At 39.8% G+C, this 71382-nt stretch overlaps 6 protein-coding genes across 8 annotated transcripts; 4 read left to right on the plus strand and 2 right to left on the minus strand.

The window, feature by feature from the left end:
- Window positions 1-7557: 7557 nt before the first annotated feature.
- Window positions 7558-9136, minus strand: LOC105011667 (mast cell protease 1A-like). The gene is made up of 5 exons (XM_034293917.1): window positions 9071-9136; window positions 8743-8905; window positions 8499-8628; window positions 8076-8330; window positions 7558-7933 (listed from the first exon to the last, which is right to left on the minus strand). Exons 1-5 carry the CDS (start codon window positions 9120-9122, stop codon window positions 7778-7780), a joined length of 756 nt encoding a protein of 251 aa, XP_034149808.1. The 5' UTR covers window positions 9123-9136; the 3' UTR covers window positions 7558-7777.
- A 4865-nt stretch (window positions 9137-14001) lies between these two features.
- Window positions 14002-18031, plus strand: LOC105011536 (mast cell protease 1A). The gene is made up of 5 exons (XM_010871623.3): window positions 14002-14520; window positions 14758-14911; window positions 15674-15815; window positions 16014-16280; window positions 16380-18031. Exons 1-5 carry the CDS (start codon window positions 14424-14426, stop codon window positions 16530-16532), a joined length of 813 nt encoding a protein of 270 aa, XP_010869925.2. The 5' UTR covers window positions 14002-14423; the 3' UTR covers window positions 16533-18031.
- A 153-nt stretch (window positions 18032-18184) lies between these two features.
- On the plus strand, window positions 18185-20803 carry LOC105011537 (mast cell protease 1A-like). The gene is given in 5 exon segments (NM_001303826.1): window positions 18185-18323; window positions 19229-19391; window positions 19510-19642; window positions 19790-20044; window positions 20500-20803. Coding segments are annotated over 5 exon segments (759 nt in total). The 5' UTR covers window positions 18185-18271; the 3' UTR covers window positions 20656-20803.
- A 4628-nt stretch (window positions 20804-25431) lies between these two features.
- LOC105011538 (spindlin-Z-like) lies at window positions 25432-29609 on the plus strand. 3 transcript variants are annotated; one of them, XM_010871628.3, is made up of 5 exons: window positions 25432-25502; window positions 26179-26219; window positions 26414-26667; window positions 26801-27034; window positions 27309-29609. In XM_010871628.3, the coding sequence occupies exons 2-5, from the start codon at window positions 26200-26202 to the stop codon at window positions 27512-27514; spliced, it is 714 nt and encodes a 237-aa protein (XP_010869930.1). In that variant the 5' UTR covers window positions 25432-25502; window positions 26179-26199; the 3' UTR covers window positions 27515-29609.
- Window positions 29610-29802: 193 nt separating this feature from the next.
- micos13 (mitochondrial contact site and cristae organizing system subunit 13) lies at window positions 29803-32114 on the minus strand. The gene is made up of 4 exons (XM_010871629.3): window positions 31922-32114; window positions 31173-31329; window positions 31018-31069; window positions 29803-30507 (listed from the first exon to the last, which is right to left on the minus strand). Exons 1-4 carry the CDS (start codon window positions 31948-31950, stop codon window positions 30410-30412), a joined length of 336 nt encoding a protein of 111 aa, XP_010869931.1. The 5' UTR covers window positions 31951-32114; the 3' UTR covers window positions 29803-30409.
- A 2065-nt stretch (window positions 32115-34179) lies between these two features.
- On the plus strand, window positions 34180-42535 carry hsd11b1la (hydroxysteroid (11-beta) dehydrogenase 1-like a). Its single transcript, XM_010871630.3, has 7 exons — window positions 34180-34223; window positions 34320-34421; window positions 37238-37368; window positions 37560-37763; window positions 38686-38779; window positions 39003-39168; window positions 39561-42535. Exons 2-7 carry the CDS (start codon window positions 34337-34339, stop codon window positions 39742-39744), a joined length of 864 nt encoding a protein of 287 aa, XP_010869932.1. The 5' UTR covers window positions 34180-34223; window positions 34320-34336; the 3' UTR covers window positions 39745-42535.
- Window positions 42536-71382: the final 28847 nt, after the last annotated feature.

The raw sequence follows: 71382 nt of genomic DNA on the forward strand, positions 1-71382 counted from the left end.
ATTTGGATTTCATCCAACCTAGCGGTAGCTCCTACCAGGTATACTAGAAAGCAGGGATGTCCACTCCACATGCTCTCGCTGCTGGTGTTCTCCAGAACTCAGTTTGAGGCCCACTCCTTTCCTGCTCCTTTATATCCACGAATGGTTTATCCTAATAAACTCAACTATTTATCTTTATCAGTGATTTAAACATCTCTGAAAGTCCTATGGAATGGTGGGGTGTACTAAATGTGTCAAGTTGGATCACCTCTATCTTCTGAATATTTTGTTTAGGCCCAAAAACAAATCAATCAAAATGATACAAAACTGATTGAAATGATATGTAATGACTCATTGTTTTAAAAGATTGATCAGTATCAGCATGCTAACTGTTAATGTACCCATAGGTGGTTTTATGGTTGGGTAAAGGGCATCTCAAAGATGAGTACCATCAGTAAGAGGTCCACACTCAATATTTAATCTTGTAGCGATTCATAGTCACTCAATGTTCTAATGACTTGTCCTTAGCCTCTACTGCACACCTTTGTATTAATCTGTTGTTAACCTCAAACAGATGAATTGCACATAGTGGGATAAAACAAGCAGTAGTAAATGCACCAGAATGCATATGGCACAAGCCACACTGCTTTAGCAACAAAGACCTAAAGCTTCAGGGACCTTGGCAACCCTGTGTGGTCATGAAATGAAAAGAACTGTGGTGGGTGGGAGAAAAGAAAAAAATCTTGCCACTCATAATACTGATCTGATGTATGTAGACTAAAAAGGAGGGAATGGGCAAAATTTTAAAGCACTTATTGAATCGCTATTACAGCTCCTGAGACTAATTGTGGCTGTTGTGTGTCTCTTGGTGCTTGAGGGTGCTCTGGAGTGGCCCTGCATGCTCTTACTCAGTGGGGTTTTCAGACAGAAAGGCCCTGAGAGAGCCCAAGACCACCAAAGATCAATAGCAAAGCCTTCACTGTTTCATAGAGGCCTCCTCTAATCCTACTCACTGGTCTGCCATTTGTTCAGGGCCATTCACAGCTCCCTGAATTTGGGATTAGGGTCTCGTTTTTGTAAAAAAACAGCCCACGTTTTTTGGGTGACTGGAACGAGTAGCAGACGATGAGTGTGTGAGGTATGTCTGTAACTGTGCTGTAGCAGTAAGAGAATATTAATAGTAAAACAATATTTTGTTCTTCCCCTATACAACTCAATTAGAATAAGTTACAATTCATCATTTTCAGAAATTCCTTTGCTTTTGTGTTCTTTGTGTGGCTGCCGGGCCGAACACCCTCTGTCAGAGTCTTGGCAGCAAGCATCAGATCCATCAGGCAGGCCGGGTCTTCTCCTCACTGAGTGAGTGGATTAGTCTGTGTGTCTACAGCCACATGAGACCAGGTCGCTGAGTGGTACACGCTCCAGCCACATTACCCCCAAAGCCCTGCCATGCCACTCCACAGGTATGTGGTGCCACAAAGGCCTCTGTCCAGCCTCACCCCCTTGTGGCATTCCCCAGATGCCTGTGGGAATGTCAGACACTGCAGGATGAGACGAGACGGCCAGTAGAATGAGGAGAGGGAGGAGGGACTGGAGGGGCTGAGGTTAGTATTGGTCCAGATAGTTTTGCCAATTGTGGGCAATATTTTGGATTCAATCCCAGTCAAGATCATAAGGTTGTGTTTGGCTTTTGGTGACTGGAAAAGGCTTAAATATGAACAGGTATGTGTGGAGTAATTCTCCAAGTGAAAGGGGCTAGACTGTCTCTGTTTTCTGTCACTATATGCACTTGGAAATTTCTCCGAGCTAACTCTATGGTAGCACACATTTTGGATTAATGACTAGCAGGTGGATATTCTTCCTTAAAGAATTTTTTTTCCACACATGGTGTTTTAAATTCTGTTTTAATCACAGCAAATTTTTTACAAGTTTTAAAAATAAGCTAGTCACGCTGAGGGATTACATTTTTATGGGATTACCCTTGTGGGTTTTAACAGACGCATATAATAACCATGACCAGAAAGTTTTCTCTGTCAAATCTTGTCATCATGCACTTCTAAAAAACAGAAAAAAGATAAATTGACACTATTGGCGGAGAGCAATGTAAAGATTACAGTAGTTCACTTTGACAGTCTGTGAAGTCTAATAGCTGTTTTTTCAGTACACTTTGGTATGCAATATAAGAGTGGCAACAACATATATACTCTAACAGGATGTCGAATTCTGTGTGTGGCCTCAATCGCTGTCTTGATATCTTACTATTGACTTGGCCTGCATAGCCAGCAGTTGACTTGTGTTCTGGCCAATGTTGTGTAGTTTGTGCAACTGTGTTGATAGCTGCAGTAGTATCGTAAGGGCGGATATGGTGGAAATGTTATTAACACCACAATGTTAAGGTCACCTTCAAAAATATTTGACATTCCAAATGGTCATGGTCAGATTTAGTCTGGTATTTCTGAAGGAGGTGTCATTTATATATGCATAATCTATGAGTAGAATCACTATCATACATACGTTTTACAGTTTATTTTATCTTCCATTATTGAATACGTAACTCAACAATCCAATATTGATCAATTGTGCTGTCTTTTGTGCTTGTGATTTAGGCTCAACTGTATCCACAGTTGTATATCTTACTGTATAATAGCTGTAAGAGAAGTAAAGATTTTTCCAAGAATGCTGAATATTCTGTTGACTAGCAGATTTCATAAAATATTGTTATAGGAGGAATTTACTTAAACCAAAATGCCAGGCTGCAGCTATCTGACTCCTGTTTGGATCATAGGTGAGGGCTTAGCCTGGGCCCAATTTAAACAATTTATTTTATGACCAAGCTACTTTGGAGCATGCCTTGGAAGAACAATAAACAGGTGTGGGAAGAAACGGATATAAAACTGCTCAATAGTAAAGATAGTTAAGTCCTGCAAGTGGGCTAGACAGTAATTCAATGCATGCAGGAAACCCACAGTAGCAACGTGCACACATCTCTGTATTGCTTCATCAGAGTGTGAATTATTTCATGCATTAAACTGTTTTGTCTGACACCCATACTGAACTCCACATTCCCAGTTCACACTGCCGAGCTGCATTGGTCTGCCCTCTTAGACGCTGATGTCAAGCTTGAACCACTGCTTTACTAACATGCCACAGAAAAATAGCCCACATCAATGGAACCAACCATTAGGTATGAGCTAGGGTGAACAGGGAGGCGTGGGGGGAATAGGGATTTCATTTTTGGGTTTGGTTAAGCGCAACAATTAGAGGTGGCTGGTATCCCTGATACACTGCACGGATCCAAGCCTGCCAGTTAATCTAATGTGAGAGGTGAGGGCTGAAGGAAGGCTCCTCTGGAGTGGGGACCCGTTGTCATGGTAATGATGGAGAGGACAGAGGTTGGAGTCATTTCCTTAGTCAGAGTGACTTCCTCATTCCAAGGGATCACTGCAATTAACCTCAATTGATTAACAGAAAGTAGTGGAGCATGTTGAAGGGGAAACGAGCAACTGAACAAACATAAAAACCTCTTATTCTTAAACAGGCTCATTACTCTCTAAAGAGTAATTTGTCAATATTTGCCTTAAAGGCTAACAACTGCTTATTGACAGGTGTATGAAACTTGTTATAACATAATAGGACAATTTGGTCACCAAGTCTGTTTTGTCCAAAACTGTTTCTGATAAAATCTTTGTTGCAAATGTACATGTCATGTCATGTGAAAAAGTAAGTACACTCACTGAAAAGTTTTATTTTTAAAATAATTGAATGGATATTTGAGCTAAATTCAAATCACAGTCACTAATAAAGTTCAACCAATTTACAAATTAAACCAGATGGAAATTACGTTGAAACTGTATATGCAATTAAAATAAACAGGAATGCAATTTCCTTATGCAGAAAACAATTGTACACCCCTACTTATACCACCACATGAAATGTGGTTACACATCATGCCAAGATCAAAAGTCCTTTCAGAGACCTTCAGAAGATTGTTGATGCCCATAAGTCTGGGAGGGGTTACAAAGTCCTTTCCAAGCAATTTGAAGTACTGATCATCTACAATTGGAGAAAAGTCCAGACCACAAGTAATACACCTGGGTAAAGACCATAATTACTGGATCAATGTTCTCTGGACAGATTAATCAAAGGTGGAGTTCTTTAGCTACAATGCCAGACACCATGTGTGCCAAAAATGAAATGTTGCCTTTGACCAGAAGAACCTCATACCCACCCTATAGGATGGGTGAGGCACTGTGGTTTGGGGCTGCTTTGCTGCCTTTGGTCCTGGCCATCATTGAGTCAACCATAAATAACACACCTGATCCCTCAAGCTTACATTTAAACACTGAATGGATATCAGCCTGGTCGTGATGAGTAGGCTTTAGTTTGGAGAGGGCTAAAGTTTAACTGGGCCAATCAGCACACTTCAACCCATCATGGATGTGGTCTAGGTGGTGATGAGTACGAAGCACTTGCTCAGTGTTCCCAGTGAGTGCAAATAACAACAACGGATCCTTCTGAGGAGTTTACGATTGCTACTGCTATAGCATTAGTTATATCTGAACTTGAGGGGATTTCTAGACTGAAGGAACATCGAGTTAGTAAATTATAGCATGTTGGTACTACGTCATTTGCATTGTTGGTATCATCCATGTTGTAATGGAGAATTCTGGAGGGGACTGTGAGGCCATCTGCCAAAACTTTTAAATGAAACTGAACATTGACCTTGTAACAGGACAATGATCCATAACACACAAGCAACAGGCTACAACAGAATGGGCCCAGAACAAGAAATGGAGGGTTATGGAATGGCTTAGTCAAAGCCCAGGTCTCAATACTAATGCAGTGGGGGGCTTGAACCTGGCGGAGCGTGCAAGAAACCCTTCAGATATGACACAGTTAAAGCAGTAATGTAAAGAAGAGTGGGCAAAAATTCCTCTTAGTCAAAGAGACTAATAGACAGTTCCAAGACATGGCTACATGAAGTTATTTCAGCTAAAGGGGCCAAAATCAATCACTGAAGCTGAGGGTGCACTTCCACACTTTCCACACTATTAAAATGTATTTCTGTAAAGATTTGATGAATAAATTATTGCATAGTTTACTCTCTCAATGTCATTTGTTAAATGTTGTTGTTTTATCTGTGAATAGTGTTGAAGTGAAGACTGCATATCCATAGGTCCAAATATGTTCAAAACATGTCAACTTTCAAGGCGTTGACAGTACATGGGGTTTGGGTTTTGATTTGTTATTTGCCAACACAGGATGGGCAGCTGGGTTGTTTGTTATCTATCCAGTGGCACATACAGAAACCAGCTAGCAGCTAGGACTTGATTTAAATTAGACTACATGATGCACATTTGTTTGACTTACACCATTAAAGGTCTTTTGTTAGATGTACAATTGTGTGCCTAGAAACATGTCTGTAGAAATGTTTAATGCATTACGAATGTCTTGATTAATCTTAGCATTTTGTGGAACTGATACAGGCTTCTTTCATATGATGTCTCACAAGGAACAAACATTAGTAAGTGTCACTTCAAACCACATCTCCAAGAAAATATAAAACTACAGTTTTTCTTAATGAGCAAAAACACATGCACAGTCGGTGCAATTAGTTGTTCTTCAAAACTGCAAGATATCTGTAAAAACAGACCTTTTCTCACAAAACAATGGCTCAAATGCTGTGTTTTTGGAGTTTGAACTTGAGATGTTATTCTGGGGAAGCAACTCCATCTTTTGGTTTGATGCTACAAGATTTTCTGTGTAAAATGAAAGCAGCAACAAATATATTTGTGTGACTCTCTTGCTCCCTCCACTGGATAATCAGCAGTAGCTGGTATATTCTTAGTTCTTTAGAGCACATCCGGCTTCAACAGTTGTAGCACTGTCTGAGACCACCCACCCTGACAGCTGATGAAACTGTGGATTTAAGCAACCAAATCAATTCTGCACAAACTGTCAGAAACCATCACGGGAATCTCAACTGCATGCTTGTCATCCTCACCAGGGTCTTGACCTGACCGTAGTTTATTGTTGTTACCGACTTCCATGGACAAATAATCACATTCGATGGCTGCTGGAACGCTGGAAAGGTACGCTCTCAACCTGGCAAGCATAGAGAATGTCGAGGTATTGTTATCCACGTTGGCACCAAAGGATTGAAGAGTCAAAGGTTACCAAGCTCGGCATAACTTCAGTATGCAAACTTACCTTTGTCTGTAGCAGATGCTACAGACAACAAACAAACCCAACTGTATCCATGGCAATTTAAATGCCCAGAGATGCAGTAATGATAATATGAGACCTCTTGTCATCCCATTCACCTGCTTCCAACACCTCTGTTTTTAGCAGAATAATGCACAACCCCGTGTAGCAAGGACCTGGACACTCCTGGACGCTGACGATGTTTCAGTTCTTCCACGGTCTTAATACTCACCAGACATCACCCACTGAGCATGTTGGGGATGCTCAGTGGATCAGTTCCTGGAAATATTCATCAACTTCAGTCATTGAAGAGGAGTGGGAAAACATTCCACAGGCCACAATCAAATGCCTGAGCACCTCAATGTGAGGGAGATGCAATAGGGAACTGGCGGTCCCACCAGATAATTAGTTGTTTACCAGCTTTATGTTTTGTTTTACGTATCTGAAAAGGGCAGGGACTCTGCGTTCCTAGCTACAACTGGAAGCTGGTTTCACTATTGGATTGCCAAAACAGAGAAGAAAGTACCTGTTGTTCTGTACGAGAAAAAGAGATCTTGGTGATTTGAGTAAACTTTTGAACTTGTTCACATTTAAAAGGCCATGGGACCGGATGGAATATCACGGTGTGTAACCAGAGCATGTCTTTAATGACATCTGTAAACTACCCAGACCATAACACCACCTAGGCACTGTTCCCAAGAACACAAGGTTAACCTGCCAAAATGACTATCCCCCAGTAGCACTCAAATCTGTAACCTTTGAAACCTTGGAAATGAACCATAATTAAGACAGCTGACAGTGAGGAGGTTAGAAAGACCTGGCATCGTGGGTACCACGACAACAATCTCTGTCAGTGCCAGCAAGAAAAACATGCGGAAGACAAAGCAACAAGCACACTCCCATCCACATCTACGACGCCGATTGTAATGGGTTGAGAGCTTCAAGTTCCTCAGTGAACAAATAATTACAATGTAGATATAAAATGAACATTATACACACACAAATGTGTTGTTGTTAGTGCTTCTCCCTCCACAGCAGCCAGAAAGAATTGACGTGGACCCTCAGATCCTTAAAATGTTCAGCAGATGCACCTTGCCTGGCTGCATCATACCATATTCAGTTGTATTTTTCAAATGCTTTATTAACAAGTAGAATTTTATACAATAAACTGTAATTTTGTTTTGGCTACAGGCTCTTAGACAATGATCATGATGTTTAAAACCAATAATATTGCCATCTTTATGATATACAATATAATCAAGATACTTTTTATTCAACATTTTCTAATGCAAGTACACAAAGCAAAGCACGTAAAGCAAAACATAAAATAAAATGAATCACTGACTGAATATAAATGGTTTCTAAACTTCTCTAAACTGAAACCTAATGTCTCTCTGCCCTATTCTTGTCCTCTTACTGGGACACCTGGCGCTGCATCACCTACCACACCCAGTACATTCTTTAACAGGCAACCTAACTCATTAGCATAGCCATAAAAACTCTTTGACCAATCACCATCATGATTATAAAGCTTGAGCCCCTGGTGGTAAAGTGAGATTGTGTGCACAATTCAACATGGGTGGCTTACAGAATCTTAAGGATTTTCAGCCAACACACCGTCAATCCACTTGATGTAAGCAGGCACTCTTGTGTACACGTCAGCATAAAAGGGGCTTGCACATGGATTCTTTGAGAAAGAGACAATGCCTGCTAACTTCCCATTACACACCAATGGACCTCCTGAGTCCCCCTGAAATAGAAAACATAAAAGCATGAATCCTACAAGTAACCGTGTTTACAATTCCCAAAAATATGGAAATGAGCTCATCCTGCACCGGACAACTCGGAGCCCTATTCCCAATGTAAGGAGTCGTGGTTAATAAAAGTCATACCGAGCAGAAGCCCTGGAAACCACTGGGTCCTGTTGCACACACCATACCGCTGGAGATCTTTGTGGGCGCCAGTCTTTGGGCACACACCTCTGGTGGGACAATGGTGGCATTGACTTCCTGAAGTTGGTTTATTTCGGTGCCATTATCATCTATGTCCCCCCAGCCAGCAGTGCTGCAAATGATCCCATTGGCTATCGGACCGTTCATCAGTGGAATCAGCTGCACTGCCGGAGTCAGCGTGGCCTTCTTTTTCAACTAAGGATGATCATGGAGCACACTAGTGTTAATGATTGATAAGGGAGTAGAAATTATTCATCTCCCAAATAATGCCATTTGATATAAAAGACGAGTTCAACATAGATATTTGCTACCATTACCGGCTCATGAAAGCTAATATTTGTGGTAACCTTTGGTGTTACTCACCTTGAGAAGCATGATGTCGTTGTTTGGTTTATTATACATGGGGTGTGGAATGGAGCGATCCACATCGAATACTTGCTTTGATTTTTCCTCCACCGACAAGTCGTGAACCCCGAGAACCACCCTGTATTTCCTGACAACCATTACATTAAACAGGATAGTAGGCAATAAGTAAGTGCTATTACCTTAGTGCAATATAACTGTGTTTTGAGACAGAGGTGTGTAAATGTCTATCAGAGAGTCTCACCGATTACAGTGAGCAGCAGTGAGGACAAAATCCTCTCTCACCAGAACTCCTCCACACTCATGCTGACCTTGGGACTGCAGGGATGCCATGTAGGGACGAGAGTTGGGAGCAGCCTCTCTTCCACCAACAATACCCACATTGGGAATCTCACGCCCAAATGTTTCTTTCAACAGAGATTAGTGAAAGGAATTTGCACAGTTAACAATGGAAGTTTACGCAGAACCATTTAAATTCAGTATAACTTCACTTTATATTTCATAACTAGTTCGTCTGCACTTTCTATGGTGCAGTTTGGTACTTGATGGTACAATATCTAAATATAACTTACCATTCAAGGCAATGAACAGCGCTATACCCAAAACTACTTGGTGGATTGCCATGGTGAGTATGGGCACTGGGCAAATGGCACAACACAGTGCACTCCTTTGATATAAATACGTTGATTTGGCAGGGTGGGGGTGGGGCAGAGGTAAGTGTCTCAATCTATGGCTACATCCAGACAGTACTGGGTCTAGACAGTGTTTGCCAATATGTTGCTGTGGCTTTATGGTTTAGAGAGTTGCTTGATAGTATACTCTGATGAAAGCTAGTCGAGACCCAGCTCGTGGTAGGGTTGTTTTATGAGAAACTTTACACCTTGAGAATAATCTGTTGCCTTTACTAGAGCAGACAACACTTGACACCAGCAAGGCTATGCATTTTATGACCCCCTAACTGCCAAGAATCAAACAATCCAATAAAAATATGTTCTATATTACTTAAAAAGCACATTTCTAAAAGATATTTGCTATATTGGTTACTTACTTATTATACAGAAAATAAAACCACAAATATCATATATTTCACTTACTTACCAATGTGTATAGTATATGAATATGTTTTTGGGTGGTTTATCCCTTTAAGCTTAAGGTTTCCACCATCAAATTGAATAGGGATACAACAAATATTCTCATTTAAATGTAGTAATCATAGATACAATCAGTGTTTCATTTCAAATAGCATTATTTGTCACATGCTTTGTAAACATCAGGTGTAAACAAAGGGTGAAGTGCTGCAACATGCTTTCCAGAAATGGAGCTGAACACACATAAATGTAAAAAAGTATACAATTTAATTAGTAATACACAATTAAACAAATTTATTTTAACCAGGAATACATAATACATTATTTGTGCATGTGTGCGTGGGTGTAGACCATACTAATAGTCATACAAATTGAATATGATAACCATTTGGCAGTCTTGTTTAATAGTCTAATGGCTTGGGGGTAGAATCTGTGCACATTCCTGTCAGTTTCAAACTAAGGGCACTGGTACTTCATGCCATCCCTTTCAGAACCATAGAGAATAGTCAACTGGGGTTATTCTCCATTTTCAGGGCCTACCATCAATCTTTAAAAAACTTTACATAATATCAATACACTTTTCTATTTATATTCACATGTGAAACCGCGTTAAATGAATTCAGTGCCTTAAATGAGGCCTTTCCTCATCACAATAGTAACAAAACACCCTCCGCATCCCAGAGGGGTAGTGCTAACATCTACAAAATGTCAATTTAAACTCAATTAATGACTGGGTTTCTGTCTTCTGGTTCTAGTTATGAAATCTATGCAGCATACTTAATTCACTTGTCATAGCTACTATTTACAGGACCCCTGAGCCAAACAAAGTGTCTCTCAATGAGTTCCCAGGGGGAAATAATGAGATTTTTTTTCAAAAAGAAAAGTATCTTCTCTTCTCCAATAATTCCTGCCGGAAAGACAGGGTCACTGAAACAGAGCTCTGGACGACACAGTGTGTAACCTAGAACAACACTCCTCAAACAGCCACCATTTACAACCATAAAGGGACATGGTGGATGATGCACCAGGACTTTGAATAGATTATATGATATTTTCAGGAAGCCCGGCAGTGTTCAGATTAAACCTTTTTGTTGGCAAGGCTCACAGATCCAACCATTCTGGGTGGAAAATCTCCCCGCTTATCTGCTCTAACAGGTCCAGGCATAGCGGGAAATGTCACGGCTGACCCCATACCAGCTGAGTAATCCCCGCCAGCCAGTGTTTCCAATGCCAATGCGGTGCCACTAGGTTCAGGGACAGAGCCTTCTCCTGGACCCTCACTTGAGTTCAGGTGATCAGGCCTAGTGGTGGAAATGGATATAGGAGTAGGCATAGTAACGCGTCCACCACCAGAGGTACATCCTGATCCTTTGGGGAGAAGACCAGGAGAAACAGATTCCCCCCGCAGAGTAAATCCACACCCAAATTTAGCAACACTGTGTAGCTCTGCTCCACATGATCTGTCTGTGTGCCAATGTGTGGAAACCAAGGGATCACAGACCCCATCTGTTTATATAGGTTACAACTCTGCTGTTTTTTGTCCTGATCAAAAACACAATGGTCTTCCTGAAATGGAAGAAATGACTTCAGCGATATGAAAAGTTCCAAACGGTTTATGTGGGTTGAGTAGAATTGGAGTCACTCCATTCACTGCAGACACACTAACCCATGAGTGATGCATCTGTCCTTACTACTTTTCAGACAAAAACAGTGTGAATCTGGACCGCTTGAGACAATGATTGGATACCCCCAGGGACATAGTGTTACTGGGCAATCTATTGAGATTCTAATATGATATACTGGGCTCAGACTCAGACTCAGAGAGGAGACCCACTGTTGAAATGCTTTAATTTTTGGGGTGCCAAAATGAAAGACTACCGAAGCAGAAGCCATCAAACACAACAGTCTCAAGTTTTTAATGGAGAAGATTCCCCCTGCAAAAGAATGGCAGAACATTTTGAACATCTTAACTTGTTTCACAGAGACAAACTGTAAATGAAACTAAATCTACGGTTGATCCCAGATTGGTTTTGAGGTGGGGGGCTAGAATGCTCTTTATTTTCCTTTTTTGATGCCAAGAGCTACCATATGTACCAAGAGTAGTTATAGCTGTCATTCACCTCCTGTCTCGAATGAGCACGACAGCCAGTCATTAATATAGGTCTACGTTGTTCTCTCTGCAGTGCAGAGCTGCCGAAACATGTTGGATTTCCTCTAAGGGTCTAATGCCGCCACAGTGCATTTCATATAGATCTAAGGTGACAATGAATGGTGGAACGGCAGGACCAGGAATTTGTAGATAACCGTTAAGTCTCTTCACATTCACTACCATGACAATTAACTACCATGAACAACAGTCTCTTGTTCTTGTTTGCATGCCATTATGATACATTTTATTTAAAAAATGTATCATAATGCAGGTCCATGTACCAAGTAAATACCAAAAACACTGACATTTGCACTAATTATTTTATTACAATTAAGATGAATCACCTTATAACAATCAAACCACAAATAGATTTCCTTATAATAATCAGACCACACTCGAAGTCTAGTCAGAATGTCATAATATCCCATCAGACCAACTTCAAGCAACACTTGAAACGTAAAGCCTCAGCCACATATTGGCAAACAAATGAAATAGACATGAATTGAAAAGGTTACATAAAGTGGTCTAGGATGTTCCTTAAAACAATCCAACCATAAGCAGAGTCATTGTTTCATAACATCACAACAAACCTTCATCAGAGTACACCATCAAACGTAGCTTGAAAACACAGCAACGTATTGGAAATAGTAAACCCCCCTTCTCCACATTATTTATACTCAAGCTGTGGATTTGCCCAGTATCCTTACTCACCATGGCTATCGACCAAGTAATTTAACGATAAGCTGCATTCAATTTTCATAATACACTTACTATCAAAAGTGCCAAAATGACTGCAGGCAAACTAGTTATAGAAAATTAACATTTCAAATTCTTCTGCATAAACTTGTATGATCTGTACAATTTAATTATTTATTTGTGGAATAGTCTTCACTAATCTCTGTTTAAAGGAACCAGGTTGGGTTTAAGATGCTGAATCTGTGTATTGTTGGCAGAAGAAAAGCTGCTCCCATCTCTCGTCCCTATATGGCATTCCTCCAGTCCCAGCGTCAACATGATTGTGGAGTTCTGGTGAGTAGGGATTTTGTCCTCACTGCTGCTCACTGTGATGGGTGAGATTCTCCATCAAACATTTGCACAACTTTTTCAGATTCTCTCAAAACACATGAATATTGCATTCGTTTTTCAAGGTAATGGCACCAGTACATATTGCCTAGTAAATGATTTCATGTAAAGATCAGGCAAAACAGAAGTGTTTTTTGGGCTAAGGTTCTTGAGATTCAGAGAATGAAAAATCACTTGAATGTGAAATTTTGAATGTGAAATAAAACCATATTTCAGTATCAGGGAAACTGTTATGACATGATGCTTTTGAAAGTAAGTATCCTGCTGGAAGTAGCCATCAGAAGATGGGTACATGGTGGTAATAAAGGGATGGACATGGTCAGAAACAATGCTCAGGTAGGCCGTGGCATTTAAACGATGCCCAATTGGCACTAAGGGCCCTAAACACCATTACACCACCACCACCAGCCTACACAGTGGTAACAAGACATGATGAATCCATGTTCTCATTCTGTTTATGCCAAATTCTGACTCTACCATCTGAATGTCTCAACAGAAATCGAGACTCATCAGACCAGGCAACATTCTTCCAGTCTTCAACTGTCCAATTTTGGTGAGCTCATGCAAATTGTAGCCTCTTTTTCCTATTTGTAGTGGAGATGAGTGGTACCCAGTGGGGTCTTCTGCTGTTGTAGCCCATCCGCCTCAAGGTTGTGCGTGTTGTGGCTTCACAAATGCTTTGCTGCATACCTCGGTTGTAACAAGTGGTTATTTCAGTCAAAGTTGCTCTTCTATCAGCTTGAATCAGTCGGCCCATTCTCCTCTGACCTCTAGCATTAAAAAGGCATTTTCGCCCACAGGACTGCCGCATACTGGATGTTTTTCCCTTTTCTCACCATTCTTTGTAAACCCTAGAAATGGTTGTGTGTGAAAATCCCAGTAACTGAGCAGATTGTGAAATACTCAGACCGGCCCGTCTGGCACCAACAACCATGCCACGCTCAAAATTGCTTAAATCAACTTTCTTTCCCATTCTGACATTCAGTTTGGAGTTCAGGAGATTGTCTTGACCAGGACCACACCCCTAAATGCATTGAAGCAACTTCCATGTGATTTGTTGATTAGATAATTGCATTAATGAGAAATTGAACAGGTGTTCCTAATAATCCTTTAGGTGAGTGTACATTTAGCCATGTAAAACAATTAACCCTTGCAATGTAAAATAGAAAAGAAACATAAAAAACATTACACATGGCAAAGTAAATGTCTTAAGCTAGGGACACAGCACCATCTCCAGGAGGTGCGACTGAATAACTTCTAGAAATATTTCTCACTCTCTTGTCCCTTTGCAAGACCTACTACCATACGTCAGACATTTAGAATAACAAAAATGCCTCCAAGTTATGCTAAAACTATAACCCTGGGTAAAAACTAACTGGATTTACAATAATATTTTAGGACTAAGTTGTGATTAAAACTGCTCAAGTAGATAAAATAATGTTAAATATTTGTTTGTCCAGTTAAAGTACAACATTGAATTATTGTGGAACATCTAGGCCAACACAAAGGATAGTTAACAATGTGGTAGATGAGAACCTGTGAAGAAGACAGGGGGGTACATCCTGTAAAGGTGTTACAGAGACTAGTAGCTGAGGACTCCCCCACATGCACAAACATTTCTCAAACACATTCTCAGAAATCATGGCTGGCACATGTGTCCTGTTCTTGATCATCACTCTTCTGCCTGCTCCAGGGCTTACAGGTAAGAACAAATGTCCCATATGACCTCTTTGTACTCTTCTTGTAACTCCCAGACAGGGTTTTCTACAGTAAACTGTGGAGGAACAATCTTTAAATAATGTTAGAAAGCCTTATTTCACTTATATAGTCTAACCATGCTGGCTACTAAAATACAATTCATTGTTTGTATGGTAAAGAAGAACAAGTTGTTTAATTACATTTTATAGCTCACATTTATGTCAAATGCATTGTTTCCTAGACCAGCAGAACTCTGGCATAGTCAATGGGGCTGAGGCCAGACGCAACTCCAAACCCTACATGGTCTCTGTTCAGACGAAGAACAAGAATCATATCTGTGGAGGGTTCCTTGTGTCTGAGAACTTTGTCATGACGGCTGCCCACTGCTACACATGGTACTGGACGTTTAAGACCTTTAGAAATGTACTTTATCACCGTAAAAGGCTATGATACAGTGGCAGGTTGTATCGTAATCTATGGCAGGATCGGGTTCACCTGCGTATATATCGCTCCATATGTTATGTTCTCGGGGGGGAATGAGGACATCTTGCACCCAGGCCGGGTGTCACCACGATACGCCCAGTGCTATGATAACATCTTGGTTAAATGGGATCAGCAATCAGTGTTACGTCGTAAAATATATCAAGGTGTTTCAATCAGTTATTAGTTAGTAACTTGTTCCAAAGCTTTTTGTTTTGTTTATTTGTCTGTCTTATTCCAAATTTGAACTAAATTCAAAATGTTTTGCCGTGTGTCTAGTTTGCCCCTCTATTCACTTTCCTCAAGTTCCCTGTGTTTGATGTCGGTCATTGTTTTGTTTCATGTGACGCTACTAACAAATAATTCTTAATTATTTGCAAATGAAAATGTTTTAATTTGAAGTGTCACCCATACTTTTAAATGAACACCCCTACTCTAAGAATCCGTGGACATCATTTTAATTACAGGCTAACTGAGAATGCTGAATGCAGGTAATACTTCAAGTAAACTAGTTAAGTAAACTATATATTTGGAACTAGTTGGTAAATAACTGGTTAAAACAACTACACAATTTTTACAATTAATGTGATTATGTGGGGTAACTATGAAAAGTTGCACATTTACATTTGTGGTACGTCAGAATGCTCAATAAGTAAAATGTTGTTTCTTCTTCACAGGGGTGTGAATCTGACAGTTGTGGTTGGTGCTCATGATATTACAAGGCAGGAAAGCTCTTCTTACAGGATTGATGTGAAATATTACCACATACATCCTGGTTACAATGAGAAGACACTTGAGAACGACATTATGCTGTTGCAGGTGCATGACAGCAAATATGCTCAATCAAAGAATGTCGTGTTAGTTTAGCTACACAGAGGGTAAAATTCCAGATTGTACTGTTTATGTATAAAATTATGAACATATTTTGTAGTCTACTTTGAGTTTTGTTCTGAAGAGGTGGTATATAAATGTATGAAAAAGCCTTTTGAAATGTGCAGTCATGTTTCCCTACTATAGCTTGTCAAAACTATCCCGAAGAGTAAAGCTGTGCAACAGATCTCACTCCCTAAGAAAGACCAGGCGGTCAAGGCCAAAACCCTTTGTAACGTGGCTGGGTGGGGTGCTACCAAAACAGGAGGTACTGCAAACCAGCGTCTTATGGAGGTGAATGTCACTGTTATAGACAGAAGTTCCTGCCAGAGATCTTGGGGGAAGACTACTACCATAACCCTGTCTATGATATGTGCTGGTGGGACTGCTGAGGATTATAAAGGTGTTTGCCAGGTATGGTTGTAAAAGGTAGTTCATTCTGATTGTGAATGAGTTAGAAAGAAGTGATTTGGTAACTTTGTTTCCATCCTCCTTTTGTTTCCACCATTGTAGGGAGATTCAGGAGGCCCTCTGGTGTGTAAGACGACAGCAGTGGGGATTCAGTCATTCAACCAAAAGGGAAACTGCAATAAGCCACAGAAGCCTAATGTCTACATTAAAATAGCCAAGTACCTCCCCTGGATAAAGTGTATCATTAAGTATTAAAGAACTAAATCCAGATAATATGTAAGGGATAAACACCAATGTTCTGTACATTGCCCTGTAAATAATGGATGTAGCAACAGGGGGAGGTGCAGCCGTGTATTGTACAGAACGAAGTTGTTTACCCCTTTTTCATAACATATGCCATTGTCAACAAACAACAATATAAGCAAACATTTACTAGGATAAAAGGAAATGTCCAATGACTCAAATTAAAATTAATCTATTTTAATGTTGATAAGTTGCACATTATTTAACTGAATCAATTAAAACACAACAAGGCTATATAAACTGTGTCTAATCATTCATCACACTCCTGTACATTTCTATTGATTATTACAGGGGGAATGAAACACGTGTACAGACCAGGGCCCTGATTCTATGTCTCCTAAAATAAACTCTGAAGCCATAGACAACTTCACATGACTATAACAGATATAATGATCTGATTGTCTGTAATTATACATTAGCTTTTACATTTCATGGGTATTGTGCATGTTGTTCATTCATGGACAAAGTCATTCTTAACTTTACAAGTTAAAAATTGGTTCTGTCAATGAGAACATTAAGTACTTCTATTGGATTGGGTTCATAAGAATGCCTAGGGGTGTAAATAATCAAGACAGAAAAATGTGTATTCATGAAAAAAAATGATGCTAATATTTATTTCTCCATTAACATTTTTGCAACACCTTTTTCAAATTTCAACAAATTTCAAGATTTTTTTGTGCAAGATCAAGCAAATAAATAACCATGACATTCTGTATAATCTGTATCAAGGCCACTACATTTATAACATTAAATACATTTTCCTAAGCCACATTCTTGAGGTGCGGAATTTACATCCATATCAGATGAACTATTTACAAATTACAGAACATTGTGTATAAAGTGGGCTTCAAAGCTTTCTTAATAGGCAGGTATGTTTGTTTATATTGTCAATGTTTGTTCATAGAGACTAGGCTTTACATTTTGAGTTTGTTGCTGATGTCTGAGAACATCAGGATCAAAGTGTCAATGCAAATCAAGCTGGCTAATGCTTTTCATTTGAAGATAAAAAAAAACAGTCCAGCAAATCACATACACTCTCAGGAGTTAGGTGTAGAGGTAAGACATAAATCATTATTCTTAGCCTAGTTACAGTTTGCAAAAAGTACCTTTATAACTTGTAGAGTTCTGGGACAAAGTGTTGTGGACCATGCTGGATGCTGCTTCAACATGCAGAATAACAATGACCTGAAAAGCATTGTTAAAGATACTAAATAGTTTTCAAGGTTGAAAAAGTCGAAAGCTATTTACTGGTCAGGTCAATAATCTTTTTTGAAACCAACTGAGCCTGCCTACCAAGTGCATAACAGAAGAACAAAAGCAAAAACCAAACATATTGGAAACCATTAAGCCAAAGCAACATCTTAGGAAACACTGTGTGGGGAACAAAGACCCAGTACTGTTTGGAGCTGTCTAAAGAGCCATAGATTGAAGAAGTTAGATCGATTCTTCTAGAGTTTCCTGAAAACAATCCAACCACAAGCAGAGTCTGTTCATAATTTCATAATATCATAACCAGCTTTCATCACAGTTCACCTTCTTGCAAGCCTTGAAACCATAAAAAAGCCACAGGAACATATTAGCAAACATGGTTACTTTGGAAATAGTCAACAGTTGAGAGACTAATCTCCCCGAACCAGCATATTTAAACTCAAGGAGTACATGGTGCCATTTGTCTAGTGCCCATACTCACCATGGCTATCCACCAAGTCGTTTTGTTCATTGTGCTGTTCATCGCCTTGAATGGTAAGATATGCTGATTTCTGTAACGCAATTACTATCAGAATTACCAAACTGACTGCATCATAAAATGTGCAGGCAAACTAATCATGAAATCTATGTTAAGAAAATATGGCTGGGGAAAAAAAATATTTTCTGAATAATTGGAATTCTTGTTCTCAAATCTATTCTTAAAATGCAGAACTCGATTTAATGAACCTGTGCAGGAACTTCAAAATTGAATGATTACTATTTTGTAAAAAAAAGAAAAAAGTATTTATTTTGTTTATTTATATTTCTTAAATAAAAAGCTATTCAATGTAATGTTTTCAGCCTGGTCATCCATGACTTACATAGATTTTTATTAATCTACCATGTTATACAAGCTAGATGGTTCCCTGTGCAGTTCATAGCCTTTGTTGTCAGAGAGTCTCTCTTATAAGTGTAACATTTATTAGCAGGACACAGGCACAGAGGTGGTAGAACACAGGACTTTCAATACACAGACTACAGCAGACTAATTGACAAAAACAACTCGAACAGGACACCACACAAAACACATAGAACAGGTGGAAAAAATGGAAGGGTAACGAGGGGCAAACGAGGCGAAGGTGAAAACATTTAATAGGGGATTGAAACAAAATATAGGAACACACAAACTTGAACTAAAATACATTGAACAAAGAAAGAGCAACAGCCGACATGGCACAGGGCATGCTCAGTTGTTACAATAAGCAATATTGCCTTTTCATTATTAATATATCCAAATTAAATGAAAATCGAATTGGGAACGTGAAAATCTAAATAGTGTTTCTTAATAATTCAGTGTTTCTTTAAAATCCTGCATAATGTTTCTTTATAATTCTAAATTCGCAAGCTGTACAAATTGAAGCTCTTTTTGTGGAATAGTCTTCAAAAGTCTCTTTTCAAAGGAACTGTTGGGCGTGAGATTCCCAATGTGGGTATTGTTGGTGGAAGAGAGGCTGCTCCCAACTCTCGTCCCTACATGGCATCCCTGCAGTCCCAAGGTCAGCATGACTGTGGTGGAGTTCTGGTGAGAGAGGATTTTGTCCTCACTGCTGCTCACTGTGATGGGTGAGATTCTCCATTAGACATTTACAGACCTTCTTCAGATTCTCTCAAAACTGATTTTTTAAAAGCTATTCCTTAAGTAAATATTGCTTACTAAATTATTTCATGCATTGATTGTTAGGAAATACAGGGTGGTTCTTGGAGCTCATAACTTGTCAAATGATGAAAATTCCCAACAAGTATTTGAAGTGGATCGATACATTCCACACCCCAGGTTTGGGGACAACCTGGAAAATGACATCATGCTTCTCAAGGTGACGTCAAGGATATCAGCCATTTCAATTCCCATGCTAGTCAACAGGGAACATACGAAGCAGCTCATCATGACAGAACTGCTCAGAAAAATAATAACTGCAGATTTTTCAATCATTAACGGATGTGTCCTCTTTGATCATTCTTAGTTGAAAGGACGGGCCACCCTAAGCGCGTCGGTGCAGCTGATTCCTCTGATGAACGGTTCAGTAGCTGAGGGAACTGTGTGCTCCACTGCAGGCTGGGGGGTCATCGACAATGACGATACCCTACCAGACACACTGCAGGAGGTCAATGCCACCATCATCTCACCCAGAGAATGTTCCCGCAGATGGAGGGGCGTCAAAATCTTCCGACAAATGGTCTGCGCAACCGGCCCGAGTGCTTTCCAGGGCTTCTGCTCGGTACGACAAAACTGTCATTGGCCATACAGTGGGGAGAACAAGTATTTGATACAATGTGATTTTGCAGGTTTTCCTACTTACAAAGCATGTAGAGGTCTGTAATTATTTTCATAGGTACACTTCAACTGTGAGAAACGGAATCTAAAACAGAAATCCAGAAAATCACATTGTATGATTTCTAAATAATTAATTTGCATTTTATTGCATAACATAAGTATTTGATACATCCAAAAAGCAGAACTTAATATTTGGTACAGAAACCTTTGTTTGCAATTACAGAGATCATACGTAAATCCTTACGCTGTGACTAGGGCTCTGAGTTCAGGATGAGCTTGTGTCCCTCGTTTCAGGCTTAAACATACAGATACAACCACGGTTCAGAGGTCGGGTCCCTGGCGATGTTTTCTTTGTTGGAAAGCAGAGTTAACGGAAAGGTTTTGATTTTTCTATTTCAGGGGGATTCGGGAGGTCCGTTGGTGTGCAACGGGATGTCAGCAGGCATCGTCTCTTTCTCAGGGCAGATTTGTGCAAACCCCAGCTCCCCTGATGTGTACACACGAGTCACTTCCTACCGCCAATGGATAAAAAGGGAGTTAGCTAGAAGCAATTAAACTAGGCATGTCAACCACACGTGTGTTTGTGTGTGCAAACAATTTCACTGTATGACTGATTATTATTGGCAGGAACCGGTCAAATCTAGTTGAAGTGCTAAAGATTACACATTTCTCTGAAGTTCATAATAAACTCAGTTTACTCATTTCAGCTCCTGTGTCTCACTCTGGAGGACTGCAGTCCCCTCAATTATTTGCAAAAATCCTTGTTCATCGTTAGCCTTTGTGTTCAAAGACCGCAAACAACCTCCTTCGATTCAGTACGTTTTCTTCCAGTATTGACGTAAAGTTAGAAGATTGTTGAACGCCATGGTGTAACCAGTAAATGCCTGGGAGATTATCCATTCAAGTCGCTTCACAAAGGTCCATATGAGTAATTTTCAGCTGCGGGAGCATACATGTCCATCCCCCCACAGTGAGAGTTGAACACACACACCTGGCATGGCAAAACCAGTGAGCTACACAGGACCAAATAAACATATGACTCAATTATTTATACAGCAAAGACAAAAAACTAACTTATGAATGCACCGACTGTGTTATCACTGTCACAAACCGTAATATCATGTTGTCAAGTCAATAACAAGGCATTTGAACTGCATACATGGGAACCTATCCAACGTTTAAAAAGGTCTTGACAGAGGCTATTTTGTGTGTGCAGGGTTTTCACAATGTGTTATGCAATTCTCCAGCAACTCAGCCACAGTTGCATACTGTTTGATGGGGCAAGTGTTCCATACATTATGAATTTGCTTTCTCAGAGCTGTACAAAACAGAGCTGTTCAGTCACCCATAGCCAACGATAGAGGACTATTCCATGTTTTCTATTATGTGGTCAGATCATATATATTTTTATTGAAGACATCCATTTATTAATGTAGTCTCCTGGGTGTGACTTCTACCTTTTTGGACTGATTCCATCCGATGACCCGGTTTGACATGTCTCCAACTGGTTCACTGAAAAAGATCAGCCAATGACTTTGAAAATGAATATGGAAATCCAAGTTGCTACATTAAATCTATGGAAGCCTTCAATGGCCATGTCCATGTTCCCACTTCATATTAAGAAATATGGATACTCCATTGTTCCATATGGGTAACTGAGTTGCTTCAAAATGTGGTTACTGTATTGACATTTTATAATAGGACACAAAATTAGTATTTGTTAAAATATAACATTGGATAATATTTAACAATGCCCACCTTCCTGGAAAAGTAAAGAACTTAGTAATTCAACTTTGTCTTCTATGAATTTGACTGGTTCATCTTGCTAAAGAGCCACTTCACCTACAGTGTAATATATATGAAAAGTGTTTCATAGTATATATGAAGTGTTTACCAACAAATGCTAAATTAGGGTACGTGGCTGCAACAGCTCTTTGCAACGTCCTGAGACTGCAGAACATCAGTTGGTGGAAAAAGATGATCTGTTGAGCAGAGTGGTGGAGCCTTGCCAGTAGGCCTGGTGGGGTTGAGACAAGACAACACAGGTGAACAGGTGGGGTTGAGAAAAGACAACACAGGTGATCCTGTTCACCTGTGTTGTCTTGTCTCACCCCCACCAGGTGCCTCCCATCCCCTCGTTATCCCTGCTTACTTAACCCGTCTTCTCTGTTTTTCCAGTGGCCAGTTCGTCTTGAGTGTTTTTACCAAGTCGTTCCCGAGTTCTCATTCCTTTGTGTTCCCAGTGCTCCATGACTAGTTTTCCCGTGTACGAGACTCCTTCCTGTTTTGCCTATTCTGCTCTCCTGCTCACCGTCTGTCTGTACCTTTGCCGAGATAACCAGTGTGCCACACCCCTGCCTGTTTACCTATTCTACTCTCCTGCTCATCGTCAGCCTGTACCTTTGCCAAGATCACCTGTGTACCGAACCTCTGCTTGTTTTGACTACTCCATTCTGGCCGACTCAAGTTCTGTTAAACACCTTAATGGTAGTTCCTGTCTCCTGTGTAGTGTAGTATAGAGTTGTGACACTTTTTTATAATTGCATTTTATAATTGAATAATATATGCATAATAGATATAATAAGTACATGTAAATACCTGTTATTATAGGAATATACTAAAATTTCCTTCACTTGCTAACTAAATGTATTTTTGCATCTTTTCAATTATTGTGGCCTCCCCCTTCAGTTATGAATGTACACAATACCCCAAAATTGCATCAAATTCTGTGTGTGGGGTTGCTGATTCTGGTAGAAAGGAAAGAATGTTGGCATACCTCCTTTTTTGCTTTCTTGCCGGAAACAAATCTTTTCATTGCAGTCGTTTGGGTTTAGTAACAATGAGGGGGGATATACTAAACAATGTAATAATAATTAAATAATCAGAGCCAAGACAACAACTAATTTTCAAATTGTTGCTTTATTCACATCAGCATTATTTCTGGGACCAGTCAGATGTTTTGTCAGCTTTTTATATTTATATCTACTTTTTTTCTAAATCAACGCATTGCCATGAGAGGCCTCTATCTTCTTGATCTCCGATTTTTTTAATGTTATTCATTGCTGCAGCTGTTGAGACAATTGAGAAAATAATAATTGATGTATAATTCACACATGCAAACACACAAACACTCAAATTAGTTGTAAAGTCTGGGTCAGCAGCCAAATTAACATACATAGGGCTTGGTTAGCTTATAGTAATTAGTTTCAAGCTAATTATTCTTTACATCAGATCTCAAACTATGCAGATGTTGGGGGATGTCAGAGTAAACCCTACTTTTATACATTTAAAACTGAGTTGGACCATGTGTTTGGCTATGTCTGCTAAACAAACTTCATGTGGTGGGCTAGGGCACAGCCAAGGTCCAAACCAATCTTCATATTTGCAGCAAATAAACACAAACAATTCCCAGGGGCCATCCACTTCACAAGCAAAATGGGACATCCAGGGCTTTACCATATATATAGAAACTGCCCATATTTTCTTTTGTCTGTTTCACAGGAAGTGCTTTTAGAAATTACATTCATTATTCCAATACTATTAATATCATTGGCGCTATTATAAAAACCTCCCTCCCAATGCAAACTTCAAAGAGCTTTCCCTAATTTCCTCCACTCAATTACAGCAACACCAGCTCACATTCAAACCAACTCTCCCCTTTATAGTGCACTCGCTATATTCACTCACACTTTTTATTGACTAAGAACAACATTTTCTGAATTTTTTAAAATATGAAAAAAGCATTTTAAATAGCGCTATGACTAACTATTCAGAGCTTAAAAAAGAAATCGAGTGAATGTTAGCAATAAATGTGACACTGGTATTTTACTGTTACTGCACATACATTATGGACTAACTCTTCTCTAGACCCACCCCCCCCCCCCCCCCCCACACACACACAAAGAAACAAATTATACAAAATAAAAGATAATGCTAAATGCATCGAATGTAAAATAGGGGGCCCTGTGGAAAAAATGTTGGAACCCTGCGACACGGTGCCCATGGTAAATTGGCATTGGTAAGTCCAGTGATATAGGCTACGCCTACTTTTTACTAATTAGCGTTGGGTAACTTGCGCAAATGGCAACATTTGAACATGCTATCACGAACATGCTAAGACGAATATTTAGGTTTAAGCTTCCCAAAAGAAATAATATATTAATTACATTGGTCAATGAATGGTAGAACTATAACATTCTCCTCAGCATCTTTGCTACTGATTTACCAGTGGACTGTCTCAGAAAGGAAATCTCTGGTCACCGCCACAATAACAACACTTTCTATTGTTCATTGCGCTTAAGTTCACCGTAGGCTACCACAATTGACTTCACCGTGACGACTTCGAAGCGCATCGGTCAATGCATAGTTGTATATCTGGGCACACTACAGCTTTTCAAATGCCGGCACGAAATCTTCTCTAAAGGTGTTTTCGAACCGACACTGTAGTCAGTTAAGAAATGCTACATCTGAACATAGACAACTATGCTGCTGTCCTCAATGCCGGACCTCAATAATCTTCTCTGAAGCGGTGCAGACGTTTCTGATGCGCCACTTTTTAATATTGTATGAAAGGCGATCAGTTGCCCTTATTGAGACATTACTGTACTGGCATTGTTGACCTATGTCTGAAAAAGGTATTAGTTTGTTCCCTGACAACTATCCATTAATATTCCAGGTTGCAAGGATTGCATGGGCGGTAGTGAATGCACATTTTCTGCAGCAAAAATGTATTACCATTCGCCTAGCAGCAGGATGAAATACCTGCAGCACGTTCGCAAACCTTGTTTCAAAATAAGAGTACCAATTGCAAAGCTTTAAAAATATACCCTAACTGTAAGTAAATGTTTGCCCTGCAGTGAATTCATCCCTTGAAAGAATAAACAACATTTGATGCTATTAATAAATGTGTATTATTTACACATTTGATGTCTTCTCTTCTTTCTGAGCAAGTCACTTGACTTTGTCTCACTTGGTCACTCCTATAATTGCTATGTGGATGACACCCAAGTAGTTGGCAATCTAAGCCGTTCGCATAGTCCTGCTTGTTACAGAACTGACAGTACTCCCAAATCCACTTTCACATTGGTACAAATAATATTTATTTTGCTACAATCACAATGTTGTGATCTTAACAGATCCGACAATTATTTTCAATACTCTTCTAATTTTGTATCTACATTTCTTTTATTTATTTATATTGCATTAGTAAATAAGCATCATCAAACGCCAATGGACTAACATTCAGTTCAATTTTGATTAGTAATTCCCTTCGCTATGTTTTGAAGTGTATGCTTTTATTTTGAAACATTCCTCATTACCATTTAGCAGTGACGTCATCATCCGTGCTGCCAGCAGAATAGTAGTGAAGAATTGAATCGTTTTGGCATGATATTCGCATACAGGTATTTCGATATTTTGGCGAGACAATATAGACTATTGATGTTTAGATTATTTATCGGGAACATATTAACACAAATGTGCATTTGTTTGTGCTCCGAACCATAGCATTGTGGAGTTGATAAAGACAGTAATTATTGATAACCTATTAGCCTACGATCAAACAGTGCTTGTGGCGCGTATTGTCCACGTCTCATCAGCAGCATGTGCGATAGGGTAGAACTTATTTTGTTATATTTACGATATTCCATGTTTTATATAGTCTATGTAACGAATTTAAATGTTCTAAACATTTTTGAATGTTTGTCTGAAACAGTGGTGATAGCTGACGTATTGTGTTTAAGTTGAATATACATCTGTGGATCACTCATAGCCAACTTCTTGTTCCCGAATACCGTTTTTATATGTTCATAGTGACATAATGAATTATTAGAGATTATGACACGGGAAAAGATGTATGGCATTACATTGATTGCAGTGACCTCCGTGGATGCAGTGTATTCCATATGAGGAAATAACCAGGAAGTTATTCTGTCATGCTAAGCCATTGGCTGCTCTGGTTGTCTGTCTCAACTATAATATACGGATCAGTCTCTTTCGATAACTAGCATTTTCTTTTTGAAAATGACCTTTTCTCTGACACAGTTGTTGAGTATTTCTGTTTGTTTCTTCCCTCAGCAGTATTTGAATTTCTTTGGAGGCATGTCCAAGAAAAGGGGCAGGTATGAGTTAATGTAGTTTTCATTTCACTTTTTTCAGTCTGTCGAGAGTAGGCTACATTTCAGTACAGGCTACATCTAGGAACAAACAGCAATTCATTGATTCTTATACTATGTAAAATATGTCCCACTTCCTTGTAAAAGTATCATCTGAGATTACATATCCAACTGTCACATACATAAACGGTGTCCCCCAGAAAGCGGAGTAGTGGGGAGCTGAGTGACACCTCGGTGATGACACCTGAACCCAACAGCATCCTTGGAGTGAGAATACAGCACAACTGGAGAGAGAAGGGAAATCAGAGCAAATGGAAAGGCACAGTCTTGGACCGTCTCAGTGTCAACCCCTCGTTATTCATGGTCAAGTACGACGGCTTTGACTGCGTCTATGGCATCGAGCTGTTTAAGGATGAAAGGGTGTCAAATCTGCAGGTCCTCACAGAGAAAGTTGGTGAGTAACTTCTGATTGTAAGACGTTGGGCTATAACATTGTACATCTAATAATGCATGATCCGAGAGCAGGAACATTATTATGTCTGTGCAATGTTGTTCTCTGCTTTGACAACCGTTGTATGATTCCACAGTGAACAACAAGATAAAAGTTCCTCACGGGGCGGAGGAGTTGGTAGGCAAAGCAGTAGAACACTTATTCGAGAAGGAGGATGGAGAGAAGAATGAGTGGCGAGGAATGGTCCTCTCCAGGGCTCCCATCATGACTAACTGGTATTACATCACCTATGAGAAGGACCCAGTGCTTTATATGTACCAGCTGTGGGATGATTACGCTGATGGAGATCTCAGAATCCTACCTGAAGCAGGTAACATTTCTCTACTTGCAGCAGTGTTGAGATATATATATTTTTCCCCCTAGAGTGAATAGTATAGAAGCTCAGTCTGGAACAGAAACGGCTGATTCTTCTAATTTATAAGATTATGGTGACTTTAGGAGCGTTTGTTCTTACACCAATGTGACATGTAGAACTTACATTATGGAATACATATGAACATGTTGGTTATGTTAACCTGATAGCTGTAGGTAGGTTTTAATAACTGACCCCTGGTATTGGCGCTATTCATTGTTTTTCCCACTAGAAAATAAGCACTTGCTCCCGGCGGACCGAAAGCCAGGTGAGGAGACCGAGAGCCTGGTGGGAAAGCAGGTGGAGTATGTCACTGACAAAGGTGTGAAGCGAACAGGCCTGGTGATCTTCCAAGTCCCTGCCAAGCCCTCTGTTTATTACATCAAATATGACGATGACTATCACATCCATGTCTACGACCTGGTCAAGACCACCTAGGACTCTGGTTTACACACTCCATCGCTTTTTACGTATCTTCCTCTCTGTATCTCTCCATCCCTCGAAATGCCCTGGAGGGTGTAACAGTGATGCTTTATCATTCAGGAAGGGCAGTCTTTTAGGTTGAAAAAAAAAAAGGGATAAGGTATGCACAGCAGCGCTGTAGCAATACTGTTGTAGGCCACTAGGAGGAGGGCAGGGACACACACTCGGAAGGACCTTTTACCCTCCTCACTTCTTCAGTGATCCCATTTTGTTCTTGTGCTCCATGGTACACTCAAATCTTGGACAGTCCAGGAGTGACACTTTCCCCACAATTTGTTGCATTATGGTGTAATAAAGGCCACATTAGAATTGTATCCATCATCCTGATGCTCAATTAGCTAAGTCAAAGCTGAACTGAACCATATATCATAAAACAAATAGTATAAGCTGCCCCCAACAGCTGTTCATAGTGGGTTCTTAAATTACCAAAAAGCAAGCATGATGTAGTGAATATTTATAGAGACTAGTTTGAGGTGTAGTGTTCAGTGAAATGTCAACTTTAAAAGTGAAATGCGGTAAGCTGTGATGCCCCTGAAAGCATAATTTAACAACCAATCTGCCTTTGTTGATAGGCAACTTTGTTTGATTTGTGTCAGTCAGAGACAATCATTCCTTGACAAACTTACTGTGCTATCATTGGGCTCATAGCACTGGGTTGCACTGGCCTAGAAGTATTGCATAGTGAGTCATTTTAATACTGAATAAATACTTGTTAGAAACTAGACATACAAGTGTTTGTAAAGTCAGTCAGGCTATTTTTCCGGCCATACAAACTGATGTGTTTTCCAGGTGTGGAAAACACCCAAGCCCTGTACCTGACATGTTCAGAACATCTTCTGACTGTATGATCAGCTTTGGAGTAGAATAGAGGCAGTGCTTTACACCAAATTTGGACCTTGAATAGAAAACAAACAAGCATCACAAAGTGCCTTCAGGCTGGTCATGTTGCCATACTGTATATATTTGCTAACGGCTCACAGTTTTATTCTGTTTAATGTTAAGGCCAGTATTTGGTCAATGGTAGTGAAAGTTTAAAATGCTCTAAAGAAATGTGTCAAATGCTGCGTGACAAGGTTTTGCTATTGTCAATTTGTATTAGAGGATATGTGCAATGTTTGGCAGTTAATGCAGTATGACTATTTTCCCCAATTTAACATCAATGACTGTTGATTAGTCTCATTCAAATGTTAATATTGTAGGGTGCACTTTAAATTACACACATACATATGCTAAATGTTTGGCACTTTTTTGCCTTTTTCTTTCAAGATTTTTTTCCCAGCAAGAATAAGTGGCATATTGCAGTAGTGGTAAACCATAATGGTAACGCATGGCGAAAACAAAACCGTTATAACACAGCATACAGTAGTTTATCTGTAACTTTCGTGTAGTGTATTGTAAGTGTATGCTGTTGTGATTATACCTTATTTTGTAAACATCCCATTGACACACCAGCTTTAAAGCCCATCTACATATCTCATCTAGAGAATTGCCGCAAAGACAACATCCAAAAAGCCCTTTGGTCTGGCCCCTTGTGAGTAAAAACACTAGTATTCACTTTTTAATGTCATTTTAGAGACTTGGGAACAACCATAATGTAATCTCAAACTCCAAAGGATAAATCTGATTTACAGTGTTCTGTCTTTACTCTCACCACTGCAGTGTAATTTATTTACAAAGTGCTTTGGACCATAATGTACGTATAAGGTTCATTCTATTTATTGTGAGATTCGCATGCATCACTTGATTGCATTCATGAGAATTCATAGTTTTGTCAGCTAGGGTTAAGACATCTCTAGCAGATAATATTGTGGCAGTCTTCACAGCCCAATTTCATTTAAATGTTTATGTAAAAAAATGTGACTGTAAAAAAAACAAGATGGTCAGTGCTTGTCTTTGCTACTTTACCAGTTGTGCTGTGGTGTTTCTATGTACAGTAAAAAGAAACTCCAAAAAAAACTCTTCTGTAATCTTTTTTTTTTTTTACTCCACTGGAGTTGTTACAACCCATTTGTAATTAATCTGTCATGAGTAATAAAGTTGTTTTTGCATACATCTTTCATCTGCCATGTAGGTTCAGAATGATCATGATTTAGCATAATTAAATTAGACTACACCATTTACCCTCAGTTATAGGGCTAGGATTCAATGTATGCAGTCCCAAATGCAACAACTGACCCAACCTCACAGCCATGTATTTTACATTAGTATGCCATATTTTTAAGTATACAGCGATTAACATTCAATAGAACAGACATGTCATATCTGACATGTTTACATTTATTTTACTCATAAATGGGGATATATATACACACACACAAAACAACAGACATTTGTGTAGAAAACATGTTAGATGGGATATTCAGAGAATTAGGTCAAAGCCAGAATTAGCAGAATAGAGCATATTATTGTCTTGAGATAAATACAGCTATAATTAACAGTGCATACACACCAAAGACAATCTTAACATGTCCATCTGGAGCTCATTTGACTTCATTCTGGTGTGCAGGTCTTGCTAAGGTAACCAGGTTCTGTCACAAATGACTCACACATGTTGACAAATTATTGTTGACACAATATAATGCACACATTGAGTTCTGGCATTATCAAAACTACAGAACTACAGGTTCCAGAAATTAACACTGGCCATAGCCTAATTCCACAATGTATTTCACCCCTGAATTTTATATTTGATGTACTATGCATTCAAAGCAAGCAAGCGCCTTTCACAAGAGGGCTGTATGTATTTGCATGTCATATTACTCCTGAGGATTTGGTTGTGACTGCAGAGGGACCCATCCAAAACACAAATGACATTCTCAAAAGTCTGTTAGTTAAAATATCTATTTTCTTTCATTTGATGAGGTCTTTCAGGTACTGCAAGCCTTGGTTGGTGTAGTCACCCACTGTTGTTGGGCCTGATGAGAGCACAGATATGGATGACTGCACCCCTGGAATTAAATGACAGAAAATCTAAATTTTATACATGAAAGTCAAAACAACAAAAAATGATATGGCTAGCTGGTTTAACTGCAGCTAAGAATATGCTAAACTTAAGATAGAAGCCTCCACATGCACTAACATGGCATCTATGGGTTTTTACTTTTTCTTGATATTGTACACTTGTCAACTGCCAGAATTCACAGTGGGAATGAAAGAACATTAACAATGTGGTTTAATACAGTGGAAAATGTGAAATCTTTGTTATAGGGAGCGGTTTATAGTAGATATATATGAGTAACTCAGGTGGAATGGGCGTGTAGTAATAATTATACAGTTTACTTTTATTATTATGGGTTATATCTAGAGTAGCATCTATTGCTGCATGTTAGGAAGCATTCTCTTTTTTCATTGTTATTTCAATAATGGGCATACTATAATAATAAAATTGTGATTTGTATGATGATTGAGTACGCAATAAAAACATTTCATCACAAAATCAGACATCATGCATTTATTACCTGAGTTCCACGCTTCAACAGGGGAAAATCCAACTTTAGGGATAGCTGGAAGCTAAAAGTAAACAACGCACATTAAACCTCAGGAATCTCAGACTGCAAAGTAAATTGTTCTGACTGTCAGATCCAACTAAAAATCTAAGTAGCGGCATTATTACCTCATAGCCAAAGTACTTCACCCACTCATCCACAGCAGGAGGAATGGCAGCTTTAGCTTTTTCTAGGACCTCAGAGCCCTGCTCACTTCCCCCTAGTAATCCGGCATCATAGGCAACATATAAAGCGCCTCCTGCAATGGTCATTTTAGTGGCCAACCTGTGAAAGATAATAATTGAGAACAGGATTTAAAAAATCCTGATTTATCCCGCAAGACAGAAATGCAGTGTTAAACGTTAACTCTGTGCCAACAAATGTATCCATTCACAGCAACATAATATTTCAGTAGCTTGATATCTGGCAGGCTAGCTGCTGTCAATCTAGCGTATCCAATGTATTATAAAATGTTTGAAACACACTGCAACTGTGTGTGAGCAAATCCTAGATAACTTTGGAACCATACGTTATTATTGTATGGTTATTGTTTTTCTGAAAGAATTCTCTATTGTAAATGTGTTGAACCCTGAAACCTCGAATGACAACTGGCCACCGAAAATCCTAACATTAAGTTAAATGTACCCAGCATGTTGCAGATACAGTAACTAGCTAACTATGTTACCATTTAACGATGGCTAGCTAGTTACTAGGTTGAGTGCTATCCGGTACTAATTAGCTTGAGCATGACTACAGTTGATCAAATCCAAATTAAATGAGTGTATTGTACATTGCGCTAGCAAGCTAACCAGCTAAGTTGCTAAAACGAATTCGCTAAATGCTAAAGCTTTCACGTGAGTATCAAAGATAAACTTACTTTAGAACAGGCAACATCTTGGCAGCCATAATGACACAGATGAATTAATGTAAAATCACGTTGTGTATTTCCAATCTAGCCGTAACAGCCAAAATGAAATTTACTTGCCCTAAAGAGAAAAGCAACCGACTAACTACACTGAAGGGCAACCACGTAGAGTCTTTAAATTCAGAGGTCCAACATTGTGACACTTCCGGAAACGCTAGAGAAGTACAGTAGACAGACCAGAACGAGGTTTGGTTTTTTATTGTTTTCCCAAAAGGTCCCAGTATATATACATAAAAATGCAATCTTATCTATACAAAAAACACTATTATTCTATTTATTAATTTTTTTTGAATTTGTATTTAATGATAAACGACAATGACTTCGCTTAAAGAACGTTTAAATCTACACTTATCTTCACGCAAGTGCATCTTTGTCAACTTTGTGTCATAGATCTGACTAGTTATTTTCATAACGAGTCCATGATTCTTTAAAATGTAAATTACATTTGCTGGATTTGAATATGATTACGAGAATGTACAGAACATTTGAAAAATACTTCTATTTTAGCAGAATTTCAGATAGCAATCTGTAATCATGAAGTTATGTTTAAAGTGTAATATACTGTACATTAAACCTTGTTATCAAGTGTATATTAATAAAATATACTACGGGTTAAAAACAGTCTATGGTTAAAAACTATAGACTACATGAGGGTGGCATGAGGCCCCGACATCCTCTAGTGCGATGTGCTCTCAGCCCAGCACGGTGCAGCTCAATTGGCATTCGCCAGAGAACACCAGAATTGGCAGGTCCGCCATTGTTGACAACTGGACGCAATTCAGTTATGCAGTTGCCCATTACTCCTGGATGCATGTCCCAAATTGAAATTGAGTGGACACAAACTGTTTTTACTACGTTATTTATTTTGCAAGGCTAGCGTATTGACAGTAGGGCTCTGAGTGCGACTATAGGATTGCTATTGTAGCTTTACCTGTGTTTATTGTCATTTTATATGATCGTTTCAATGTTTTATTAACTTTGAAAGCTCTTTGCAATACTGATGGCGATATCTGATTTACAGATGTCTGTAATGAGAAACCTCATAGACATGAACAATAGTCCGAACTGAATTACAGATATCTCCAACTGTAGTTTTGACTAGTCAAAACTCCAATTCAAGATATAACGTCATTCTGATTAGGCGAAATAATGTTGCAGATCTGTAAGGAATATCCACTCTAGCGAATACATTTTAAAACGGCTTGCCATTGTCAGGCTCGAGTAGGAATGAGGAGCAGGAATCCGAAGTCGCACTGATAAACTGTATTTTAATAGTGAAAATAATGGCGTAGGCGAGACAATAAAACACAAAGACAGGGGAAGCAGAGGGAACATATATACTGGGGGGAATTATTAGAATGAGGACCAGGTGCGCTAAACAAGACAACAGGTGAAATGAATGAATGAGATGGGCGGTGGTGTTAGAAGACCGGTGACGTCCACCGCTGGAGCCTGTCTGCTGCAGGAGGAGGAGAGGCAGCAGAGGGCGCAGTCGTCACAGCCATACGTTCCCCTGGTCAGACCACAACCCCACGTTGAACCCATAGACATAGACTTTATTATGTCTATGGTTGAACCAGCCACTGGTTAGATGCTACGTCATCGATGACAGATCGCCTTATGAAATGTTTATTTGACGTGTAAAACACCTGCATGGGAATCCAGCCCTTGCAAATCCTGGGAAGAGGAACGCGACTGTAGTGTGATTGTAGTGCCACTGAAGAGTAGCGTCATGCTGGCAACATTAGAGATTCCGTAGCAACAATAAGACTTCCGGTTTTCGGATTTTGCCTTCAAAATTGAAGTCCGCGTTAAAACGAGATTTTAATAATATTAAATGTATCGATTTTGACACTTTGCTTAGTGTGTATTGTTTAAATGGATTGTAGGAAATGTTCAGAAGAGTGGATAAAATAATCATATGCAAAGAAATCCAGGGGCACTGTGTATTTGCAATTGTTGCTGCTGTTTTACTCCGCCCATCCCATTGGCCACAATGTAACTCAATGGATATGAAATACATATTGCCCTATACAAAAAAAAACTATTCTATATGACGCAGTGAATGTATTGTAGGAAATGTTCAGGATACTCTATAGATTGATTATATGCAAAGAAATCCAGGGGCACTGTGTATTTGCAATTGTTGCTGGTGTTTTACTCCACCCATCTAGATTTTTGTGACCAGGAAGTGTTTCTTTAATGTTGCTCACAAGACACTGATCCACTGAAGACTCCGTCTGCTGTTGTATAGGTAATCATTTAAACTAGAAAGTAGTTTTGTTTTGCAAAACAACAACAAACATTTTCCTAATGAATGTTAATTTAATTTTATGTTATTAACCACTAGGTTATTGCCGTCACGAGATGAAGGCTTTTACTAAACTCGTATTAGTAGGTGTAGCTGCAGCTTTTGTGGCTTTCCAATGGAGGGGACCCACTTTGGACCCAGGTAAGATATATATTTATATGTATATATATATATATATACATATACATATACATATAAATGTGTGTGTTTCTTTCTTTTTTTCTTCCCCACAAACATTTGTGAGTGAGGGATTGTTTTGTGCCTCAACCAGTTTGAAAAAGTAAGCCCTTTGGCCATTTTCTGTACTGAAACAACTGGAACACTTAATATGGCAGGCTTACTTGGCAATACAACTCTTTCTGATCTGATCTTCTGATCTACAGTGTCAACGTTTGGCAACAATTGAATAATAATAATTATTATTATGTTATAAACCGAGTGGTATGAATCTTGATTGCTGATAAGCCAATTTACCAATGATAAGGGCTGGGTCCAGGAACACCTTAAAGGGGCCATACCGTACTCTCCACTAACCTTTGGCACCGTTGGTAAATATGAGTTAAAAGGGCAGTGAAATTTGCTGTTGATCCTCTTTCTTTCATTCAAAATATTCACAAAAGACCAATCATTTGATTGAAGCAAATTAATTGAAAAAATAAATGTGAAATAAATGAAATACATATTTTTCTCAAACACATTGTGCCACTGTTATTGGAACCCTTAGAAATTATTCTGAGTAAAATCTGTGATGTATGATTATTACTGTACTATAGCAGAAATACAAACATAAATGACCATCAGACATCTGCAGTTAGTGTTTTAGGTTAAAGGTTTGAAATATATTGATGGGGAGATATTCCCTATTTAACGTTTCTCGCCGGTCTGTCTATCAGAATGCATTGACATGTAGTACTTGCTTTAGTTGTGTGATTCAGTTTTGTAAACCTTAGAGGCTGGATTCTACACAGTCCCCCATAGTGTCTTATTCCAAAGGTCAGCTAAGCCTTGTTATATCTGCCATATGTCCCATTCCTTTGTTGCTTAAGTATCATGTGTATGCTACACTTGATATTTCAACACAAGTGCAGCATTGTATTATTTGAAACAGAATGAACTTACACTTGGGTTTGTACAAAAATAGGAAATCTCTGCCGGCCCTTGGTGGTGTGTCTGATTGTTCATAATGTTTTTGATATGGGCCTCTTGTGATAGTAATGCTTATGAGAGGACCTATTGTATTAAGATCATACGATAACCTCAAATGATCAGAAATGAATAAATACTAAAATGTAGCAGGTACAACTGTTTGTAAGTTAATTTAATCTATTTAGGTGAACTGATATTGGACTTTCCGCTATTGAAATGCCTTTCAGTGAAGTAAAAATCTGTCCAGCTATAAATACTGTGTACTATGTGTACAATGTGCCTGGTCAGCCATTATTATTACTAATTCTTATACATTTAAAGTGTAATGTCCTTCCATCTAAGTCTCACCTGCCAAATACTTATTTTAACATAGTCGGAGCGACAACCAATTCCAGGATTAAAAAAAAAAGAATCATACCCTCCCACACCTACATGTTGCGCACCTGAACCCCATGTTGGTTAGAGGCAGTATATCAGATGGAAGTTATTTTGTAACAAGTGATAAAGGTGCCTGGGAAATATACATACATACATATATAGATAAATCCACCTTTACTGTGCCAAATTGTGCCCCATGTCATCAAAATCACTTGTTTTCAAACTTGGAATTTCATGGCTAATTTCACTTAAATTTGCTGACTTTTGGTTATTGGTTAGCTTCATATTTTAATTGGATTGGCTGATTCATGAGAATGGTTGGAGCTACAGCCGCATCATCCAGGCGCATTCCTGGGCACCTTTGTGTGAACTTATTAGGAACTGTGTTGTTGGAGTGTCAAACCAGTTATGTTGTAATGTAAACGAGCCAGTTCTACAATTATTTCTTATTAGCAACCTTACAAAATGCAACCTTCAAGGTTTATGAAAATAATCTTTGTCCCAAATGAATTTTGTGAGTGTTATACAGTACAATGAAAGACTTATATAAGGCCTAAATAACTCATAAGAGGCAACCGTGTAGAATTGGAGCCATAGAATATATTTAGTCATGAGTTAGTTCTGAATACTACTTGGTAATCAGGCTAGACTTACAGTAACTTAAGCACTGTAGTTTCCAGGCATATACAAAAGTAGAATCACAGAAAGGATGTAAGAATCTGTAATTGTTTTTAGATAAAGAAACATCTGGATTGTCATACTTTTCTCTGGGTGTGGACATTTGGGTGTTTTCTCAGTAATGTCTTATCCAGGGTAAAAAGTATCCAGGGTTTATTTTTGTTTCAGAACCAGAAAGTAATCTAATAATGGACTGCATTCACATGTTTAAGGCAGGGCCTTCTGGAGGCCCAAGGCAGTATTATGTTGGAGGGAACCCCCTTGCAGCAAAATGTTTAGTGCACTCCCATTGTTGACAAAGCTTGAAAGTACATTTTATACAGTTCTACACATTTTGCCATGGCATAAAGAAAATGCTGCAGTTTTAAGCTAATGTCAAGGAAGTCAATTAGTTTTGCACAATTTTAATGCAATTTCACAGCTAATATCCTTCTGGTCTGAAATGTCAAGCACAAGAATGCCCAAAAAAATGACCGAAACGACCAAATTTGGCTCAAATTGTCACCATAATACATGCACACTCCATTAAGAATGGAAAGAACTTGAACTTGAAAGCATACATGAAATTGACAGAACATACAGAAATGATCTATCATGCTGCACTAGCTGTGCTTATTCTAAGTGCATTTAGCTTTCTAGCCAGCTAATTCAGCATTAAGATTATTGGCTGACATGTGTTTTTGCCAAAACTTGCTTATAAAATTCAAAGGAGCTAATGGTGCAAACTGAGGTAATTTCATATGGCTGTTTTTCAGAGTCTCTAAAGGGTGCCCGGGTCCTAGTGACTGGTGCTAGCACCGGTATAGGGGAACAAATTGCCTATCACCTTGCTGGCTTTGGTGCCAAGGTGGTTATCACAGCCAGAAGAGAGAAGGTTCTTCAGCAGGTCAGTGACACTGAAATGAGGTAGTTTCCTCCATTTTGGTCATTTTCACCAACCACATGTTTTTGATTAAACTCTTAATCAAAAGAGTTTAATCAAACGCTTTTGTAAAGTTTTAAGGACTATGTAAACCTTTTATAAAAACTTTAACAATTATGTTAACCTTTTGTAAATATCACTACTTTTTGTTCCAGGTGGTTGAGAAATGCCAGGTTTTGGGGGCCCAGAAGGCTCTACACATAGCAGCGGACATGGCCAATCCTTCTGACCCAGAGAGAGTGGTAAAATTTGCAGTGGACAAGCTAGGAGGACTGGATTACCTGGTGCTAAATCACATTGGACCTAGTCCATTCGCCATGTGGGATGGAGATGTGGAGCACACTAGATGGTTAATGCAGGTGGGTATCTCAATCACAAGTAGTACTTGGCGTGATAAAAAAAAAAAAACTGGTTGCACACTTGCCTGATAATGCCTACTGTCACTGCCCACGCCCACCTTGTAATTGCTGTCCTTTTCTGCCTGGTTGTGCAGCTGACCTGGAGTCTGCCTAAAGGCTGTGGATACACACCACTTGAATTTATTGACCTGCTGGTTTTCTGAACATGCAATAGCATGACAGTTGCTGATGCACAAAATGGCATTATCAATTACATTTGATTGAATTGGATTTTAATAGGAAAATGAAAGGAGAGGGAATGGTGATATAATAAACTGGGTGGTTAGAAATCTGAGTGCTGATTAAAAGACAGCCTTGGTATGTGCAAACAAGGCATGGCACTTGGGGTTGTGGTATATGGCCAATATACCACTGCTAAGGGCTGTTCTGGACACGGCACATAGCCCTGGTATATTGGCAATATATCACAAGCCCTTGAGATGTCTTTCTGCCCTTATAAACCAGTTACCAACATAATTTGAGCAGTAAAAAGTGATATGAAGACATACACGTGGTATTCAGTCTCAGGTACCATGCCAATCAACCTATCAGCATTCAGGATTCAAACCACCTGGTTCACAAATAACCGTATACCACAGATATGATGAAATATTAGTTTTTACAAGTTCTAATTGCATTTGGTTACAGGTTCATAATGACAATAAGGTACCTCAGGGGTTTGTGGTATTTGGCCAATATACTAATGTAACGTCCAGTATCCAGGCACTGTTGTTCCATGCACAAAAACTGCACTTAGCTGTTGCATATTGACAATACACCACATTCCCTTGTGCGTTATTCCTAAAACACAGCCTAGATTTTCTACCATTACCACTGTTTATTATTACTGTTTATTATTACCTCTTGCGTTTGTCTTTCCCAGGTGAATTTCCTTAGCTATCTGCAAATGGCAAAGACCGCTCTTCCTGTCCTAGAACAAAGTAAGGGTTCCATTGTGGTCGTCTCCTCCTTGTTAGGTGAGTCGTTTCTCTACTACAATTATTTCAAATGGCCCTTAATTCCGTGATCATGTCATGCAGCTCAGTTTGTAGAGCCAGGCATTTTCAATGCCAGAGTCGTGGCTCTGATTCATGGGGGGCCATTTCAAAGATGCCCAAAAATCTATTCACTCGATTTGGATAAAGGTGTTAAACGGTTGAAATGGAACTGTAATGATTAGACACTGTTTTGATCCTTCAGGAAAAATGTGCAGTCCGTTTGTGGCCCCCTACTCCTCCACTAAGTTTGCCCTGAACGGCTTCTTTGGGACACTGCAACATGAGCTGGCCATGCAGAGGAGCAACGTATCCATTACAATCTGTGTCCTGGGCCTTATAGATACAGACTCAGCTTTGGAGAAAGTCAAGTGAGCTATTTTTAAAATATTTTCCTGAAATACAGGTTAAACTCATTTATTTTGGAAACAAATTCATGGTGCGGGGTGTCCTGAATGGTAGTGAGTGAGTGGTCTCAGCCATTGCCGTGCAATGTAGCTGCTTCCTTGAGATTGGGAGTTTTAATCTTTTGATTGCATCATACAGACAGTGCCCAGGACCCTTGTGAAGTAATAAAGAAGAAATTATTAGGGTGGAAAAAGGGTAGATTTTTGTGGATTACTGTTTGCGAGGTAATGTGATGCGTGTCGTGGTGCTGAGTTTTTTTTCATGATTTTTGCAACGGTTTTTATATCACCTCTATCCCTTTGACACATTTGAAACATAATGCAATTGTCCTGAGTCACCATTGTTTGTATTAAAGGGGGTTCACCAACATCCAAGCCTGGCCAGCAAGTGAGGCTGCTCTTCATATCATCACTTCTGGAGCCACTCGAGAGGCAGAATCTTACTACCCCTGGTTCTGGTACTACACCTGTCTCTTCAGAGACTGGTTTCCTTACTTCAGAGACCGTAGTATACGTAACTTCTATGAATATGAACACTAACATCTCTATGCTTCAGTGACATTGCCTTGACAACTGTTTTCTTTTGGGTTTTAAATTTTTCATGCTCAAGATATTAATGAAATCTGTATGTTTACCCTGGTGTAAAATATTTTAAGAGCCTGGTCAAGCAGGCATCAGGCTGGTTCCATTTGATTGCCTTTTTATTTCCTATGTGGACAAATCCCATGTCAACCACTAGAGGGCAGTAGTTGCCTACAAGTGAAGCAGAAATAGAAGCCTTTTAGCCATGAACAGACAGCTAGTGAATCTGGAGTGATTTTAAAAATGTTCAGATCCCCCTACCTCAGTGGAAAAACACACTGTAATGCAGATATATCTATACCATATTGTTACAGTATAGTTACATTTATTGTTAGCTTTGCTGAAAAGTGTGTGATTAGTTATGTCTATACATGTTTATAACCCTTTAGTATATTTTAAATGTTAAATAGTGGACCGCTCCCTCCAAACCTGTACCAGACATTTTCCAACTACTACGCCAGCAGTCCAGGTCATAGCTTGTCACAGTAGAATATGTGGCATCCTGCCTGGAAGGGGGTCCTTGTTGTGTCCTTATGTCATTGTTCATCATCCCAATGGCCCTGCAGGATTCCTACCAAGTCAGGGTAATCCATCTTTGTGGTCCATAGTATTGCAATACAGCACCTCAGGAGCTATCCCCACATAGCCCCAAGGAGTTCCATCATGTCCCCTTGATGTTTTGAAGTGAAGGTTAAAACACGCGGGCCAGGAAGATTACATGTGCTCCTGATGTAGTATTTCCTCGTGCAGTGGAGGTGGTTTCCGTGAATCTTGCTGGCATGCCAAGTAATTTTGCATGAAACCTGTGGTCTAGTGTTCGCTCCTTGGGCTAATGCTCGGTAAGCTATCAGTTCATCAGCAGCACCATTGGGTTTTGAACCCAGTCTGTCCAACCTGTCCACAATGTACCTTTGATTTGACTGATTGATTGGAAGTGATATAGGTTCCACTGTATTTCGAGAGAGGTTTTCATGGCCCTACTAAAGAATGTTGAGCTGAATAGAAACATACACATTGGGGCCTCCTGGGGGAGGGACCAGGCACCGCCTGGGATAGGAGCCAGTAACACCTGCCACAGATTAGTGCTTCTAATGCCTGGTAATAAATCCCCTCACCCTCCTCTAGCATCTTCACCAAGCACGGAGCCGCACCACCAGCACACAGTAATGCAGGTGTTCCCACGCATTCGCACACACATACAAAAACAACCGGCTCTGTTCTCAGTGGGCATAATGTGATGTGTTGTTAGACCACAGAAGTACAAGCAGTGTTATTGATTGTGTTCCTTGGAGACCTTACCTAGGGTTTCAATATAGACTTGGCCAAGATCAAACAGATTAATCATGGCTGCCTGAGAACAGTCAAGGCCAAGACCAAAGCTGAAGCCCGGTGCCTCTTTACTGAGTACATGAAGGGGCTGAAAAGAACTTCAGAGCGGATATTTTACTATATCATCTAGCAAACAACATCATATTGTAGATTACACCGTTTCAGTGGGTTGTTCATTATTTTTGGGCATGGCTTTTGGGGCGAAAAGTATTTTCACCACCACGTGACACTTTTGAGTTAGAAACCAAATTATCAATTGATACTAAAGTGAAATGTAAAAGTCGCAGTAGTAAAATTAGGAAATAAGGTCAATCAATTCTACCAGCTATTTAATTTACTTCTAGCAATGATTCAATTATGCGTTTTGTATTGCAAGAGATGGTATGCATGCATCACTAGAAACCACACGTAGGTGCTATGTGTTGCATCTTTATTTGTATCTTGCTGTAATTGGATTGTTAAGTACAGAATGTGTGGCGGAACAAGGCAAATGACAGAATTTAATTGAGGAAGACTTAAAGTTAATGATGTAGTTAAAGGGCTACATGTTAGGTAGTTTCAGCTCCTCAGAGAACGAGGGAGGAGGACAATCCAACTCAAATGAAACAAAAAAAGATATTTGTTTGTTGACAAAACTACAGTACATAACCATAGTCACCAGATACCTCATATAAACACACAGGCCATGGCTGAGAGGATCGAAACAACTACTGTCTGAAACTTTTCATCATGAAGAATGTTATAAAAACTTTACAGATCAGTCATTCAAAGACAAACTATGCATATCTTGCAGTTTTGCAATGGTCTAGTTGTCTCAACAGCACTCTCTAGGGTAGCACCATTGTATTGCCACTCACTGATAGCGTTTTACATTTTCTGTTTTAATTAATGCTAGGATACAATGCTAGGATTTTGGAGTTCTCACCTGAACCTGTAGATATTATTTTGTTAGGAAGTCCTACACATGTATTATTATCATTATGTAGATGTCCAAACATACCAATCAGAGCTGTTATATTATGAAGGGCATCTTGCAAACCCAGTCAAAGGAGCAGACAGTTAACTTCACCTGATGCCTCTGGCCTCTTTTTGAAAAATTAATTGAGGTCGAAAACAATAAATGATTCAAGTGATACAAAGATACCTGTGCAAAACATTTTATTCCTGAAATTATATGTAGAATATTGCTTCTTAGCATGTGCGTGCTTTTCTCTTTCAACAATATAAAAGCACTAAAAGGGAGGTGTAACAGATGTAAATCTCTACCACAGTAGGATCAATGAGTAACTTTGATAAATGTCAGCTTTCGGGGAGGGGGGGACAGTCTTCCACTACTTAACAAATTAATTCACACCTATTTGACTACTCCATCATTTAATTTTATGGCAGAACAAAACTTGGCTCTCAGATTTTCTGATAAATAGGGGAATAGGGGAATTGGGTGTCAGGGGATGGGTGATGGGCTCGGTGAGACAAACTGTTTTGATGGGTTGCACATTTCTTCACCTACCTTGGTATAGGATGTGCCTGCCATCCGACTTGTTGCCAAGGAGTCCTATGTTGAATAATGTTGAATGGTGGTATAATTTGGTGTTTATATCATTTTAATGTTACATGAGAAGCGCATTCCTGGTGAAAAAAAATCCATATTTTCACAGTAAACCCAGAACAACCAACTGATCAACTGGTCATAATTCTGACCACTATTATATACGTGCTATATTATGTTTTTATAACTATTTTATTTTTACTATTTTCAACAATGTAGAATAATAGTGAAGACATCAAAACTTTGAAATAACACATATGGAATCAAGTAGTAACCAAAAAAAGTGTTAAACCGATCAAAATACATTTCATGTTGTAGATTATTTAAAGTGGCCTTCCTTAATTATTTGTCAAGCCTGGGGATCAGTGCTAATATCATGAACTCGTACTACAGAAGTTTGTACTATATAGCAAATTTCTACCAGAATGTTTCTTAACAGCGTAAACTACTGAACGCAGCTCAGATTTTCCAATATGGCCTTAATATAGGAAGTACAAAATGAAAAATTGGTAGGATGGAATAAATACAATTAGGAATATCTGTAATAAAATATATTTTAACCCAAAATAAAAAGCTGCGTTGCCCTCCGCAAGTTTGACCAGCCCCCAAGAACATTAATCATCAATCAACCCCCAACTTTAGCCAGTAGGAATTCAGAATAATTTCATCCAGGCAAACAGAGCCCTACTAAGCACAGTTCTGCTGCACTGTTGTTGTAAAGTTTTAATGATAACCATATCTAAAAAGAGTAGCTGTGGTTTACATAGTGATTGCTAGCTACAGATCTCAATAGCGTCTAAACCTGCAGTAACCATAGAAGTTGTACAAAAATTCCTACTGCTTCTGTTCCTTTAGCTAGAAGCAAGTACCAAATCAATAAAATGTACTTACTTACCATCTTGGTCCTGATAAAAAGGTCCAAATTTGCTTTTAGTAAATACATACTTTAATCCATATTGAACTCGATGGGAGTGATCACGATCTAAGATCACTTACTGATATAGCATATAAAGATAGAAATTATGTGTTGCGGTGAAGTTCAGAAGTAGCCCAAAAACCCGCCACCCGCGACCAATTAATTTTAACCCTCGAATTGTTTGAAAAGGTGCCCAATTTAGCATGAAAACCGCAGATATGGCAACCCTGTCTGCGGCCAGCGGCAGGAAAGTTGAATATTGCTTCAATAAATCGATTGGCTCTATAGATCTAGGACAACCATGTCAATGCATCAATTGACTTGTTGCACGATCGGCATAACATGGAGGCTTGGTGAAATTAAAACATGACCGTATTTATTACAGCATGGACTTCAAATTAAGAGGGAGACAGGTACAAGATTGGGAAAAGAGAAAATCTCCATTTAGAGGAACCCGAGTAGAGCTTGATGCTGCCAACACAATCATTGACAATAGAAAGGGATATAACAACACTACACATTCCTGGTCTGTATGTCAAAGGGAAAAGATAAGCATAAAAAATATGTTCTGTTTGCAACTAAGCTGCAATGGAATATTCCAAGACCACACAGAAAATATATTACCCTACTGGCATAAATTAAAAACTACAGGTTTGGGTAAATAGAATACAACCTTGTCTTTTCTAGTATTGTGGTGGCAGCATTGTATTGTCATCTGTATCTCTTTGGCAGGGGATTTGTCACAATGAAAAGAAATACAAAAAGAAGCCCAGGTAAAACATTGACAAATCTGCCTCAGTCTTCTGAAAACCTAATGATGGGATTGACTTCAACCAGACAATTGCACTAATGTCTATGCCAAAGACACTAGAATGGCTTTCAAAAAGGTATTGAGTGTTTCTGAGTGATCCAGTCCTGATGTAAATGTACAATGTCATTGATTCTTAACCAAACTGACTGTGCTCAAAAATAGCTTGTCTACTGGGTCACTTTGAGACTAGCCATATAATCCACAGGGTTAAATCTGTGACTGAGAAACTATTTTTCCCAATGACATAAATGATTTTACCATCCCCTTTATAGTAGCGTATATTAGCAAAACAGGCACTTTTAGGAGACCACTTGTCTGTGCAAGTCAGTTCCCCTTGGGCTGGCGGCCATAGGCCACATCGTTGAATTTGCGCCTGGTCAGCCTGAAGTGTGATTGTATAACCCCATAATGTTTTGTGGTGAAGTGAATGACAGAACGGGAAACATCAGGGCATAATGAAGAGCAGACCAGATTAAATGTGTTCAGGGCCACCCTGTGATTATGGAGGCTTCGATTCTAGTTTGATTCCTCTTGTGCCTTGAAAGACATTATAAAATGGTATGTTTAGGTCGTGCACGTGGTGAGACCAAGTACACAATTTCTCAAACCTCATTAGCTTCTTCAGGGAATTGTAGTTATAGACATAATCTAATTCATGCACCACATGCAGAATAGTTTGGGTTGATATTTAATGAAACATGGTACCAGGTGTATCAGGTGTGAATTGGCTAGTCAGTTAGCACAGCGGTCAGTGCTGATTTCTATGAGTTACTTCACTTGCTCTGAGACCTTGAAGTGGCTAGCTGTTTCCTTTTCCATTCCAGGCTTTTGTGGGGTGATGGTTACAAAGTTTCTTGGGTGACATTCATTATTATGTTCAGATGATCGATTGGGTTCCTAACTTCCTAAGTAAAAAAATAACATTTATAAAATTATTTCATGTTTAAAATGTATTTGATGGCTTTAGCCATCTTTGTCAAGTAAAAATGTACTCATTCACCAACATCAAAAACACCAGATAGACGCATTGGAACAGCCCTGGCTGCTGCAACTAAAAGTAGTCCTGAACAAATCTAGATATCATGAAGCCGGTATCCATTATTGAGCTATGCCTGTTTCCTTGTCACATTAGCATAACTGCTGTGGATGTGTTGAGAAATGTTTACTTAACACAGTATCCAGCTAGTGATGGATTGGCCAACCCCCGCATCACCCAGCGCAGTAAGAGGTTTTCTGGCATTATGCTCTGATGACCAATGTTTTATAAACAACTATGAGTTCATAGTTCAGCCCCTGCACAGGCTAACTCAAAAAGGATGCCTCGTTTGAATGGCCTGATGACTGTTGTTTAGCCTTTCAAAAAAGCTGCACAAACCTCACTTTAGCTGCACAAACCTCACTTTAGCTGCACAAACCTCAAGTAATGGCAAAAGCAAATAATGTAGCTAACTGATGCATATGCTAGCCATGTCTTTATCTGTCCAAACAAAACAATGTATGGGTTCTTAACTATATATGGGTCTTCCATTATTACGTGAATAACAATCCCTGCATTCAGTGCAGAGACCTTACAAAACACTTCATTATCTAACAATGGACAAAACATTCTTCTGACTCAACAGTCAGATTCAGTTCTGTGTGAAGTGTGTCAATGAGTAAAACAACATCACATATACGGTGTGTGAAAAGCATTCAGTTGAGACACCTCTAGTGGCAAATTCATTGGCTTTAACTGTTTAATGAATGCCCCTGGAATTTTACCAAGCACTCATTTCAAAGGCTCATCTGCCAGAGACTATGCATTATCTACATGGCAACCCCTGCTCTGGTCATTTTAGCTCTTACTGCCCTTTTAAAATAGCTCAGGCTTTGTGTTTGTGGCCAGATATGAGAACAAATACTGAGTGCTTTTGTGATTCATGTCAGGCATATAAAGCTGGCAGAAAAACTGCTCCACAGAGACGAACACCCCTTCAGTCAATAACAGCTTTCAGACTGTTTCAGTTTTAATGCATAGACAGTTACCAGTCTTCTGGTATGAGACAAAGTTATGTATGTGCTGGTCATATAAGACCATTTAATCAATTATTTCAATGCTTACCCTATGGTAGATTAAAAAGCAAATGATGTGGCACAGTCACTATATCAGAATTATATCCGGATGCTTAAGGAATTATTCTTTAACTGAGGAAAACCACATGAATCAGATGATGTTCAGCAGATTGGTCTGAGGTTGCAAATTAAAACGAATATCACCTCCATGCGAATGGGATTGTGGAGTGATTTGGGTAGGGTGATCAGATGTCCCGGTTTGCCTGGGATTGTCCCGGTTTCAAGCTGGGTGTCCCGGGTCCCGACAAATATCTGTAAAACACTAAAATGTCCTGGTTAATAATAATAATAATTCTGTAATGTTTCCACATACAACTGCGTAGAACTGCAAATTATAGGAACAATTCTCATCAAAGCTCAAAGTCCCCCTCCCCTAACCCCCCACTCCACCAACCACAAGCACGCACAGTGCTTCAGGAGGTCTTTTTAAATTATTAGTAGAGGCTATTGACACAATGATGCACCCGATGTCAACCCTATTACCTAACTTTGAATGAATACTTCAAAATGTCTAAAAGTTTTGAATAAGTCTAAAATATTTTTGGCTTTCAAATGCTTTTGTATATCATTTGTATATTGCAAATATTAACAAAAATATTTGTTTGAATTACAAACAAAAGGAATATTTAACGCACTAGTTTAAAAAAACTAATTTTTTATATGATAATATGTTCAAATGTTTTTCATTGTCTTGTAAATTGTTACAATTTTCAACAAAGTTTTTAAGTGCATTTATTTGCCAATTCTACTAATTTTGTGTAAAAACTTTGCTGACAAAGTTTACAGGCAGTAAATATTATTGTGCATGATTTTAAAATTTGAAATGTCGCATCGCATCATCTTCCGCTTATCCGGGGCCGGGTCGCGGGGGCAGCAGTCTAAGCAATTTGAAATGTTTTGTTTAATATTTAATAGTTTTCATTAAGATTTTACCATGACATACAGATCTAGTCATTTTAAATAATAGCCATACATTATCGGAAGAGTCAGAACAGCCTAATTCTGTTTATTTGAGCCAACAAGTGTTTATTTTGTTTTGTCAACTTTAAAAAAATGAAAAGCTACATTTAAATAATCATGTTTTTGACACAATTTTCTCCTTTTTAAGATGCATATACATTCATTATATACAATATATAGGTAAATAACATACAGACGGGTGACAAATTAAAGGAAAAATGTCATAGTAAGGGGTTGGGTCACCACGGCCAACCAGAACAGCTTCAACGGGCCTAGGCATAGATCCTATGAGTCTCTGGAGCTGGAAATGTAAAGAACTGCTTGTCGAGATACATTATCTCAAATAGGCCTATTATTGTTTCTGATGTTATATGACCTATTTTGCTGTTTTTACATGATTGTAGGAGAGAAGGAGCCGTTGGGGGTTTAGGACAAATTCTTACATCATATTATAAATGTTTGTGAGTTTGTTTATTTTACCCTGTACATACAGACAGGTGACACATTTACGGAAAAACCTGAATAAATGCATGGAGGAACATAACAAATCCAGAGGCTTCGATAAATTGCATGTTCAGTTGGCATCGACTTTGGATCAAAATGGCAAGTGATTTTGAAAGAGAGTTCATTATTTGGTCTCTTCCAGGGTGGCTATGCCCCCATCCACAACAAGGGGAACAAGGGGTAGCGGAATGGTTTGAAGAGTATAAAAGTTATGTGAATCATATGCCATCGTGGTTACCAGATCTCAATCCATCTGAAGACCTATGTGAGATTTTGGACCAACGTGTTAGACAGCGCTCTCCAACACCATCATCAGAACACGCAATGAGAGAAGGTTTTGTAAGAATGGTGTTTCATCTCTCCAGTTAGAGTTCCAGAGACTCACAGAAGCTATGCCAAGGCACGGTGTTCTGGCAGCTTGTGGTAGCCAAACACCTTACAGAGACACTTTATGTTGGTTTTCACTTTAATATGTCACTTGTCTGTATCAGAGTGTCGCAAAGGGCACCCATTTCGTAGAATGACCCATTAAATCAGACTATAAAGGACCAGTGAGCAAAGCACTTTCACTCAGGTGGGAAATCGGACCATACTTCTTGGTTCATGGTCTAGACCAGAGGTTCCCAAAATAGGGGTCGCGACCCCATGTGCGGTCACCTGATATGAAAATAGGGTTGGGTGAGAATGTTTTAAAATGTACTATCATAGCCTCATTTTTCTTCACTTGGTTGGGGTCGCAAGATTTTTAGATATTGAAATGGGGTCGTCGGCCAATAATTTTGAGAACACCTGGTCTAGACCCATGTCTTCCTGGTGACATTAATCTACTGTATCTTCACCGCTAGATGTCACCATTGCATACTGACTCAACATAAATCTATGGCTCTGAACTTGTGCAACATTTGGCAACTGTGTTTCAGGAGGTTCTAACCAATTGTGACAAGAAGTAACTACGACATAAGTATCAATTTGACCAACACACTGTATTCACTTCAGGAATACATGGTGTGGGTGAACAATTCCACAACACAAAGAAATAAAAAATAGAACTAGAATTAAAAAGTGTAATCTCCTTGTAGACTGTATTTTTGTCATCCAAACTACTGGACTTAAAGAATGCTCAACTAGATCCTGAAATAATTAATTAAGACCACTTGATGCCGTATCAGTCTAGCAGTGATGACCAAACAGTCAATCAACCCTCATCTACAGCTCTAGTAAATCAGAAATTGGCTCAGGAAAAAAAACCACTCTAAACTTTAAGGTCCTCTACATTGCCTGGTCTACTCGTCTTTCAATGAAACAATAAAGTGTAAAGATAAAAACTGACTTGGCAGTAATGACATACGTGGCCTTTTTGCATTGAATGTATTCTATACAGTATTTTGCCAGTTTTTATTTTCTGCAGAATTTTTTATTCATTTTCACAATGTTTTACTGCGCAAGTGAACTATATTTCAGTTGTTTGTCATATTCTTTATGCATTCTGTGCTCTATTAACACAAACATTTTCCAATTACATTTTCCAATTACACTAGCTAACTATGATTGAGGGTAGACTATAGTAGAAATATCATTTTAAACCAGCTGCGGTTCAATTACTGAGCCATTTGGTAAATTGATCTTACACTTTAAATAAGTAAAATAGTACAACAAATTAACAATCAAGAAGTATTTTTCTTTTTCAAAAATGTGTGGAATGATCATTGGTGCCCCTGCATTTAATACTTTGTACACCCTGACCGTGCCAATGTAAGAGCACTGATTCTTCTATAATGGCTGGTGGATGGAGGAACACAGCAAAAAAGCCCATTAATCCATGCAGAATTTCTTGTGCACAAAGGTCCTTACATGTGCACAAAGGTTCATTTTGGCATGACCATTCCTCTTTTTACACTAAACCACCTCTAGTATTTGTGGACTAAAAGCTCTATTTTTGTCTCATAATAGAGCCCAGTTCCAATAATAATTTCTGTAAGGTTTAACTCCAGGTGCTGAACTTTATTTATTCAAATCATTTGAATAACCAGGATACCTATTCTAGCTTTCTTTAACGTGCGGGAATGTTATAAGTGTGTTTACATACTCCAGACTGTATGTTGCCTGGCAACCTACTGTCTGGAGGAGTGATGGGGAAACGAGGCTTCATTAGCATTATTTTAGTAGCAGGATATTATGCTGGCAGCACTGGCACATTAAAAGCCATCATTGAACTTTATAAGGCAGTATAGTTAACAACCTAGTCTCTAAAAAAGAACAGACAAGAACAATATTGGAACAGACATTAAACATAAAATGTACAGAATAGATTTTTAACTATATTCCTTTATATATTTCAATGACGCCTTTTATTTTGAAAAAGAACATCTGAGTTAGCGCTGATGGCATAATATACTGCTGCTAGAAGAATGGTAATGAAGCCTCGTATGGCCATCACTAGTCTGGAGATTTTTAATGTATATATAAAAAAAAAAAAATCTGCTTTAATCGGGTTTGATGCCATTGACAATTCCCATTTTACTGCACTTTCAGAAATAGGCTAATCACTCAGTGAAGTTGTATGTGATGTAAAAGTATCAATACACCAACTCTGAGTAGCTGAATCAAAGTAAAATACCTGGTGGAAAATGTCTATAAGATACAAGAGAAATTGATCATTAACTACCTCCAATAACATTGTCTACGATGTGGCCTTGAGTAAAGTCATCCATTTTGGAATTAACATATTTTTTAATAAATTTTTCTAACTTCAGCAGTCGCCATCTAATAAATGTCAAAATCTGATGCTTGCTTTGCTTCCTAATATTTTTGTTTCGGGAGCGCTCAGCGTACATGAACCCAAACAAAGCCTGTCATTGGACCTCACCTCACACACCCAGGGGTGTATACAGTTTTTAGTGCAGCAATATTATCATGATTATTATCATGATTAGCTACCAGCTAGCTAAGCATATAATGTTAGCAAGCTAAAACAGCCAGTGATTATATTTATAAGAAAGTATGGCCGCTATCCAGTAAACAATTGCAGCGGTGGTAATCTTCCACCACGTTTGCTAGCCAACTACTGAGACAATCAACCAAAATCTGTACAGTAGCCATAAAAACAGCAAAGTAGCTGTTATTTAAGCAGTTTTTAGTGGCATTAAGTTAAATACATGCATAAGAAGCTATGATGCCTTATTTCTCCTGGGATTGTTATGATACGGTCTGCTTGTATGCAGTTCTTTATATTACAGACAATACATGATTATATATGCCATATATCGATTGCCAAGACATCCAACTGTCCCGAAATATATGCTTGCTAAACCCTTTTGGGATACAGGACTAATGGACAAAAATAACAATGCAGGACTAACGAGGAAAAGCCTCAAAGTGATGCACATTTTATAAGATCGACAATAAAACATTTGTAAACCTCTACCAGCGTGTATTAAATAAATTACTGCACATATGAATATATGTTTTCCTGATCAAGTTGCACTCAAAATCCCTTGTGTCCAGCCCCCATTTATCTCCCACCTAGCCTCTGGATACGTGCCAATGTAAAAAATGAAGGAAGTCATTATACAAAACAAGGCTAATTTATTTCTCTGTTGTCTCGAGTACGTTCTCTAATAGTCTATAAATGTTATGTAAAAGGAAGGTTTGGCTTGTCCCATGTATCCCTCCTACCCTGATCCCTCATTCCACTGTGTCTGCATTGAGACCCCTGGGATGGACGTGGCCTGACCCCAGGTGTGTGTGATGGGACCCGCAGAATTATGTCAGAGCCTGTCATGTCTCCTCTTCTCTTCTTATTTAAGGTAAATAGTTGAAACCCAAAAATCGACCAGTAATCTCTTTATTTTTCCACCGAGGGGACACAATGCCAGCGTGGTAGGGATTTCTCTGTTAAAAAAAGCACACATTTATTTGTACTACACACTGAGAATACCGTGTTCTACTTTCCAGGGTAAAAGTATTGTCAAATCCATGACCATTCATTTCATGCGTCTATATTCCATATCCAAGAATGTTGAAGACTGGAGTCATCTAATCCAAGGGGGGGGGGGGGGGGAGAGTTAAGTCCCCAGTGACTATAAATTGTTTAGAGGCAAACCTGCAGAATGAAGGAAGCGAGGACAGCAGGCTGAAGCTCTCGCTTCTTACGGAGTCTGGGGGTCTCCATTTCGGCCAGGGTTTAACCCTTCTCACCTCTCCTCATTGGCCACTCTTTTATTCAGGCGGCTGATTTATGGGTATGCGGAGGGGAGAAAAACATTGGTGCCACCGCCATCCATTTGATAAATGACCAAAACCTCTATCTTCATCTTAGAAGGGACCTCAGGTTGCACTGGGCAGAAAGGTGTGTGGTGATGACTATAGGAGAGGGCACAGTTGGGAGTGTATTAAAACAAGGCCTGTATAGGCCTTTTTCTCTAATGCAGACAAAAAGGGAGTGTGAGTGTTCGGGCTGCTCTTAACTATAGGACCCTGTGGGTATACCCTGCGTGGCTTTTTTCTTTGGGACTCTCTGGACAACCCCAGCCTGGCTAGTGAGTATGAGTAGAGATCAAGTGAGTACACCTGTTTCACTAATTGCCCTTGTTTCCCTGCCAATAAAACCAGGCCAGACTTGGGAGTCTAAGGAGCTAAGTGTGTCAAAGCAATTTCTAAAGAGAATACCCTTGCTTTTAGAAAGGGTAGACAGACACCACAGTTTCCCTGAGGAGTTCTGGTTCTGTCTGGCTTCAGAGGGGAACCACGAGTGGATTAAGAGGGCTTGGATATTACACATCAGGATTCAGGTTTCCAAGTTAAACCATGAGGTTCCTGCATTCTACTAAGTCCTACTAATTGAGCTACATGTTTGTTGAGTGTTCAGTCACCCATGCAGAACATTTGTTCAGTCATTGTTACACTGAAGAATATTATTTATGGTTCTGTTCATAAAGACCCATTTACCACATTGTCAGGAGGACTGATTCATCCTCACAATTTTGTAAACCTAGAAAACCTATATAATGAAGGCCAAAGAACATTTGTTTATGTCGTCACCTCAGTTTATTTCTCACCGGTTTGAGTTTTTTGGTTTGGTTGTCTTACCAACCATTCAAATCAGAGCAAATGTTAGTCTGCATTTCTTAGACCAATAGGCCTCTTAACATGTTGAAATATACACTGATCAGCCATAAAAGTATGACCACCTGCCTAATATTGTGTAGGTCCACCTTTTGCGCCAAAACAGCCCTGACCTGTTGAGACATGGACTCCACTAGACCTCTGAAGGCGTGCTGTGGTATCTGGCACAAAGACGTTAGCAGCAGATCCTTTAAGTCCTGTATGTTGCGAGATGGGGCCTCCATGGATCGGACTTGTTTGTCCAGCACATCCCAGAAATGCTCGATTGAATTGAAATCTGAGGAATATGGAGGTTCTCGTTGTGGTCCTCAAACCATTCCTGAAACATTTTTGATTTGTGGCAGGGCGGATCATCCTGCTGAAAGAGGCCAATGCCATCAGGGAATACCGTTGCCATGAAAGGGTGCACATGGTCTGCAACAATGCTCAGGTAGGTGGTACGTGTCAAAGTAACATCCACATGAATGGCAGGACCCAAGGTTTCCCAGCAAAACATTGCCCAAAGAATCATAGTGCATCTTGGTGCCATGTGTTCTCCAGGTAAGCAATGAACACGCACTTGGCCATCCACGTGCTGTAAAAGAAAACGTGATTCATCAGACCAGGCCATCTTCTTCCATTGCTATGTGGTCTTCTTCCATTGCTTCTTCCATTGCTTTTTCAGCAATGTGAACTACAGTAGCTCGTCTGTCGGATCGGACCACATGGGCCAGCCTTTGCTCCCCACGTGCATCAATGAGCCTTGGCCGCCCATAACTCTGCCGGTTCACCGCTTTTCCTTCCTTGGACCACTTTTGATAGGTACTGACCACTGCAGACCAGGAACATCCCACAAGGGCTGGAGTTTTGGAGATGCTCTGACCCAGTTGTCTAGCCATCACAATTTGGCCCTTGTCAAAGTTGCTCAGATCCTTTACACTTGCCCATTTTCTCTTCCTCTAACACATTAACTTTGAGGACAGAATGTTCACTTGCTGTCTAATATATCCCATCCACTGACAGGTACCATGCTGATGAGATTAACAGTGTTATTCACTTCATCTGTCCGTGGTCATAATGTTATGGCTGATCGGTGTAAACTGATGACTGGTAAACTCAAAATAAAGTTTAAATTCATACCTCAATCATTCACCAATAATTAATAAATGCATTAATTCTTCTGCTGAGATTATAGATAATATTGTAGTATACACTCACCTAAAGGATTATTAGGAACACCATACTAATACTGTGTTTGACCCCCTTTCGCCTTCAGAACTGCCTTAATTCTACGTGGCATTGATTAAACAAGGTGCTGAAAGCATTCTTTAGAAATGTTGGCCCATATTGATAGGTTAGCATCTTGCAGTTGATGGAGATTTGTGGGATGCACATCCAGGGCACGAAGCTCCCGTTCCACCACATCCCAAAGATGCTCTATTGGGTTGAGATCTGGTGACTGTGGGGGCCATTTCAGTACAGTGAACTCATTGTCATGTTCAAGAAACCAATTTGAAATGATTCAAGCTTTGTGACATGGTGCATTATCCTGCTGGAAGTAGCCATCAGAGGATGGGTACATGGTGGTCATAAAGGGATGGAGATGGTCAGAAACAATGCTCAGGTAGGCCGTGGCATTTAAACAATGCCCAATTGGCACTAAGGGGCCTAAAGTGTGCCAAGAAAACATCCCCCACACCATTACACCACCACCACCAGCATGCACAGTGGTAACAAGGCATGATGGATCCATGTTCTCATTCTGTTTACGCCAAATTCTGAGTCTACCATCTGAATGTCTCAACAGATATCGAGACTCATCAGACCAGGCAACATTCTTCCAATCTTCAACTGTCCAATTTTGGTGAGCTCGTGCAAATTGTAGCCTCTTTTTCCTATTTGTAGTGGAGATGAGTGGTACCCGGTGGGGTCTTCTGTGGTTATTTCAGTCAAAGTTGCTGTTCTATCAGCTTGAATCAGTCGGCCAATTCTCCTCTGACCTCTAGCATTAAAAAGGCATTTTCGCCCACAGGACTGCCGCATACTGGATGTTTTTCCCTTTTCTCACCATTCTTTGTAAACCCTAGAAATGGTTGTGCATGAAAATCCCAGTAACTGAGTGTCACGTCCCGGCTGTGCCCCTAGCCATCTCTGCGCTGGGCTCGGGGCATAGCCAGGACAGGACAGGAGGTGGCCTTTAGCCACCTCTACTCCTTTTTTTTGGTTTCCCCAATTGGAGGCAGGTGTTAGTTATTGCCTCCAATTGGGGACCCTATTTAAGTTTAGTTTGTTAGGCCCCAAGGCGTGGTTCATTTTGGTTTTGTGTATCCTGTGTAAGGAAGACCCACGTCACTGGTTGCTGCCTTTTTGTTTGTTGGAGTCCTTCTTTCTTTTGTTTGATTAAACATGGATTACCTTCCCTACCTCTACTCTGCGCCTGTGTCCTTTCCATCCCACGACCGTGACACTGAGCAGATTGTGAAATACTCAGACCGGCCCGTCTGGCACCAACAACCATGCCACGCTCAAAATTGCTTAAATCAACTTTCTTTCCCATTCTGACATTCAGTTTGGAGTTCAGGAGATTGTCTTGACCAGGACCACACCCCTAAATGCATTGAAGCAACTGCCATGTGATTGGTTGATTAGATAATTGCATTAATGAGAAATTGAACAGGTGTTCCTAATAATCCTTTAGGTGAGTGTATACTGGTGTTTTTTTAGAAAATGCCTTTAGTGAAATACGTGTTTAAAGCCATGTCACTGTGTAGTGGTGCATGCATGCCATACACTGGCAGTGCACGTGGAGGTGTGGGTGACCACATGCATGTTTGTATTTTTACAGCAGTGTTAGAATGCCTTGATGCCTGTAAAATTGGACGTTCATAATAACCCAGGCAGCCACAGAGGCCGACACGGGCCAGAGGAAGAGTCCCTTGTCTGTATGAGTTTCCCCGTCTCTCCTCTCACCCCACTCTGTCCATGCCCCTGCGCAAAGCAGACCCTCTTCTCTCACCAAGTGAAATTCTTTGGAAAGTCATTTTCTATCACCCTTTGAACGTGCATTGAACTGTAAAACCACCCCGTTGGAAACAAAATAAAGGGACAGGAGAGGGTGGGAGACGGGGGATGGGGCAAGGAGGAGAATTCTAATTCTTCGCAGGCCTTGGGTATTAACCCAAACACCATAGCTGTCAGCGACTCAGAGAGGGAGGTGCGAGGGGCAAACATTCAGTGTTAATTGGCACTTTGTAAGCTCTGAGCCTTCCCTTTGTGGGGGAAGTGGGCAAGAGAGAGGAAAGCAGTGGGAAGGAGAGAATGACCGAGGGAAAGTGAGAGAGACTGAGTGAGGGATGGAAAGGGGAACTGAGAGAGAGAGAGAGAGAGAGAGAAAGCCAGCTCTTGTTCTTGTAAGTTTGTTGGGCCTTGTTGAGGGTGTTTACGGTTCACTTCTTATCCTTTGTTAATTGGTCTTTCTCTCCCCCTATGAAAAAAACTGAAAAAGAATTCATCTGTCCCCCACCCATGCTCCCCAAACCTCCCTCTCCTTTTCTCTCCCTCTCTTTTCTCTCTTCCCCTCTGCAGGAGCCAGATCATTTTATAGAGATAGAAACGACCAACAAGAATACACCAGCATGATTGTTCACAGAACATAATTAAGCTCCAATATAGGCTCAAAACTGTTTGAATGCGCATTCTATTATAACACGTCATAGAAACGATTCTTTGTTGGGACGCTTGAAAACATTCCGAAGTTGTCAAAACTGGAGCACATGACATCCAAACACGTCATTTTAATTGGGAGGCCTGTCAAAGCAAAACATGTTCAATCGATATTTTCACATTAAGTGAAGCATGAATGTGTAAGAAATCTAAATTAAAAGGAGAGTGATTTACACTGTCTTATGAAATATACTTTTGCCTCCTTTTCTTGTCAGTTACTTCAGTCTCCCCCGCAAAGTTTTCAGGCATGTTTAATAACCAAACCTAATCAGGAGTGTCTTTGACCTAATCCTAAACTCTCACTCTTTAATGGAGTTGATAGAGAATAATTAAACTGCCACAGAGACATAACCTATTGGGCCAAAACAACTCTCTCCCTCCCTTTCTTTTTCCCTTGGCGATGCATCAGCCTGTGTGTTCGAGGCTAGCTTGTATAATTAGAGGGAGGAAGGAAGGGACCTGTCTTGGGCAAGAGACGGGGGGACAAGGGTTGGCCTGCTTCACAGCACCTCTGGCCCCTCTTTCTCCCAGTGAGTGATGTAAACAATAATAGAACCAGGACTGAAAGGACACAGGTGTCAACCATTGTGCTACCCTGAATGGGCTGGGGGTGAGAGGTCAGAGGGGCACAGTGCCGGCTCAGCCACCTCTCACACCCACACTGTTTTTATTCACCACCTCTTCCTTCTTTCATGGATTTCATATTGTCTTCTTTCTTTTATCCTCCCTTTGTTATTATTTAGGGAAAATGTTTGGCTAATACTCTGAGTCGTTTGCAACGTTTTATGTTGAAAAGGCTTAAAATTCCTGAACACCACAGATTTACCACAACACAAAGTTTTGGTTAACCCACTTTGATATTTGAATAATCCTTTTTCTTTGAAGGTATCTCAAAATATATATACAAAATAAACTAATTTATTACATCAACAGACGCTACATTTATTTAGTTGATAAACCTACTTAGAAGTTATTTCCCAAACCAAGACAAAACATGTTTCCTAAAGAAAAGGTACATTCTCACAGTGTGAACTGGCTGACTCAACCCTCAAGTAGCATATATAACCTATAAAATATGACTACTGTTGACGCTACAAGCAGAACTTACATTAGACATACATGCAGCTACTGCACCATAAGCATGCCAGAGCTTTGTGTAACGTTTAGATACTGTGTGTGGCAATGTAGAAGAACAAGGGTCATCCACCAGAGATAGAGGCGATACTGTACTTTGCTGTATAACTGCGTTTTTTTGTGATTTTCTCCCCATCATCCTCCTTCCATCCCAAACAGTTCCTCTCCACCTTGAGAGGAGATTCATGAGACTAATTCTGAACTGTGGGCCACCCTCTCTCCAGGATAAGGATGATAAATGCTACTCTTAAAAAAACACACACACAAAACAGACACACATACATGGATATACACACACGCGTGTATGTCCATGCACGCAGAAACTCACAATTTTAGAGCATGGACTAACTTGTCAAGGCCATTCTTCCCATTTTGCTCACATGATTTGATGATGGCGATTGGATGAAGATTTGTGAACGGGGACCCTTTGTGCTTAAACACCCAGAGCAATACCATAGATTGTGATAAGTGTACTATGATTGTGGTGCAGCACATTAATGGATGGAAGATTATTTACGGAATGAAACATGACAGTTATGCTACCTCGGTAGCCTAGTGGCACAAATACGATAAGGTAACAATAAACATATCTTTCCCCGCCAATAATTTACCTTCCCCTGGGTCAATCAGTGTAATTGTGTAAATGCCTGAATTCTATGACAAGACGTATAATTCACCCAAGTTCAATCAGAATCGTACCGGTGGTGTCTGAGACATAGGCAGGTTAACGACACGTAAATCCCTGAGCATGTGTGCCAAATTTCATCATTCAGAGTCAAACAGATTACCATCTGGGATTACCATCTCAGGGAGACAGGTTTGAGCAGGATGGTATCATTTAGGTACAGTGACTGACCTCACACTCCGGTATAGTACGTGGCAGTATATGCACCTTTCAGTTGGATGCGATCATAAATAAATATAAGATCCGCCCCTCATTGTGCTTGGTGTATGGGTATTGTGGATAAAGTTCAATATATAGTGAGAAAAAAGGCTTGACAAATCCTAAAGAAATATAACTTTTAGGTTGTCTCATATTTACAGAAGGACCGCAATCATGGACTAAGTGCTCTACTCAAAAGTTTCTTTGCAGTGTCTGTCCGCTGATTGTCTTGAAATTGTCATTGGACTTTCAGAGTCGAAGGAAGATGTTCCGTTGGGGAAAAAGTGAGTGGAACGAATTGTGTGTTGGAGGAGTTGCTGCTACCGAATGTAGCAAACAGTCCGTGTGGATGGTTACACTATCAGTATGCCTACGAGTTGTTTTGCTCCTTTTTTGAACGTCATGTAGAAAGGAAATGGTTTCAGCATTATCTGGAATGTCAGACAATACAGACGATTATCAGAGACATGGCTTGTTCTCAACAACGGCATTGCTTCAATGAAAAACATTGCTTTGCATTGTGGACAAGGACGACAGAAAACCAGGACAAGGGAACAGAAGAGTCACAACTCTATGCAGGAACTTGTACATCAGGTCATTGACTGAATTGTAAATGAATTCTATAGGAAGGTCGCCACAGCCTTGCTCTGTGCAGACAAATCACGCTCAGGACAGGTTCAGCGAGCTAGGCCTAAATCCTACCCGTGCAAAAAGGGGTTGAGTGATCCGGAGGAAAGGCTAGTATCATGAAGGCCAGCTGAAGACAGTGTGACCCAGAGGTAGGGAGTTCATGATCAGACCAAACCCGATCAAGACCGGGCAGGGCCTGGAATTCTGATATTGTAGTTGGGCAGGACTTGAGACAGTGATTTATTTTAAATTAACGCAACAATAAATAATTATAGAAACTAGTGCTCTCCATTAGCTGCAAGGGCATTCAGTTAGTGCAATATTGTGCAATTCAGACATGTGCACAGGGAGGAGCCAAGGGGCCGACGCCCCTTGCCCTTCTGCTCTGCCAGTGACAAAGTGCCCTCCTGTCCGTTTTTTTTATTTTTTTAAGAATATCACATTTTTCTAAACACAACCAGAGTATGTAGTAAAAATAGGCACCCAAGTGGAAACCAGAACAACCCTCTCCTTCCAAATGGCTTTCACGGGTCTCGTGTTTAATGCGCTGCCCACTGGCTGGGTAGCTCATAATTCAAGTGAAGATACAACATACTCTAGTTTATTGGTGAGTGTGTGAACCAATTCTTCCTTCTGCTGTTTTCGACCTCTGTGTCTGACCAAGTCGAAAGTTCATCCCTTTACAACTGGAATGGATATAAATATTTAAAAAATCGCTGGCTACCTAGCTGGTTATATTAAGCTTTAGCGATGCTGGCTTGGAATGTATTGCTCAGCAGCAATAATACATTGCTACAGTAGCTGCATTAAACTTAACAAAATGGTAACATTACTAGGCTCAGCTGGATCAGATCCTATGGTAGGCAGACACATTTGTATTCAGAAATAATTCTACAGTCACATTACAAGACAGACAATAGGCTAATATACTGATTTTGGCTGCTCTTCGTAATGCTGTTCATTATGGCATACATACACTCACCTAAAGGATTATTAGGAACACCATACTAATACTGTGTTTGACCCCCTTTCGCCTTCAGAACTGCCTTAATTCTACGTGGCATTGATTCAACAAGGTGCTGAAAGCATTCTTTAGAAATGTTGGCCCATATTTATAGGATAGCATCTTGCAGTTGATGGAGATTTGTGGGATGCACATCCAGGGCACCAAGCTCCCGTTCCACTACATCCCAAAGATGCTCTATTGGGTTGAGATCTGGTGACTGTGGGGGCCATTTCAGTACAGTGAACTCATTGTCATGTTCAAGAAACCAATTTGAAATGATTCGAGCTTTGTGTCATGGTACATTATCCTGCTGGAAGTAGCCATCAGAGGATGGGTACATGGTGGTCATAAAGGGATGGAGATGGTCAGAAACAATGCTCAGGTAGGCAGTGGCATTTAAACAATGCCCAATTGGCACTAAGCGGCCTAAAGTGTGCCAAGAAAACATCCCCCACACCATTACACCACCACCACCAGCCTGCACAGTGGTAACAAGGCATGATGGATCCATGTTCTCATTCTGTTTAGGCCAAATTCTGACTCTACCATCTGAATGTCTCAACAGAAATCGAGACTCATCAGACCAGGCAACATTCTTCCAGTCTTCAACTGTCCAATTTTGGTGAGCTTGTGCATATTGTAGCCTCTTTTTCCTATTTGTAGTGGAGATGAGTGGTACCCGGTGGGGTCTTCTGCTGTTGTAGCCCATCCGCCTCAAGGTTGTGCGTGTTGTGGCTTCACAAATGCTTTGCTGCATACCTCGGTTGTAACAAGTGGTTATTTCAGTCAAAGTTGCTCTTCTATCAGCTTGAATCAGTCGGCCCATTCTCCTCTGACCTCTAGCATTAAAAAGGCATTTTTGCCCACAGGACTGCCACATACTGGATGTTTTTCCCTTTTCACACCATTCTTTGTAAACCCTAGAAATGGTTGTGCGTGAAAATCCCAGTAACTGAGCAGATTGTGAAATACTCAGACTGGCACGTCTGGCACCAACAACCATGCCACGCTCAAAATTGCTTAAATCACCTTTCTTTCCCATTCTGACATTCAGTTTGGAGTTGAGGAGATTGTCTTGACCAGGACCACACCCCTAAATGCATTGAAGCAACTGCCATGTGATTGGTTGATTAGATAAGTGCATTAATGAGAAATTGAACAGGTGTTCCTAATAACCCTTTAGGGGAGTGTATTTGCAAATGTAATCATAAATACAATTCATATTTTTGTGATCATTAAAAGCACTCCAACCCTCTATTAAACATCTCAAACTTGATCCAATGTAGATTATTATTATAAACCTAGAAATGCCAATAACTGTGATTTTCTGGCCAGCAAATCGATTTTGACAAACATTTCACATCAAATAAAATGATGTGCAGCCCTCCGTTGAACTTCAAAATCCCTATTTAGGCCTTGAACCAAAAACGTTGCCCGCTCCTGGCTGTTACGCAAACAATGCTCCTGTGCTTTAGTGACCCGGTTGGGACTCCTTATGATTTGTAGTAAACATTTCTTTTCTTTCTGATGGCTGCAGTGCAAACTTGCTGGAGGTTGTGGTCATGCTCACACCACCGGATTGTGTACCAATTGTCATTATAATATACAATAAAGAAAACTAAGGAGCTCATTGTGGATTACAGGAAATCTAAAGGCTGCAGCCATACCCCAGTTCTCATTGATGGCACTGAGGTGGAGCGTGTGCCCAGCTTCAAATTCCTGGCTGTCCACATCAATACCTCAGCCCTGGTCAAAAAGGCACGGCAGCGCCTGTACTTCTTGTACAGGCTGAAAAAGGCCTGCCTGTCTCCCAAGGTCCTTTTGAACTTCTACTGCTGCACAATCGAGAGCATCCTGACTAACTGTGCCACAGTGTGGTTTGGTGGTTGCTTCGTAGCCGACCGGAAGGCCCTGCAACTGGTGGTGAAAACCGCCCACCACATCACGGGTACCCAGGCATTGTCTCCCATCAGGCAGGCGGTACAGGTCTCTCCATTCTTGCACCAGCAGGCTCAGGAACTGTTTATTTCCATCTGCTGTGACCCTGCTGAAATCTGTGACTTCCCATCACTAACTATACCTACCCTTTGTACTACTGGACTCTGTCACTGCCTTAGAAGTCTGATAAGGTTTTCAGTTTTCAGTTGTCTACAGGCACGTGTCATTGCTGCTATTCCTGTATTTCATTTGCACAAGCTGACTTGCACCTTAAACTTGCCTCCATTGCACATTCTGAATTGCCACTGTACTTGCTTTTTCTATTGTTCCATACACGTCTACCTTGGGAACCTCATTGCTGCTGTCCCTGCATTTCAGTTGCACATGCTACTCTACTCCTTCAATTTGCCTCGATTGCAAATTCAGATTGCCATTGAGAACTGCCACTTGTACCCTTACACCTATTTATCCCACTTGTACATAGATTATACCTAATGCTTGTACATTTTAAAATGTTCCATTGCATATTTAGAATTGCCGAAGGCTCGGGGAGGGTGATGTGAGAATATATTTTCCTTGGTGGAGGGTCAGCCATTTTCAGATTTTCGGAGGGCTTCATCCTCCAGATACTCCATGTCATAAAAAACAATCAGCCCCTTAACAAGATGCCCAGTCCCTGCTGATGAGAAGCATCCAAACAGCATAATTCTGCCACCAACATACTTAATCGTTTATATATTTTTTTTCTTGGTTATATTTTTTGCTCTATCAATCTTTTTCCCACATAGCAGTTTTGTCAATCTCTTTGCTTTCTGGCCAGAAATGATTTCAAATGGTACTTTTTGAGTAATTCTTTCTTGCAACCCTAACAAACAGGCCACCATTACTTTTCTAACAGCCACTGAACCCCGTAGCTCATTCAAAGTGATTGCTGGCTTCTCTTCTCTTTGTTTGTTCGCTGAATTTTCAGTCCCTGGTTGGTGGGATGCACCTTTTACTTTCTAATTACGGATCCAAAACTCTCACATTATTTTGTACCCTTTTCCTAATATATGCATTTGTATTACTTTATTTCTTACTTCTGTAGAATGCTCTTTGATTTTAATTTTCCTTTAGATTCACAGCCTGACCAATAATAATTCTTCAGAAAATGTGAAAGCAACTTTAGTTCACAGATCAATGGTAATGTAATTGTGTGTCCACTAGCAACATTTCAACTCAGAACTTTCACAGCGGTTGAATACGAATTTCATATTAAATAATTCTTACAAATCATTTCCAAAATAAAACCAGTATCCTCTTAGAATAAGCTGCAGTGTTTTAAAATAAAGTAAAACAGAAAAATTGACCATTGAAATACAATGAGAGAATTAGTCAGGTGTCTGAATACCTTTGCATGTCAATGTATATATTGACCAATTGCCTAACCTACCAGTTGTACAGGAAATGTAATCCAAGTCGGTCCATGTCCACTGACTTTCAGTCAAATCCAGTTTTTGTGGGTACACTATGCATAAACTTCCAAAACACATTTCCTTTGGCCAACTGCCACTTGCAGCTAGCTGAAAAATATAATAAAATGTGACCACAATTTTGTCTGTGACTCACTACATGTGATTTATTGGACAATAAAAACACTTATTTTGGTACATATGGACTTTTTCAAGGTTAGCAAGTCGTAATGTAAATAGGTGTGAGATATCAACCAGGTCCATTGGTGCTCAGAACTTGTGGACTGCTTTTTACAAGACATTTTCAGAAAGCTCATACAAAACAAAGCTATACATAACAGAACAGAGGGCCTGGTACTGAACGTACAGAAGCCGTTGTATTCACATTGTCTGAAACAAACACTAACGTGCACTGAGTGCACAAAAAATAGTAATTGGATCTTTGACTTATTTGCTGAATTAGTAAAACATGTGAAGATCAAAATAGTTTATAAATGATATCTTATCACCAGCCATGTACCACTATGTTTATAACAGATAACTGGTTTGAATCATGATCTGTCCAGGGTAGTAACTTCAAGATAATAGAATTCTGACTCAAATGTGAGTCAGACTACAGAATGAGCGATTGGATGAGTTTCAGATATAATTATGCATTGCATATGATTGTGCTTGTTCAATAGAGCCTTGTCTTGGACTTGTCTTAGCAATGTTACTGTCGACCACAACATTGCAGGATAGCCAGGTTGACTAATTTCTCTGGCTTTGTAAAGCCTGTCTTGCCGCAAAGGCATGCTACAGTAATTTGGTTGTTGGCCAGAAAAAAAACTTTACTAAAACACTAGTTGATGCATGCAGACTGGCCAGAAAAAGCTGGCCAGTTTGCATGCATTAAAGCTGGCCAGAAAAAAAGCTAGCTGATGATGGATGGAAACAATATTCTTCCCAACAACAAAAAAAAAACTAATACAAACGACATCATCTGTTTAATTTTAGATAGCCAAGTAGCAATGTATGACCATTTCAAGTGTTTTTTTCTTTTTTTAATTGTTGGTCATGTTTGGATCTAGCTCATTCAAGTGACACACAAGCCATAGCTGCTATCGACTCTAGCTAGTTAGCTTTGGGGCAACAGTCTTATGAGGCTAGCCAGTTCATTATACTATGTTATTGTGGCAATCTTTTTAAAATATTTTATGCTGTTAAGCTATTATTGTGTATATGAAGTGGACACCCACGTTGACTGCTATGTCCAATGTTGTCCACCACTGACAAAAGCTGCCTAAACCAACAGGGATTAGCCACCATGTACTCCTCTATAACATGTTTCACTTTTCCCCAGTTGGAAAGCAGTATTCGCGGGCCCTGCCGCTGTCTCCCCATATGTAGAATTCCACTCACCGTCAAGGCTCCATTGAAAATAAATGAGCCGCGCCGTCCACCGCTTGTGGTCGGAAACCACCTATAGCAGTAAACCAAGCCAGGACTAATATAGCTTTCAAGTACGATTATTTTGTGATTTTATTTCAAATGATATACCTAGCATGGAGACATCACTGTTTTAAACTATCTTATGATCTCCCATAATTCTAGCTATGAAATAGGTTTACTTTCCAGTCTGCCCCGACTAACTCCAGAATTAATGACAATGCTGGATCCACGGGTTGGATAGTTGAATAAAATCAGTGTCCTATTCTAATCCGCAGTCTGAATGCATGTCTTTAATAATTCAGAAATTCTGGCCAGTAACTATTAATTGTTCAGTACTGTAGTGGTTAGACTCATGGACTTGCGTGCACAACTTCTTAGATTGGAGTCCCCGGCCTCCCGCTTTTTTTTGGGTATTTACAGCAGACTCCTATGTACAACTTCTTAGGAACCCCTGGCTTGCTGGTGTAATGTAATTACCTTTTTGCCTTTATAATGCACAGAAAGCCATATAAGTTGTATTGCAATGCAATGTTGACAGGCTCATTCATGCTATGAAATAAAATCATGTTCCTGAAATGAACAGAAAGTCATGGCCTAATGGTTCCCAGAGGTTCTGGTGCGATGGTGTTGAATGCAGAGCTAAAATCCACCAACAGGACCCTTGCTATTGTTTCTGGATTATCAATGTGTTGTAGGGGTACGGTCCGGCTCATCCACACATGCTGATTTCATGTACAACATCACCTACAGGAACCAAGTTTTGACCACTTCTCACAATAAAGATGTTTTTAGCCAATAATAGCTGATCTTCAAGCCCCCTCCCTGGCTCACCGCACTCACATCTACCCATGGGCTGGCTTGCCTATTTTATTTTTTTCCCGGTTTAATCGCATAAACTATTATTTGCAGGCCATGAACGAAGTCTACCACAAGGTCAGCTTCGTCAACAGCGGGTCATGAGAAAGCAGGGGAGTACACGTGCCTAGAATAAGACAAATGTAAAAAAAATGGAACCCTTCAAGTAACTGCAGCTGAACTACATGTGTCTCTCTTTCTCCCTCTCACTTCCCCCAGGCAGATAGGAATTTCTCCTGGCCTTGAAGCAGAGTGAAGGGCATGGTGGGGTGATGTGATGGGTGCGTGTCTGGAACCATAGTGACCTCGGCAGACCAGCCCTTAGGAGCAAGGCAGGGAGCCCTGTGAGACCCTGATCTGGCCTGTATTAAAGGGAATATCAGCGGTACACAGGGTCCCTGAGCTGTAATTCACCACCAGATTGGTATGACGTGATGGTAGGGGTGAAACAGAGGTCAGCTAGAGAAGGCTTGTCCTGTCTCTGTCCACGAGGGGAGGAGGGAGATGGACAGATGGAAGGTATGTCAGCATCCCTGATTGCTTCAAATAACCTCCTACTCTTCCTTCTTTCCCCTCCTAATCCCTCTCCACTCCAGAAATCTTCCCATGAGAGACAGGTTTACCCAAAGGCCTACACGTTTATACTGTTTGTGCAATGGAGCTAGACTGTAGGTAGTCAATAGAGGATTGCACTGGACAAATGGAACATATTGAATGAAGATCAAAAAGGTTATTCATCCTGGAATGTACACAGCAAGATTAAAGCATGTCAGTTTGGTTTGGATGGTAAAACAACAGAAAGGTGTGAATTCAATGTAGTATAAGCCACCTTGGCCCTGTTTTTCAAATGCTATCTATCCAGATTTCATCTATCAGATATGTATGGAAATAGAATTAATTAAACAGGTGATCCCATTCAAGTCAATGATTTGTCCTGGACTCTGTAGATTGTGAATGATTGTCAACTCTACAATAGCAATGTAAAATATGTGTGACATGTAAGTGATTAGAAACGGCTAAATTCTGTAACCAGATTTGCTCCTACTTTCCATTTTTGAAAATGTGAGGATTTCTCACACGTTATCGAGCAAGAGGAGAAAAATGTAGTTGTTTGATTGATGAGGCTGGGATAATTGGCTATTCTGAAGAGCTGTCAGAGGGAGACGCCATGTCACCTCGCAGGCCCAGCTAGAGAGCAGAGAAATGGAAGTGATTACATATAATATTGAACATCTGGGAACGATTGCCTTAGAAGACAAATTTCAAAGAGAAGAAAAAAAAAGAAAGAAGCAACAGTAATTTGCACAGGATTTACGAATCCCTGAATCGAATTTTAGGAATCTCCACATATTGTTCAACTCCCTCTAGAGTCTTTACTCATAATATACACACATACATACACACACACATACACACACACTGGCATGCAGTTATGCATGCCTGCATGCAAACACACAAACACACACACACACACACTCCACTCTGTAACATAGAAAATAAAAGTACATTGAAAGCATACATTTAAAGTTTAATTAACCACAAAAAATAAAATCTAATGCTGACAGTCCATAAACTTATCTCCATGGCAAGTCAACTCCTTGTCTTTTGTTCTCTCTGTCACCACACAAGATATGATGAACTGTCAACGGTTACAGTTATATGCACACAATAATGTGCCTGTTGTGGAAAAATCCATGTAGCGCTCTTGGTAAGAGCATAGCGCTTGCAATGCCAGGGTTTTGGGTGTGATTCCCAAAGTATGAAAACAGTATGCTTTTCAGCAATTAATATTTCCCTGAAGGTCCTGATAGCACACACACACACACATCTGCAATGAAGCAGTAAATCAAATTAATTTTTCTGCCACAATGACCATCTTAGTTTTGGGAAGATTTGATTCTGTATTAGAAAATATACCATGTGTGTGTGAAAACTACTTTTTTAATATGCATACTTTCAGATATTCTGAACTGAAATGGGAAACTTGCTCTTCCGGTTTTGGCACTACTCAAAAATGTTTCTAATCAGTGTGGGCCTACTTCAATTTTTACCATGCGCTGATTAAGATAAGCAGAGACTAGTGTCCTATTATATAACTACCCATCTGCCATGATCAATATAACATTGAGCAAATAGTATACATGTACACACACAAACTGTTGAGCTTAAGCCAGGTCAAAAGGGATCAAAGGAGGTAGAGGAGATAAGGTTCTCTGGTCCCAATTACTTTCAATCTTGGGAAATTGGAAATTGCATGGAGAGATCTGCATGGCGGAAACCTAAGGCCAGATGAGCAGTGGTGGTCCAGGGGGATTTTATAGACTTCAGAAGAGGGAGAGAATGATGGCTCTCAGTTGTAATTCCCTCCTTTTCATTTGCTGTATTTGTTTTTCTGTCAGCATAATTCTCAATATGTTTACACATTTTGATTATTGGATATGGTAGTCATAATAACTTAATGATAATGTTTATCAGACTAAATGTGCCATGGAATTAGAACAAATACGCAAAACAGATAACCTAACAGGGATAGCAATGTGGATTTCTTTTTTCTTTGTGAAATGACCACACAAATTCACCATATCTTCTGATTGGATGAGAGAGCTTGTCAAAGATTACCAGCAAAGTGATTCTCCATTGCGCCCCACTAACTCCAAACTTCATCCATATCCACCTCTCTCTGATTGCTTCACGTATCCCCCTCTCTCCCCCCTCGGTCCGCCTCTCTCTGATTGCTTCACCTACCCCCCTCTCTCCCCCCTCGGTCCGCCTCTCTCTCACTGCTGCCTCACGGCTTGCTGTGACCCATCTTGCACCTCTCTGAGCCCACAACAGACGCTTCGTGTGTGAAGAAGGTCAGGAGTTCAGGGCCGGCTCCATCCCTCCCTCTGCTGTGAAGAGGCCTGAGGGTTTATAATTATCTGGCCGCTGGCATTCGGTACAGGTTCAAGCACAGTGCAAGCGCTGGCACTGGCGAGGGGGTGATTCGCTTGGCTAAACACTCAGTGATTAGTTGTCCCTAATTGTCAGCCCCTGTTTTTATTTTTTACCAATCCTCTCCCGGAGTTTGAAGATTCACACAAACCCAGGAGCTGGGTCAATTGTCCTACTATGCTCCCTGCCCTGCTTTTTGCACTGTGTTATGTTGGTTAACCTTATACAGCTGCAAGCTATACTGCTGCAACCATAGTCTAGCAACTTTCTTTGGCCACCTTAGGAACAATAAAGTACCTATGCCATCTGAACTGGACAACATAAGCTATTCAACTATGTGGATTACAGTCATGTACTTTAGGTAACCAAGGCGTGTAAAGGCAAGTTTAGCTCAATGTGAGTAATGCTTTATACAATGTGCCACAGTCATGAAGCATTTCCTTTGTGGTCAAATGAGGTATGAGATATTCCTCGTGTCTGCATCATGGGAGAAGAGTAGAATTGTTTTGGCCAGAATGAATGGTGTGTTTAATAATGTCTAATAATGTCACAATGTAAAGTTTATACAGGACAGTTGGATTTCGTCAGGACAGATAAACATAACGCCTAATGACTTCAAAGACAAAAAGCAACATTTATCTACATAAAGATAATTGCAAAAAAACACATAAACAAGCATATTCTAGCAATGGCCTGCAAAGTGTTATTTATTTCTTTTGTTTTGGTTGCTACTGGCGACCCAGTCTTCGTTCAATCAGTAGTGTATTTACATAAAACGTCCGATGTACAGTTCATAAAAAAGTACTCAAACCCTTGACAAACTCCATTTTTGTTTTGAATCGCAAACAGTACATTGACGTTATTTCATAGTTTTGATGTCTTCACTATTAATCTACAATGTGGAAAATATTAAATATTAAAAATGAAGAAATACCCTTGAATGAGTAGGTGTGTCCACAAACCGGACTGGTACGGTATGTCAGAAATTGCCTTAACAAGGACACAGATTCCTCACCATTGGCCTTCACCTTTGAACATTGCTGTCACAGTTTCTGGATCTAAACCCTACTGTTTAAGGGTCATTGGTCAAGTTCAGAATCTCTATGAAAATGTAGACAAAATAGAATTTTACACAAGTTAGAAATTAAGTTAAACAAATGCATAAATTAGGATACAGGTAAAAAATAACCACATTTTTGGATATCCCACTGTTCAAGAAGGAGATGCTGCATCACACCACCCAGGCACAGTCAAAATACTCAGCGCTAAAACAAAAAAGAGACTTATTTGAGAGGCCACAATTCTCTTTGAGGGAGTTCAGCAGCAGGGAGTTAATGGTGCGCCGGTCCACCATATCAATGCAGCACTGCATTAAACTGGCCTAATGTGACCTCTACAGGTGCGTTTGAAATGTAGTTACCTCAAAGTAAAAGTCCTTTCCAATTTTGGTATTTCTGTTATTTTGTCCCCCCAGCAAAAATGGGTGTAGTGTTAGAATTGGGGTTATATTTAGGTATTACAGTTTAGGGTTAGGCATTAGTGCTTGGTTTAAGCATAAATGTTAAATGATTGATGTTGTGTGTGTGTATGTGTGTGTGTGTCGCACAACAACATTTGGAGGTAGGGCCTCGCTGGACTACAGTCTGTCTCAGGGACAAGTCGAAGATGTCTGTCGAAAAAACTAACAGTCAGCTAATCTGTGCATGAACATGCACCCTGATATTCCGTCTGGCACTGTTGCGCTTCAATTGTGTACCTGTTTAAAAGTCTTACTTTGACAGTGAATTGTCAGAGCCAGTCTGTCGGGACAGCAGGTGCTCCAATGCTGCCTCAAAGCAAACAGAGAAGGCATTTAAGTTGTCTGGTAGTCAAAATAAAAACAGAATGCAATGATGGGCAAATTATTTAAACCCTATATTCAATAGGAAATGGTGCAGAGACAACAAAACAACAAAACTGAGACATTTTATTGTTTCTTGAAAATGATATGCTCACTTTGAATTTGATGCCAGCAACACATTTAAAGAAGTTATATACTGGAAAAGTTGTGTAATGCTAAAAAATAAACCTGGTGGTGTATCACACAACATATTAGGTCAATTGGTAACAGGTCAGCAACATGATTGGGTATTAAAAGATCATTCCAGAGAGGATGGTTCTGTCAGAAGTGAGGATGGGGAGGGGTTCACCACTCTGTGAAAGACTGTACAGGCAAATAATGCAACAATTTATGAATTTTAAATAACTTTTGGGAATCATGGACGCCACATCCTCTGGACTAAAGATGAGAGAGACAATCTGGCTTATTATCAGTGCACTGTTCAAAA

This window comes from Esox lucius, chromosome 8 (genome assembly GCF_011004845.1).
Source record: "Esox lucius isolate fEsoLuc1 chromosome 8, fEsoLuc1.pri, whole genome shotgun sequence".
Classification (NCBI taxonomy): Eukaryota; Metazoa; Chordata; class Actinopteri; order Esociformes; family Esocidae; genus Esox; species Esox lucius.

What these genes read in the sequence shown, in the direction of transcription:
- LOC105011667 (XM_034293917.1), bottom strand. Translation starts at nt 9,122, where the DNA reads ATGGCAATCCACCAAGTAGTTTTGGGTATAGCGCTGTTCATTGCCTTG. An exon ending in GCTGTTCATTGCCTTGAATG is followed by an intron (nt 8,906 to 9,070) that starts GTAAGTTATATT and finishes CTCTGTTGAAAG; the next exon opens with AAACATTTGGGCGTGAGATT. An exon ending in GTTTCCAGGGCTTCTGCTCG is followed by an intron (nt 7,934 to 8,075) that starts GTATGACTTTTA and finishes TTTCTATTTCAG; the next exon opens with GGGGACTCAGGAGGTCCATT.
- LOC105011536 (XM_010871623.3), top strand. Translation starts at nt 14,424, where the DNA reads ATGCACAAACATTTCTCAAACACATTCTCAGAAATCATGGCTGGCACA. An exon ending in GCTGCCCACTGCTACACATG is followed by an intron (nt 14,912 to 15,673) that starts GTACTGGACGTT and finishes TCTTCTTCACAG; the next exon opens with GGGTGTGAATCTGACAGTTG. An exon ending in ATTATAAAGGTGTTTGCCAG is followed by an intron (nt 16,281 to 16,379) that starts GTATGGTTGTAA and finishes CCACCATTGTAG; the next exon opens with GGAGATTCAGGAGGCCCTCT.
- LOC105011538 (XM_010871626.4), top strand. An exon ending in GGTCCTCACAGAGAAAGTTG is followed by an intron (nt 26,668 to 26,800) that starts GTGAGTAACTTC and finishes ATGATTCCACAG; the next exon opens with TGAACAACAAGATAAAAGTT. An exon ending in CAGAATCCTACCTGAAGCAG is followed by an intron (nt 27,035 to 27,308) that starts GTAACATTTCTC and finishes TTTTCCCACTAG; the next exon opens with AAAATAAGCACTTGCTCCCG.
- micos13 (XM_010871629.3), bottom strand. Translation starts at nt 31,950, where the DNA reads ATGGCTGCCAAGATGTTGCCTGTTCTAAA. An exon ending in AAGATGTTGCCTGTTCTAAA is followed by an intron (nt 31,330 to 31,921) that starts GTAAGTTTATCT and finishes TATCTTTCACAG; the next exon opens with GTTGGCCACTAAAATGACCA. An exon ending in TGAAGTACTTTGGCTATGAG is followed by an intron (nt 31,070 to 31,172) that starts GTAATAATGCCG and finishes GTTTACTTTTAG; the next exon opens with CTTCCAGCTATCCCTAAAGT.
- hsd11b1la (XM_010871630.3), top strand. Translation starts at nt 34,337, where the DNA reads ATGAAGGCTTTTACTAAACTCGTATTAGTAGGTGTAGCTGCAGCTTTT. An exon ending in ACACTAGATGGTTAATGCAG is followed by an intron (nt 37,764 to 38,685) that starts GTGGGTATCTCA and finishes TGTCTTTCCCAG; the next exon opens with GTGAATTTCCTTAGCTATCT. An exon ending in TCAGCTTTGGAGAAAGTCAA is followed by an intron (nt 39,169 to 39,560) that starts GTGAGCTATTTT and finishes TTTGTATTAAAG; the next exon opens with GGGGTTCACCAACATCCAAG.